Source organism: Pinus tabuliformis, chromosome 4_1 (assembly GCF_031772625.1).
Source record: "Pinus tabuliformis cultivar Carrire ecotype Pingquan chromosome 4_1, CPIR1, whole genome shotgun sequence".
NCBI lineage: Eukaryota > Viridiplantae > Streptophyta > Pinopsida > Pinales > Pinaceae > Pinus > Pinus tabuliformis.
Window position 1 is genome coordinate 417,207,648 of NC_142303.1, and position 72,089 is coordinate 417,279,736.

Below are 72,089 nucleotides of genomic sequence, written 5' to 3' on the forward strand. Positions count from 1 at the left end.
AGGCTCTAAACTCAGCTTGCCTCTTGCCTAAGCTTTGGAAAATATATGTAGATGACACTAATGTCATCTAGTCTCATGGCCAAGAGGAGTTAGACCTCTTGTTCGATCATCTCAATAGTCAATACTCGGCCATTAAGTTCACAAAGGAACAAGAAGTCGATGGTTGCCTCCCTTTCCTTGATATTCTTGTCTCTAAGAATAGTGATGGTTCCCTCCCCCACCAAGTGTTTCATAAGAAAACTCATACAGAGCAGTATCTTCATGCTAGTTCCCACCATTTCCCGACTCAGAAGGTTTGGGTTCTCAACACCCTTGCTACTCGTGCCTTAAGGATCTCTGATGAAAAGAGCTTCAAGGAGGAGAAATCCCATCTCCTTAATGTCTTTGTTGAGAATGGTTATAGTAGGCACTTGGGACAGAAGGCCTTCCTCAAAGCAGCTAAGAATTCATTAACTAAAAGAGATAAGAAGGAGAGGATTCCTGGTGTCCAACTTTCGTTTGTTCAGGGGACCACAGATAGGATTGCGAGGATTCTTAAGAAGCGTAATGTCCCCTTTACCTTTAGACCTCTTAACACCATTCATAAGTCCCTCAGATCAATGAAGGATCCTATCGACCCCAAGGACATGAAAGGGGTATATATTATTCCTTGTTCATGTGGGACCCCCTATATTGGTGAGACTGATCGCTCCATTAATCAAAGGATTAGTGAGCACACAGCTGACCTTAAGCATAGGAGAGCCAAGTCTTCTGCTTTAGCAGAGCATGTGGAGAAAACCAATCATGATGTCTGTATCAAGGAGGCTAGTGTTATTGCTAGAGTGTCCCAGTTCCATCACCGGAAATTTAGGGAAGTGCTTGAGATTGAAAAAAGGCGGAACAATCTCAATAGAGAGGATGGCTGGAAGATCGGTAGTTGTTGGGTCCCAGCCCTCTCCTCCTAGTCGTTGTCTTCCTGTCTTCCCTTCCCTAAGTATAGCTTTTTCTTGTTGTCTTTTAAAAAAAATTCCCCTGGTTTCCCATTTCTTGTGGCCTTTGTTCTTTGAGGTTTATATAGTTGGAGCTATTGTAATATCACTTATTTATGCTATTTGTTTTATTCTAATAACAGAAAGATAATAATCTTGAAATTAATTTATGATAATTTAAACCCTTTAAAAAAAACAAACAAACAAAAAAACACCATTAATTTTTAAATATTAAAATATTCTTTCTAACCCTTAAATTACTCTAATATTTATATATTTAATTAAATTTTATAAATAACTATTAAATTAAAATTAATTTATTTCATAATTAATTTATTTTAATATATATATTTATAATTATAAGTGTATGAAACAGTCCCTTTAACTTACATTTTAATAAAAATATAACTATTTATATATTACTCTAATATTTATTACTTTTATATTTAGATATAATAACTTGGATAACTTACTATTAATTTAAATTTATTTATTTTAATATATATTTATAATATCATAATTATAATTTAAATTACTCTAATATCATACCCTAAAATACTCTAATATTTATATATTTATTTAGCTTTTATAAATAACTACTAATTTAAAATTAATTTAGTTTATAATTAATTTATTTTAATATTTATTTATAAATAAGTGTATGAAACCATCCCTTTGACTTATATTTTAATAAGAATATAACTAGGTATTTATATATTACTCTAATATTTATATATTTAATAACTTTTATAACTAACTATTAACTGCCCCCGAGGGATAGCTCAAATGGTCGAGTTCCCGATTGATAGTACTCTCCGGTTTGAGAGGTCACGGGGTCAAATCTCCTCGACGCCCTCGGGGGTAGGCCTGATGGCCGTGCCTGTCTACGTGGACGTAGCGGCCCACCTCCGGTGCCCCGTGAACCACATCGAAAAAAAAAAAAAAAAAAACTAACTATTAACTACTCTAATATTTAGATATAATAACTTTGATAACTAACTATTAATTTAAATTAATTTATGTTATAATTTATTTTTTAATATATATTTATAATTGTAAGTGTATAAAATGGTCCATTTACTTTTATTTTAATAAGAATATAACTAACCGAAGTAACTTATTTAATTAAATAATGGTTATACCCCTAATCTAGTCCTAACTAACCGTTTCCCAGTCAAATCTAGCCGTTGTCAATATAGTCGTTACCTGGTCAAGAAATATAGCCGTTGGAGGTTCTGCTCTATCTATTTAACATGCAAAGCGAGATCTGTTCATTCAACTTGTCCTGACGATGAACCACACTGGTTGGTTTGAAATGTGTCGACAAATGAAATATCATGTGATTTACGCCGAAAAATCTCTCATAAACTTAATATGGATCATAAAAGCCTCAATTCAACAATTGAATCCCTGCACAAAAAAGCCATTGCAACTAAGGTTCACCAATTTGAACAGGCACGCTTGCAGGTTTCGAAGTTGAAGACAGATCTAGCATTTCTTAAAAGATGTAGAGACTCCTCCGTCATCCCGGTCTTCGCCCAGATTAATCATCGCCTTCATAATCCCCTGAATCATCGGGTTTTCCTTAAGGCTAGTTTAGCTTTAATAAGAGCTGAAATCAGCAAGGTCAGAAGATCCCTAAATCTTCTCTCTCGCAATCTTATGGGATTGCATTTATATCTTGCGGGCCTATTTTCTGCCTCCCTTTGGGCCAGAATCGATGCTTGTTCGGCCTTAAAGTCCTTGTGGTTAGAGGAAATTCAGAAGCGGAAACAGTCTTTGAAGTTTCAAAAATTAGCTTCGAAATCTTCTATAGCCTCCCATAGCCGGGTCTCGGCCGACCAGAAGTCTACGCTCAGGGATTGGTTAGCGTGTGAGGTTTCTGATTTATTACCACCGCTTGAGGTTAATGAAAGCTCTGTAAGAGCCAGTGCAGAAGCTAGCTCCTCTGGCCAGCTCAATCCGCTCGGTTCTTCTTCTGTTTTTCTTGGTTTAGGCGTTGCGGAGAAGAGTGAACAATCTTCTCTCTGCCCAGCAAGTAATCGAGGGGCTCGTTCTACCCTTAGCTCCAGTATTCCTCTGCGTGAGGATGTAGTTAACTCCTGCCCGCTGGTTCTGGTCAATGGACTGCCTAATGGTGTTGTGTGTAGTTCCTTTTCAGTGAATGGTGGGAAATCGCCAGCATCCATTGATGGGTTTCCATCCACGGATTCCGCCCTAAGCGTTTCTTACCCGTTCGATGCATCGAACCTAGCTATTAACCAAGTCTCATTCAATCCTATGGAAAACTGTGGCAGTTTACCTCTGCGTGATTCAGGCACGCAGGTTCCAATTGAAGGAGTGTGTGATAGCGTTGAGCGTGGAGTTGGTTTGCCAGTATCCTTTGTTGGTTGTCCAACGCGGAGTTCTTCCCTCTGCGTTTCTTGTCCTAATAGTACTTCGATTCATGCTGAGCCAATTCGGAGCTGCAGCTTGGTTCCTGTCATCGGTATGGGCTCTAACCTCCCCTTGCATTGTTCTCTTGGTGATTTAATGTCTAATAATAATAATAATAATAATAATAATAATAATGATAATAAGAATATTAATATTAGTTATAAAAATAATGTGGGCGTTAATAATAATAATAATAATAATAATAATGAAGAGGATGACGTAATTAATTTTAGTTCTATGAATAATAACATAGAAAGTAGTAGTAGGATCATTAATAATAATAATAAGTTAAAAGTTCTTAACATGAACAGTAATTCTAAGTTTAAGAAGAATCATAGTTTAAATAAGTTTAATCCTCCTCCCCCTCCTTCTCATAGTAATAAGAAGGTTGTCAATTTGTCTAGTTTCTCCTTTCCCCCTTCTATTTTTAAGGTTTTAGGCAAAGGTTTAAATTTTGCCTTGGCCCCTAAGAAGATCCCGGTGGATGACATTATTTGTGACATAGAATTTGGGATTCGTGGTTTACCTGATAGTATTAAAAACACTATTAGGCAGGATTGTGCTATTGTCCTTAGGAAGGCTAAGCCTCCTAAGAGCAACCTTAGCAGGGATGAATTTGAAGCCCTAAGATCCTTAAATCAGAACAAAGATATTGTTGTTCTGAAAGCTGACAAAGGTGGGGTTGCTGTCATTCTTAACAAGGAAGACTACCACAATAAAATGTTGGAGCATCTTCATAATAGTGGAAGCTATAAGAAGCTTCCCAAAAACCCGTTAAAGAAGATCTCTAGGAATGTGGCCCTTGCCATTAAATCCAGTAACTTGGTGGGTCCCCTGCACAATAAACTCATTGAGAGCAATCCTATCACTCCTAGAATCTATGGGCTCCCTAAAATTCATAAGGAAGGAGCTCCCCTTAGGCCCATAGTCAACACCATTAGAGGTCCTACCTATCTTCTGGCTAAGTTCCTTGCCTTGAAGCTTAAACCCTTAGTTGGTTGTACAGGGTCCTTCGTTAAAGACTTGGCTTCTTTTATTGAGGAGCTCAAGGACATTAAGCTGGACTCTGGAGACATTCTGGTCAGTTTTGATGTTGTTTCCCTGTACACTTGCATCCCTATAAATGAGGCCATGGAAGTGATCAACCATCTAACCGATCCTGATACCACTCGGTTAGTTGAGATCTGCCTCACTTCGACCTTTTTCAGTTTTGAAGGTGAGTTCTTTGAGCAAACCTGTGGGATTGCCATGGGCTCACCCCTTTCCCCTGTTGTTGTGAATCTTTTTATGGAGGATTTTGAATCCAAGGCTCTAAACTCAACCTGCCTCTTGCCTAAGCTTTGGAAAAGATATGTAGATGACACTAATGTCATCTGGTCTCATGGCCAAGAGGAGTTAGACCTCTTCTTCGATCATCTCAATAGTTAATCCTCGGCCATTAAGTTCAAAAAAGAACAAGAAGTCGATGGTTGCCTCCCTTTCCTTGATATTCTTGTCTCTAAGAATAGTGATGGTTCCCTCTCCCACCGACTGTTTCGTAAGAAAACTCATACGAAGCAGTATCTTCATGCTAGTTCCCACCAATTCCCAGCTCAGAAGTTGGGGGTTCTCAACACCCTTGCTACTTGTGCCTTAAGGATCCCTGATGACAAGAGCTTCGAAAAGGAGAAATCCCATCTCCTTAATGTCTTTGTTGAGAACGGTTATAGTAGGCACTTGGGACAGAAGGCCTTCCTCAAAGTAGCTAAGAATTCGTTAACTAAAAGAGATAAGAAGGAGCGGATTCTTGGTGTCCATATTCCGTTTGTTCAGGGGACCACGAATAGGATTGTGAGGATTCTTAAGAAGCATAATGTCCCCTTGACCTTTAGACCTTTTAACACCATTCGTAAGTCCCTCAGATTAGTGAAGGATCTTATCGACCCCAAGGACATGAAAGGGGTACATATTATTCCTTGTTCATGTGGGACCCCCTATATTGGTGAGACTAGTCGCTCCATTAATCAAAGGATTAGTGAGCACACAGCTGACCTTAAGCATAGGAGAGCCAAGTCTTCTGCTTTAGCAGAGCATGTGGAGAAAACCAATCATCATGTCTGTATCGAGGAGGCTAGTGTTATTGCTAGAGTGTCCAAATTCCATCACTAGAAATTTAGGGAAGCGCCTGAGATTGAAAAAAGGCCGAAAAATCTCAATAGAGAGGATGGCTGGAAGATCAGTAGTTGCTGGGTCCCAGCCCTCTCCTCCTAGTGGTTGTCTTCCTATCTTCCCCTCCCTAAGTATAGCTTTATCATGTTGTCTTTAAAAAAAATTTCCCCTAGTTTCCCATTTTTTGTGGCCTTTGTTCTTTGAGGTTGATATAGTTGGAGGTATTGTAATCACACTTATTTATGCTATTTGTTTTATTCTAATATAATCTTGAAATTAATCTATGATAATTTTAACCCTTAAAAAAAAAAACACCATTAATTTTTAAATATTAAAATATTCTTTCTAACCCTTAAATTACTCTGATATTTATATATTTAATTAACTTTTATAAATAACTATTAAATTAAAATTAATTTGCTTTATAATTAATTTATTTTAATATATATTTATAATTATAAGTGTATGAAACATTCCCTTTAACTTACATTTTAATAAAAATATAACTAACTATTTATATATTACTCTAATATTTATAACTTTTATATTTAGATATAATAACTTGGATAACTTACTATTAATTTAAATTTATTTATTTTAATATATATTTATAATTTAAATTACTCTAATATCATACCCTTAAATTACTCTAATATTTATATATTAATTTAACTTTTACAAATAACTATTAATTTAAAATTAATTTAGTTTATAATTAATTTATTTTAATATTTATTTATAAATAAGTGTATGAAACATTCCTTTGACTTATAGTTTAATAAAAATATAACTAGCTTTTTATATATTACTCTAATATTTATATATTTAATAACGTTTATAACGAACTATTAATTACTCTAATATTTAGATATAATAACTTTGATAACTAACTATTAATTTATATTAGATATAATAACTTTGATAACTAACTATTAATTTATATTAGATATAATAACTTTGATAACTAACTATTAATTTAAATTAATTTATGTTATAATTTATTTTTTAATATATATTTGTAATTTTAAGTATATAAAATGGTCCATTTACTTTTATTTTAATAAGAATATAACTAACCAAAGTAACTTATTTAATTAAATAATGGTTATAACCCTAATCCAATCCTAACTATTCGTTTCCCGGTCAAATCTAGCCGTTGTCAATATAGCCGTTACCTGGTCATGAAATATAGTCGTTGGAGGTTCTGCTCTTCTATTTAAAATGCAAAGCGAGATCTATTCATTCAACTTGTCGTGACGAAGAATCACACTGGTTGGTTCCAAACATGTCAACAAATAAAATATCATGTGATTTATGCCAAACAATCTCTCATAAAATTAAAAATACTTTCGATTTTTTCAAATAAATTTAAGAAAAAATAATAAAACATTTATAAAATTGTTCATTACGCAGTAACTAAACTTTGTATTATAAAAATTTCCACCAAAAAAAAGTCAATAACGTCACGTATTTCTTTAAAACAAAAAAAATTAGATATAGAATACGGAGTTGTCTATAATGCGACTTTTTGGAGATATCCGACGGAAGAAATTGAGGTTAAATCTTGATTTATTGCAGTTAAAATGTTTTTTAACTGCATATTTAGATTCAGCACTCATAAAATACAGTATAACTATTTATATATCATAGACCAACTTTCGTGAGAAACATAATCTATTTTAAAATCTCGAAAATGAATTTAATTTATTGTAAGGATTTTTAAGTTTACCTTTACTATTTATTAATGTCTTAATCAAGTTAAAGGAAAGCCACTGTCCGGAAGACGTAAAAGCTTTGAAGTAAGATTTGAATTTAAAATTGGGTAAACCACTTATGACATGGGATTCGTGACGTTGCATTTTGTTTTTTCGGTTATTTGAATTTAAAATTGGGTAAACCACTTATGACATGGGATTCGTGACGTTCCAAAGGGCTCATTGCATTTGTCCTACTTGTGGAGATATCTTTCTCGTTCAATGTTGGAGCATGCGAAAGGAGCTCTTTGACTTTAAGTTTTTTATGAACTTAAATATGAAGAACTTAAATATAATGTTATGAAGTTGTTTAATTATTTTATGTTTTGGAGCTTTCATTGAAATTTGATAAATATGGTTAGAATGAAATAATTTTTGGTTGTTTGAAAATTTGAATGTATAAATAGATTCAAAATTTTCAAAAAAAACCTAAGGGTTTGAATTATGTAAAGTCTCAAACTGTGTTTTTGTTGTTATTTTAATGTATAAATGGATTCAACATCACAAAAAAGCTAGGAAATTATGCATTGTTCATTTATTCATAGTTCATAAATCAAACACATGATTCCAATTGGTGATTCCAATAAATTCTTACGTGATTCTAAGCAAATTAAGAATATATGGTGGGAAAAGTTCTAAAACATAAAACAATGGCTAATTTCACAAAACATATAAAATACATATATATTCCTAATATAAAATAATATTAATTGTATATTTATAAACCATAATTTAATCATTATTTTTTAAAAGAAAAAGCTTCACGAAATTCTTGATGCAAAGATAAACTCAACCATCAGCATCTAGTGACTCATATATATATATATATATATATATATATATATATATATATATATATATAATAATTAAAAATGTTAGTTTTATATATATATAAAGGGAGAGAAAATTTTTATTTTAACAAGAATAAAATTGATCCTAGTTAAAGGTGCTTTGGATGCGCGTGGTTCCAGGTTAATGCCAGATAAAAAAGATTTTGGTTATAGTTTTCCTTGCGATGGTCTGGGACGGGGTGGTACTTGCGATATCTCGGCCTGGGATGCTTTTTATTTAGCAGTTTTCTGGATGTTGAATACTATTGGATGTGTTACTTTTTATTGGCATTGGAAGCATATAACATTATGGCAGGGTAATGTAGCACAATTTAATGAGTCTTCCACTTATTTAATGGGATGGTCAAGAGATTATCTATGGTTAAATTCTTCACAACTTATTAATGGATACAATCCTTTTGGTATGAACAGTTTATCTGTTTGGGAAATTTTTTATTTTATCAAGAATAAAATTGACATGATATATATATATATATATATATATATATATTCCTCCAAAAACGCTCATAATATTATTACTGAAAATAAAAAAACATTTTGTAAATGTTGTATGAAGTGCATTCAGAAATATTACAAAACAAGCATAAAGCTCCGAGAAAGTGCCGCAAACACTCGAGGTTCACAAAATTACCAAAACTTCAGGGTTGAAACCCCTCATAAAAACCATATAGGGCACAAAGGTCCATAATTAAAACCCGAAAGGTTACATACATTCTAGGGTTGATATCTAGAGAGAAACGAACCAATCAAACATTGGCCAAATGGTAGTAGGATCTTAAGCCCCAAAATGATCCACAAGTAGCAAGGCCACAAATACCTAAACAAATCCGACGATAACCCCATAAATCACACCCATGAGAAGCACAGTGATGGGAAACCTCGAACAAACTAGAAAGTCATAGTGATGGGAAACCTCAAACAAACTAGAAATTCAGCAACAAGACCCATTCATAAATCAACAACTACACCAATCCATGAACTGGAAATAAACACAGTAGTAAAAGAAGGGCTCGAGTGGTGGCAACAAGAGGTGGGACAACAACATGTAATAACCCAATCATGAACCTAGGTAGAAGTATACATGACCACATACAACAACACACCAAGAACCAACGAATACATAATGACACAAACAATAATAGATGAAGAAAGATCTCGACTTTAATAAACGAAGGGAGGCATGAACCAGGGCCAACGTGGCTAGGGTTCAACCTACCTTCCCCTCACTCCCTCAACTCCGCCCTATATATATAGAGAGATAGATAACAAATATGTATTGTTTAAAAAATTAGTTATAGCAATAATAATTATATATAGAAAGAGAAAGAGAGAGTTTTGTGAATATATTTTTTCTATTTTTAAATATGATTAAGGTACATATTACATTTTAATATCTAAAATGTGAATCATAAATAAAATTATCTCTCTCTCTCTCTCTCTATATATATATATATATAGAGAGAGAGAGAGAGATTTATGGATATATATTTTATACTTCCAAATATGATTAGATCATCTATTAACATTCTCATGTGTAGAACCCGAATGATAAATAAATATTTCAATTTCAACTAAGTATATATTATATGAAACACACACACATATTATTAGTGTGTTGCTGAAAATTAACATATATTCATGTTAATTTCGAATATACCAAGAGCCTAGAGGAAACAAATATTTTGACTTACAAACGTTTTCATAAGTTTTGCATTTAAAGAAATATTTGTATCTTGAGATATTTGATCCCTCTTGGCCCTTGGTAAATCTGGATTTAAGATAATCTATATTGGTATTTAATGAAGTTTTTGTATATATGTGTGTGTTTATGTATGATTGGTCCATTAAACGTTAAAAGAGATCAAGATTAATTAGATTCCTCTTAAAATCATAACTTTAGTGAGTGACTTGAAAGTTTAAGAAAGTTAAAATTGTAATATAAATTTTCAAATTAAATTTTATTGTAAATATATGATTTTACTTTATTGTTGTTTATGAAAGTTTAAATTTTTATTCGTAAATAAAATATATAAAAATAAACGAATAACTAAAACATTTTGTTTTTTAATTATTATTATTATATATATATATATATATATATATATAAAATAAAAAATCGTGAAATTATATTAAAAAACATTAAAATAGAAAGATATAAAATTTCACCTTATTAAAATCAAAACATATACATATAGACTACCACACACATGAGAGGTTTACATCTAACCATGGTCACTTTTCTCTATTGTGGGTCAACCACTTATAATTATTAATACAGGCTTTATTGATTCTCTAACTAACTATGACTCAGACTCGTCCCATTAGGCTTATTACATAAATAAAGGGGTTAGGTTTAGACCCTAACGTGCCCCCCCCCCATCCAAAACAACCTTTTCCTAAAGGCTAAAGTTTTGGAAATTGCTGAAGAATAGCGGCTAGTTCCCAGATCGCATCCTCTAGAGAGGTGTCTTTCCACTTGATGAGGAATTCCTTGATCATGCAACAATGGAGATGCCTTTCACCAGTGTCGAGGGCGTGTTCTGTTCGGAGCCAAAGTGAGCCTTCCTCATCCAATTTGGGTAGACGTTTTTGAACTCTGCAATTGTTCCCCGCCACTTTTTGAGGCATGATACATGGAATTGAAGTAGGTGCCAAGGCTAGTTTGTAGGCGACTGCTCCTATGCATTAAAGTATTTGATAAGCTCCATAGACTTTGCTGCTAGTTTTTGGCAGCCATTTTCGTTCAGAGATCTTCACTTATATGGTTGTAGTCGCAGGAATACCTTATCCCCTTCTTCAAATGTGCGCTTGAAACGATGATGGTCTGCCTGTTGTTTCATTCAGTTTGGAGGTTGGTGTAGATTATATTTGAGATGAGCTATCATGGTGGCATGGTTTTGTAGGAGTTGATCAACTACGTGTACTTTAGAACATCCAGGGATATAGGAAATAGGTGAAGGTGGGAGTCATCTTGATGGCTTCATGATAATTAGTATTATACCACCATTCAACTAAAGGTATCTATTGTACCCATTGATGTTGCTTTTCTAAAGTGAAGCACCTTATATATGTCTCCAAACATTTGTTGATTGCTTTTGTTTGACGATCAGTTTGGTGATGATAGGTAGTTCTTAGTTGAAGTTGTGTGCCTTGTAGTTTGAAAATTTCTTGTCAAAATTTGCTAGTGAAAGTGGGGTTGTGATTAGACACAATGGAAGTTGGCATGCCATGTAGTTTGAATATCTAGTCTAAGAAAAATTGAGCCACCAAATTGGGGGTAAATGGTTGTGGTAGAGTGCAAAAATGAGCATATTTAGAAAGTATGTCGACAACCACCATGATGACTGATTTGTTTCTCGACTTTGGGAGACCGGTGATGAAATCCATGGAAACATCCATCGAGACAGAGGCATGGAGTGGAAATGGTTGTAAGGTTCCCGATAACTTGATTGTTTCCCCTTTTTTGCTTTGACACACATCAATTTCATCTACAAAAGTAAGAATGTCATTTTTCATGCCAGTCCAAAAGAAAGAACTTCATGTGTGAGCATAAATCTTCTGAAAGCCTAAATGTCCTACAATTGGAGATGAGTGCAACTCATCCAAAATGCAGGTTTTGAGGGTGGATGTTGGTGATATAACTACTTGATCCTTGTAGCGAAGAATATCACCCTTTTGAAGAGTAGCCGACTGAGGAATTAGGATCTTCTATTAATTTATTAATAATTTGGGAAAGAGAGGGGTGGGAGAAACATTCCTTGTGAGCCTCTTCAATCCAATCTGGTATGGGCAGAGAGATTAATAGTAGGGTGCTCTCATCTTCAAATTGGCGTGATAAAGCATCACCTACTACATTGTCACGACCTTTCTTGTAAATTATTTCATAATAATATCCCAAAATTTTGGCAAGCCATTTATTTTTTTATGGAATTGATAGATCTTTCTCCATAAAATATTTTAGGCTTTGATGGTCTGTGTGGATTTGGAAGTGGCACCCTAACAAGTATGGCCTTAAGGTGTCTACTGCGTGTAAGATGGACATCATTTCTTTCTCATAGGTGGATTGACTCATAGGTAGATTAGCCATGGTCTTCCAAGGATGAAAGGATAACCATTGAATTTGGTATTTTGCTAGAGAATTAAAAAGCTAGTAGGATACTCCCGGGAAACAATATGGACCATTACATCCTCAAGCACTCCCTTAGGAGCTAATGTGGACCTGTCTGCAAGTTGCAACACTGTTGTGGTCTTTAGGATCCTTGGAGATCTAGTTTTAACATGGTATCCTTATTCATCACATTGATGGAAGCTCCAAGATTAATCAATATGTGAGGGGAAATGATGCCATCAATGTGCACATATACCACAGGATTTCCAAGGTCTAGATACTTTGGGAAAATCACTCTCCCCAACAGTAGGTCAAACAACTGATCAATGAAATTAATGGTAAGGGTGTATTTCTTTCTCCTCCCATGATGTTTGAAGCATTTCTCCTTGACTAGCTTGTTCTAGATAGGGACATCCTTGATTGCTTCGAGAAGTGGGATTTTAACACACAAGTTTTTAGGTTCTTCCAGAAGTTTAGTCTCTTCTGGGGTGTACTAACTGGGATGGGTCAATATTTCATGAAAAGGAGGTGGATTGGCTTTAGGAACACTCTCTTCCTTTTCCTCTTCAAGCTCCTCAGGTGGAGATGGAGGTTGGTTATATGGGAGCACTCTTCCAGACCTGAGGTTGATTTATTGAATTTCCACAACATAGGCAGGGTAAGATGCCTGGCCACTATAGAATTGTTGTTCTTGCTTACTATTCAAGTTTGGATTTGGTTAGGCAAGAATCTAAGGTTTCTTGGTTGGAGAAGGATGAGTTAGTTGTGGTTGAGATGGAGGTGGAGGTATTAAAGCAAGAGGTTGGTTGAATTGAGGCCTCCAACCTTGTGATGGTGTATTCCACTGAGGATGTGGAGAAGCATATGGTTGAAATGGTTGATTCGCAGGTTGGGAAGGATATTGAGGTGCATAAGACCAAGGAGAAGGTGTGGACCATGAAGGATGAGCAGGAAAACACCAAGGGGGCAGAGGTGCATTCTAATTGGGATTGTAATAGGAATAGGATACACCTTTCATGCCCTGCTGGTATGGCCAAGGTCCTTGAGGCATCCTTTGATTGATATAACAGAGTTGTTCAGCCCCACCTTCATCCCCTTGGTATACAACCTTCAATCTAGGTAGAGAAGGAAACTTATAAGTTGAATTGTTTTCGTTACAGACCGAGTAGACCTCTATAACATTTAATGGGCACTCATTTCTAGGGTGCCTTCTAGTGCATCTAGGGCAAAATATAACTAAGGATCTCTCTGATTTCTCTTGTTTCCTCTTGATCTACATAGTGACCCGTTTCATAGAAAAGGTGTGCAACATTTTACTTTTAAAGTCCTCCAAGATGTTTCCAATTTCACTCTTAAAAGATGTGTTGGAGGAAGAGGAACTGGCCAAAGCTTGACTAGCCCTACTTTTCTTTCTAGCAGCCCTAGAATGGTTTTGAACACTGTTTTGATATCATTATAGGGTAGTTGATAAATGTCCCCTCCATACAGAATGTTTAGGGTTTCCAGTATGTCCTCCCTGACTCCTCTAAGAAGGACTAACTTGAGTGATTTTAGATCAATGGTGCATCTGGCCCTCTTGTAACTAAGTTGGAACCTTTCTTCATAATCTTCTAGAGATTCATCAAGTCCTAGGGTCATTCTAAAGATTTCCTCTTTGGTGTCTTTGGACCTACAATAGTCCCTCTACTTGGTGTTAAAGGATTGTTGCATTTGAGCCTAGGTAGTGATGTTATCCCTAGGTAGACCCACAAACTAGTGCAAGGCTACATCTTTAAGAGTGGATGTGAACAATTTCAAGTTCTAGTCATCACAGGTATAATCATAAGTTCTGCAGATGAAATCAAACTCAAACAAGAAGGTATCAAGGTCCTCTGAGGTTAAGCCATGGAAGTGAGGAAGGGAAGAGGGACTTATATTTTTCCTCCTAGTATCTCCATTAGTCTCTCTAAAGGGAAAATCACCCTCGTTTTTGTTTTCAGCCTCATTTTTGTTTTCAGCCATGGTGTAAGTGTGTGGAATGGTCTCTTCTTCTTCTTCTTCCCCAATAGGATCTTCGAAGGTTTCAGGTTCTTCACCTAACGGGTCATCTAACTCTCCTGCAATCAGATAGGGAAACTAAGAGTCACCAAAGAAGAGGGAAGGTTAACTATTTGATGGTGTGGGGGTATTTGAAAAGAATTTTCCTAAAGTGTCTCTACTCCTACAAGGCATGAAAGAAATATATTTTTTCTTTTATGAGTTTTTTCAAAACCAAATGCAAGACAGAAAGGAAAGCAAGAGTAACATCTATCCAACAAATTCAAAATAGAGAGAAAAAGCAGAAATTACATCTACCTAGCTACCTCACCGGCAACGATGCCAAAAAGTGATGAGCCTCAATATTGTAGCAAGACTGGGTCAAATCCTAGGTGCCTCCTAGGGCTACCAATTTTACTTTATTAACTTGAGGTTTCATACAAACTTGGAGGTGGCAGTGCTATATACACAACAAATGCACCATTATACTCATTTTACTTCTCAACCAAGGCACTTGACCATTATGGTTTCAGACCATTCCTTTCTTGAACTAAAGGGAGTCTAACTACTGAGAGTGGAATGTAAATCTATTCTAATGTAGAGAAGGTAAATGGTTGTAAAACCAGGAAATGAAAGCTGCCAACTTGTAAATGCTATGAAATGACACAAATCACTTGCAGAAATGAAACTATGTTAATCTTGTACTTGGTCACCTAGCTATCAAGGTTTCTTGAAAATGGAATATTACTCTATCATTTCATAAGTCAAACATGCATGCATTAACTATCTCATTAACACTTGTAGAATAGATAAAGTTCTAATTAATACACTTAGAAATAAAAGAGTTAATGCTATCTCATCTTGCAGGAAAGAAAGGAGTGAAAGGACTAGTCTAGGTGGCACCTCTGGTCTTGGATTCCAAGATAAGGGGTTAACCTGCTCCTAAAATAGGATATACTATCATTGTAGGTCAAACAAGGTCAAAATAACCTGCTACAGGTTTGCTACATGAAACTGCTACAGGATGTCTTGAACTACTATAGCAAGTTGACTGAGAGGTTTTTGGAGGACAAGATTGGTGGGATGAATTGTTGGAAAGGTGCATGATAGTTGTGGAAGGTGTAGGGAAGGTGAGCATCGCCCAAGGCCAAGACCAACACTCCAAGGAGGTCGTATTTGCCTAAGATAGTTTTCTCATGGTGGCTGGAAAACATAGGTTCATAATATGGGCTAGTATGCATCAAAAGAAGGTGGAGGAGACCTAGGTGGAGTTGGTTGGAGGAGTCCCTTCCAACAGATCTACAATTCCTGCAATAACACCTGTTTCTATTTTCATTTACAAATTATTACATGTCAACATGGAAAATATGAGTTGAATTTAGAAAACGTGATCTAACTATTGTTAAGGACTAGATCTTTGAAATGGACTACCTTCTAAGCTACAACGATCTTAAGAACCATAATAACAATTGAAAATAATTCCAAGAAATCATAAACAACTATCTAGCTAAGAATGAGACTTAATCTAGGCAATGAACAAAAGACAAACTCTATTTTTGGGCTGTGAGAGTAGGGTCCCCTAATCATGATCCCATAACGTAGATGAGATAGAGGTCACTGTCACAAGCTTTTCTAGTATATTTTCCTTCACTAGACTGCAACACTAATCTACTCTTTAAGCTAATGAAAGTATGGATAAGAAACAACTTAATCAACTTTCTAAGCTAAACATAAACATAAATAAACTTCAACAGTTAATCAACATTATAAGCTAAGAATACACATACAAAAGAGAGGAACTTCTGCTGCTAGGGTTGGGCCCTTACCCAAGAGCTTCAGCCCTCTGAGCCAACTTAGTGCTCGATCAAAATAGAATTTCTCATTATCAATCAAGAAGCATCAAATATATCATAACAATAATAGTCAAATATGCTTCAACTTAATGGCCTCTTGGCTACAATAAAACTTTGAATCCTAATGAGTCCCTTAGCTTGCTTATTTATACAAAAATAGAGCTACCAACATCTCCCTAGAAAATAGGGGTACTTGGCTCCCTAACTCAAGAATAACACTTCCTTGACTGGCACTTGCTTGGCTACGAATGAACCCGTCTTGCTTGGCTACTAGTGACACCAAGCTGATGAGATAGAGTGGGAGAATATTCGACTAATTTTATGAAATAAGGAGGGAGGCCACTTCCTAGAATCTCTCTTGCTTGCCTACTCCCAGTCCTTGCACTCAAGTCAACTCAAAACTACTCAAATTTCCTGCATTTAGCCCACATTAGGCCATATGCAATAGTAACTCACTTTTATTGTTCTCACTAAGCAAAATATAACAAAATCTATGAATAAATGTGAGAAAAAACAATTTAATAAGTTGGATTTGTGACCCATATAGTTTACCTATTGATGAGCCTCAACATATAGAATCCATTGTCATTAAAAATAAAGAAAGAAAGATGATTTGAGTTTAAAATAAAAAATTGTAAAATATTTAATGGAGTTAATTTTTATGGAAAAATAAATGAACAATTTTTTTTTTTTTTTTTCTATTAAAATGTTAAATAATATTGTAAAAATTGCTTTCAATAAAAATATTAAAAGATGCTAAATTTATACTTACATTGAGTTTTTTTAATTTTAATTATAAAATTTCAACTATATATGATTTAGATTTCCATTAAGATTATATTATTTTAGATTTATGTGATTTTGGATTCATAAATAAGTACATAGTTGAGATAATTCTGGGTATAAACCATCCATATAAATTTATGTCCAATTAATCCCAACAAAAAAACATTTATATTATTATTCATTCCCATAGCCAGGTTTTATTGTAATCATTTATAGTCAAAATGCTACTTTCAATTAGTTCTTAAAAAAATTAAAAAGATTTTATAAAATTTACTAAAGTTTTGAAAAAATAACTATTAAACTGAATATTTTGAAAATTATTTTTGAAATTTGAATTTCTCTTTTCTTATTGGATCATATAGATGAAATAAAAAAATAAAAAAAGATCTATATGCCACCAAGTGTCATAATATTACACACATCAAATCTCAATATATATGAAAAAGAGTACACACACCAAATCTCAATATTTATGAAAGTTTTATTATTTATAAAAAATAAAAACCAAAAAAATTATATTTGCCAAGTGTCATATATATTTATGAAATTTTCATTATTTATAAAAAAATTCATTTCTAAGTGTGTGTCAAACTCATATTTTATTTGTAATTAATGTCTAACTTTTGAAAATAATTTACTAAGTTTACTCAAGTTTTTGAAAAATTTTACAATCACATTTTTATTTTATGATATCTTTTTGTTGGTTATATATATGATATTTTAAATGTGAAATTACATTATATATGCATTCACTTTTATATATAATATTAACATATACAATTCACTTAATATGAAAAACATCTAAAATTGTTATGTCACTACTTAAATAACATATTCCTAAGTTATAATGGGATTTTTTTAACAAAATCTCTTTCAAGTACTTAGGACTTCAATACTATTACAACAAATACAAAAAAGTCCATATTATTGCAACAAATACAAAAAATCCAACAAATACATTTGTGATATTCTATCACTCTTTATATCAAAATTGTTTTTTACCTTCATAAATTAATTGCTAATTGGAATTGATATTATAGTGTCAATTTTACATTTACTGTCTGTCTAATCTATTAATAATTTAAAGTCTCCCAATACTTATAAATATTTTCTATTTCTTTTTCCATAAAAATATTAAATACCTAAAACTTAGCTATTCCTTTACCAACAACATATTTCAAAACAATATAATGTAGTGATAAAGAAAAAGTAATGTCCATCCATTATAAATATGTATAGCTCTTTGATATGCCTTTAAGTCAACATCTTTTTTCATAATTAATTATGTGTTCTTTTGATATTATATACTATTTTTCTTTGAAACATTTTTACTTACCTTTAATAGCTTGCTTCAATTTATCATATTAAATGTTTTTATTTCAAACATTTTTAACTTGATTTTATAGGTAACTTGTGTAGGAGTCATATATGGCCTTGAAGTATCAAGTTGTTAAATAATAAAAGGTAAAGACTTATAAGAATTTGTATATGCATTAGTTATTTAAGAATATAAACGACAAATAAAAGTCAATTGATGCCATTAGTAGTGGAAATTTTTGTTATAAATGATTTTAATGCAAAATAGAAATTTCATTGTTTTAACTAAACACTTATTGAATCTTAACTTTGTGAATTTAACTATAAAAATCTTCCTACTTAAAAATTATAATATTTTACGATTTTTTTTTTATTTTCGCCTGCGGACTTCAGAGCTCGGCCCGCAGCTAGGGTTCTGACCCCGCCGCCCTGTGCTGGCTGCTGCGCCCCAGCGCACAGCTCCCCCCCTCCCTCTGCAATCAGATGGAGGCCCCTGAGGGCCCTTCTCCCCCTCCGGATCCGCCCCCTGAAGTTTCAGCATTCATGAATCTGATAGCGAATGGATCAGTTCGGCAACCTTCAGTGACCCAGCAAAAATTCATAAAAAGGTTGGAATCGATCCCTTCTGTTGCCCTGCCAGAGGAGGATACCTGCAAAGCTGCTCTGAACCTGTCTGAAAAAGGCCTCATTGGCCAGTTTACAGGCCTATGGCCCTCTCCCAAATCTGTGGAGGATTGGACCCAAAGAAACTGGCAATCTCTCATAAAAAATGGAGTGAAGAGTTACTTCGTGGGCAAAGGGTACTTCGTCTTTGTCTTTGAATGCTCAGAAGACAGAAGCCTAATATTCAGAAACGGCCCCTACTTCATGGGGCCGCAGGGACTCTATCTAAATCAATGGAATCCAGATTTTGATCCCACTCAAGATGTTCCATCCGCGGTTCCGGTGTGGGTTAGACTTCCCCATCTGCCCCTTCACTGCTGGAACCAAAAGTCGTTCCAGACCATTGGGAACGCTCTAGGCAAGTATATAGATCAGGCAGTAAGAAGAGATCAATACTCCTGTGCGCGCATCTGCGTCGAAGTGGATCTCGAAGAAGGATTGCCGGAAGCGATCAAGCTCACGGTGGCAGGTTGGTCTCACATTCAAGAGCTTGATTACGAACAGCTCCCATTTAAATGCAGACACTGTCATGGCTATGGCCACTTCGCCAAGAACTGTAAGAAGAAAGCAGAGGAACAGGTTGAGAAACAGAATGGAGAACAATGGACATTAGTCCAAAGATCAGTCCAAGCAAAGAAAAACTCAGGAAAAAGCGCTCCAACAAGTGACAGGAACAATGATACCCCAGCTCAGGAAACGGGAGACAACGAAAAAGGATCTGAGGAGGCGCAACCAGATCTGCCGACCAAAGCTCAGGCTAATGAGAATCCTGAGGAAACCCCATCAAAAAGCAAAGAGGCAAGAGGTGAAATCCACATTGAAGCCAACCAAGGCAGCCCTTCAAGTCCCACGTATGCTGACATGGCGAAGAAAAAGCCAGCTATAAGCTCTGAGTCTTCAGAAGAAGAACTCTATGAGAGGCCTTTAAAAAGACCAGGAAGGAAATCCCGTAAAGAAAAAAGAGAAGAAGAAGCAGAAAGGTTCAAAACCCAAGGGAGCCAATCCACGATAGAAATGACAATCGGGAGAAGTAACAGGCCCAGGACTTCCAAGGGCGGTTCCACCCCAAGCATAGGTAAATAATGAAATTAGTCTCTTGGAATTGCAGAGGACTGGGGAGCCCCGCAAAAGTCGAAGCAGTAAAAGACCTTCTAAAATCGGAACCTGCAGATATCCTCATGCTCCAAGAGACTAAGATAGCAGGACAAGCCCTGCTAGAAACCGGAAACTCAAAATGGAAGAAGAACTCAGGCATAGCTGTCAGCGCTCGGGGATCCTCGGGAGGCCTGGCAACGCTCTGGAATGGAGAACTATTCCAGCTGATTAGCACTCATGAGACCTTGCACTGGATCTACACAGAACTCACCCACACTTCAAGTAAGTTAACTATCTCTTTGGTCAATCTTTATGTTCCAGTTAACTATTCAGAAAAAAGAGACTGTTGGAAGTCTTTGGCAGATTTCCTCGAACAGGAAGCCCCTAACAACATCATCCTCGCGGGTGATCTCAATATTGTCCTGAAAGCCAAAGAAAAAAGAGGAGGCACTGATCACAAGGACCCTATGGTGGGCGTAGTGGAGGAAATCGCTCAGACTTGGGATCTTCATGACATTAATCCAATACACGGTTTATATACCTGGTCAAATAATAGATCTGGAACAGACCACATCTCTGCTCGGCTCGATCGCTTTCTAGTGCAATCTCTCCTCATGAACAAGAAAATCATAACATCAAAAATCCTGCCCAAATTGTCCTCGGATCACAAGCCAGTTCAGCTCTGCCTAGAAGATGAAGAAGACTTGGGCCCCATTCCCTTTCGATTCTCTCCTCAGTGGATTGAAAGAGAAGGCTTTATGGACACGGTGAAAGCATCCTGGAACACCCCCATTGCAGGATCCCCAAGCTTTGTTTGGGAGCAAAAACTGAAGCTCACTAAAAAAGCTTTGAAAGAATGGATCAAGAAACCAGCGCCCAATCCCACCTCTCTAAGAGTTGCAGCTGTCCAGGCCCTGCATTCCCTGCAAAATAATATGGAAAGCAAAATTATTAATGAAAACCTCTTGGAAAAGGAAATTAGAGCGCAGAGAGCAGCCTATAAATCTTTCAGAAACGAGGAAGAATATTGGAGACTAAAATCAAGGAGCCTGTGGCTAAAAGGAGGGGACCGCAACACCTCTTTTTTCCACCGGCAGTACATGGCTAGATTGTCTAGGAATCACATAACAGAAATAAAGACCATGACGGGCCAAATCTGCAAGGGCTATCAACAAGTTAAAGAAGTTGCAGAACAACACTTTCAGAATCTCTTCAGCTCGGATGATCAAGGTGAAGAAATGGAGGAAGCAGAATTTCTCAATCACATACCCTCCTTAATTTCGCCTGAGGACAATGCAGAGTTATGTAAACCTGTCACAGAGGAAGAAATTATCAAAACCATCTGGTCCATGGACTCTGACAAGGCCCCCGGACCGGACGGTTTTTCCATTCACTTCTACAAAGTCTGCTGGGACATAATAAAATATGACCTCCAAAGGATGGTAAGGGGATTCATGTCAAAAGCCAAAGTAGGTGGTAGCACCAACTCAACCTACTTAGCTCTGATCCCCAAGGAATCTAACCCGGAAACTTTTGCCAGATTCAGGCCAATTTCCTTATGTAATGCTTCCTATAAGATCTTGGCAAAGCTGATGGCCAATAGAATGAAGCCCTTGCTCCCTAGAATCATCTCAACATCTCAAGGAGGTTTTGTGAAGGGTAGACACATCCTCGACAACGTCATCCAAGTTCAAGAGACCATCCACACAAGCCAGCAGAGAAAGGAGAAAGGCATGTTAATAAAGCTAGATATGGCAAACGCGTTCGACAGAGTTAATAGAGAATTTCTCAGCAAAGTCTTGCTGTCCTTTGGCTTCTCCATTCAGTTTGTTAATCTTCTAAAAGCCTGCATGAACAATCCTTGGATAGCTCCTCTCATAAATGGCAGACCTGCAAACTTCTTTAAAGCGAAGAGAGGCATCAGGCAGGGATGCCCTCTCTCTCCCTATCTTTACATCATAATGGCAGAAGCATTGAGCAGAAAACTCGAAGATGAAAGACTGTCAGGCTCCATCCCGGGCCTCAAAATCACCAGTAGATTAAGCCCCATAAACCATGCTTTATTTGCAGATGATTCGATTCTTCTGGGGGGTGCCTCAATCAGAATTGCAAAACCCTGTGGCAAGGTCATTAGGAGCTACTGCAAAGTCTCAGGAGCATTGGTAAATGAAAGCAAAAGTGAAGTCTACAGCTGGAATACAAACCACCAGGAACTCATTAACATAGCCAACACTCTTGGATTTAAAGGGCATTCTCAATGGGAGAGCATCAGATATCTCGGCCTCCCTATAATCTCAGGAATGAACAAAAGATCGCTGTGGAGTGACATAATCTGCAAATTCAAAGCCAAAATCTCGAAATGGGGAGGCCATTGGCTGACAAAAGGAGGTAAGGTTGTTTTAATCAAATCACAGCTCTCCTCTTTAATAATTTACCAAGCTGCATTTCTGCTTGCTCCCAGAAATATCATGGACCAAATCTCTTCTCTTCTTAGGAATTTCCTCTGGCAAGGGGGCAGGGGCAACGACAAGAAACTGCACCTGGTCAACTGGGAAACAGTCAAGAAGCCTCTCGATGAAGGAGGTCTCCAAATCAAAGATCCCTCCCTGGTTAATCTTGCTCTAGGCAGTAAGATCCTGTGGAAATTGTATAAAGAGCCAAGTCACCCTGTCAGCGCCACTCTTCGCTCAAAATACACTACCAGCGGTGAGCTAAGAAACCTTCGACTGGACTACACAGCCAACAGCACTCTTTTGTGGAAACTCTGTCTCAAGAGCAGCAAAATTTTCAATAGTAAAATCTACAGAATACCGGGGAATGGCAAGAAAACCAGCATCTGGAATGATAGGATAATGGGGCGAGACGCCATAAAGGATAACGAAGAAATCGCAGGCTTAATAGAGTGGTTAACCTCTTCCGGGAAGACAAGTCTCTACGACATATCTGAATGGGACCAGCAAGGCGATTGGACAGGTTGGGCAATCCCTGCACCACCAGCCCATCTACTGCATCAACTGAACATCTTCATGGAGCAACTCGAAGAGGCCGCCCCGATCCACAGAGCAATGACAGATCGATGGGGCTGGGGCCATTCTGGCGATTACTCTGCTGCGGAAGGATACAAAGCATATCAAATAAAAGGAAACAGCAAGCACAGTCCAGCGCTTTGGAAAAACATTTGGGCTCCCACTGCTCTTCCGAAAATCAATTTTTTTGTCTGGTCCCTGATCCATAATAAGATCCTAACAGGTGATAACCTTGCAAAAAGAAGTTTTGCCGGCCCTCATTGGTGCGCCCTCTGTAGAAGCCACGCCGAGACTGTGCAACACCTTTTTATCGACTGTCAATTTGCAAAGGCAGTTTGGGAACATACGCTGCAAGATCTACATATAACCTCCCCGGCTCACATAACAATTCCGGATCTCTTTTCTGAATGGAGCCGCCGGTACCCTCGACACATACAGCAAAAATCGATTTGGAATAAAATTTGGAATGCGCTGCCCAAGTTCGTCTGCTGGAAAATCTGGTTGGCCCGCAATCAGAAGGTTTTCAAGGAACATCAGTTAACTTCTTTGCAGGTAGCAGCCAAGGCTAGATCGCTTCTCCTAGAGACGGTGCAGCAACAGTACTATAAAGAAGATGAAACTCTACAACAGGTTGAGAAGCGTTGGATTGGAAAGCTTACATTGCAAAACAGGAAAACTCTCTTTGCACCTGATCTAGAGCACCCAACCTGGAAGAAAAGAGATGCAGATGACACATTCCAGAAGTGGTGGAGAGCTCAAAACATTCATACAATATTCTTTGACGGGGCTTCTAAAGGTAACCCTAGCCCCTCGGGCGCCGGTGGGATCATCTTCTCTCTTGAAGGGCGCTCCAGAGATTTTTTCTACTGGGGCCTCGGCGTGAAGACCAACAATCAAGCAGAACTTCTCAGCCTCCTTAAAGCCTGCCAAATTGCCAGAGCAAAAGGGGTCAAGGATATCCAGATCTTTGGAGACTCGGAGATTCTAATAAAGAAGTTGAGGGATGGAGAGTTATTCCGAAATGTAGGCCTCAACAGAACTCTGGAAAGACTAAAAAGAACTCTTTCATACTTTACAACCACCAAATTATATCATATTCTCAGAACTTCCAACAGTGAAGCGGACTTGATGGCAAACAAAGGAAGCGCACTGGTCAGAGGGCGGCTCTTCATCAATGAGGATAGCTTCATAGAAACTCCTCCATAATAGATTGTTTCAGCAGCTGTATTAGAAGCACAAGCAAGTTGTAAGCAGGGCTGCCTCGGCAAAGCCCCTCTCCTTTTCCACCAGATTCAATAAAATTCCATAACCGTTTCAGTTAAAAAAAAAAAAATTATAATATTTTAAAAATTTGTTTTAATATTGTGAAGTAAAAACCTAAAATCGAAAGTTGAAGAAGATCTGAAGTATTATAATGTCACCTCAAATGAAATCTTGCAAAGCACACGTTTTAATTATTAAAAAAATTTAAAAATCTCTATGCATAAACATGATGATAACTTTTATCTTAAATACAATAAAAGAAACAATTACTAAGCAGCAACTTTGCATATTACACTTGTTTTAATAATAAATATTTAACTTTTAAAAATGTTCAATTAAATTTAGATTTAACAATATTATAAAGATCTTATTAAAAAACTATAATTTTCAACTATTACTAAAATTATCCAACTAATATTAATATAAACAACCATTGTTTTAAATTTTAAAATAAATTCAAAAATTAAAACTTAGAAAATAAAATAAAATTAAAAAACCATAACATTTTAATCTATCTTTAAAATTCATAAAACTTGTAAAGCGCGTCTTTATCATAATCAGCTGAACATGCTTAATTGAAAAAACATTATTTAAGCCCCAATTGGTGTACTATTACAACAAATACCAAAATTCATAGCAAATTTCCTCTATGGTGTTATTTCGGCAAACAAAACTAACTACTAACAAATACAGCGGAAATTCACACTTTATCTTACAAATACAATGAAAATCTACACTTTATTGCGTTGGAAAGGTAAAAAGGATCTTCTCAATAGTGGCCGGTGGATTGTTCTATTTAACATTTAGGTACACAAAACAAAATTTACATTTTATTGGGTTAGAAGGATAAAGAAAGATTTTCTTAATCGTGAGGTGGATTGTACTTTCATCCAACATCTCTACACACAAAACAAAATTTACATTTTATTTGGCGGGAATGGTGAAGAAAGACTTTCTCCCTAGTGGAGTGGATTGTTCTTCCATCCAACATCTAGGCACACAAAACAAAATCTACACTTTATTTGGTTGGAACAGCCAAAAAAATTCTTACGAGTAAAGGATACCATATTATTCTTCCATCCAACATTTAAACACACCAAACAACTAAAAACTCACCAATACCTTGGAAATCCACACTTTATTCGACTAGCCCCCAACCTAAAATCTAAACCTAATTAGAAATCTAAACCTAATTAGGAAAAAAATAGCACTCCTCCGGACTAACAAGGATTTTTATATATTCAGTCTATGGGTTTGGCCACGATAACAGAGTGGTTGAGAATTTGCAAGCTGAATTGACCTCTTTTCTCCGTTAAATCCACCCTGGATTGCCCCGGAGGAGGCAGAAGTTCAAAGTTCTGAACCAGCCTTCCAAGCGCCAGAGCCACGATTGGCAGAGCCAAGATAATTCCAGGGCAGCTCCTCCTTCCAACGCCAAATGGCAGGAATCTGAAATCGTTCCCGCTTGCTTCGATCTTCTCCTGATCTCCCAGAAATCTCTCGGGTATAAACTCCTCGGGTTTGTCCCACCACTCGGGATTGTTGGCCAGAAACCAGGCGTTCACCAGGATTTTGCTCTCGGCGGGGATGTCGTACCCGCAGAGCTTGGCGTGGTGAAGGTTCATGTGAGGCACAAGCAGGGGAATCGCCATGTGGAGACGCATGGTTTCTTTGACCACGGCTTGGAGGAAGGGCAATTTGGTAGTGTCCGGCTCCGTCAAGGGGACGCCCCGCCCGATTACAGCGTCCAGCTCGGCGCGGATCTTCTGCTGAATGTCGGGAATGTTCACGATTTCCGCTATTCCCCATTCCATGGACCATAAAGTCGTCTCGATTGCTGTCACCATACAAAAAACAGGAAACAGTCAAAACCAATCAGCAATTCAATTTAAATACATAACATGTTGTATGTATTCACCTGCAACATTAATGTTCTCGACGATGTAGAGGACATTGTCTTCGTTGATTTCGCCCTTCTCCTCAGCTTCCAAGATGTGATCTATGCCGCACCTCTCGCCCGTCACTTTGGAGCCTCTGGAACTCGCGGCCAATTTCCTGCAATCATGCTCAACAATTTTTTCATCAAATACTACCCCTCAGCCTATTCATCCCATCTGATATCGATGCCCATTAAGCCTTACAATAAAATTAATCTAATTTTTAATTAAAATAAAATTAATTAATTTTTCGTTTCACATAAAACAACAATTTAAGCCATATCCTTACTTTCGCTCATCAATGAAATAATCCTTGAATAGCGACAGCCTCTTTTCTTTGACCTCCTTGCACAATTTCAGGTACCCTCTGAGGAACGGTCTGAGAACAGGAATGAAGTCACCATAGTTAAAGTCGAAGCTCTGGGAGAGGCGGCTCCTCTCGCCATTGAGGGCCTTGAGGCGAAGGAAGAGCGGGTCATCCTCGCTCTCGAAGCGCCTGTCAAACATCATCCTGTACATGATGTTATACATCACCAGCTGCAGGCGCCTCCTGATCACAATCCCCGTGGTGGACGCCTCGGGTCGTTTCTTGATATCGTCCACCGCGCGGCCGAGCTCGTCCTCCCACGCGAATCTGTACTGCTGGACGACCTTGTTGGTAAAGAAGGGAACCGTCATGATCCGCCGCATCTTCCGCCAGTGATCGCCGTACACCGTGAACACCATGTCCTGCCCCTTCCCCGTGAATAAATCCAACACCACGTTCCGAGTCCGCGACCCGAACTCCACGCCCTGCGTGTGCAGCACCTCCTTCGCCACCTCCGGCGACGACACCACGACCAGATTCCTCTGCCCCATCTTCAGCAGAAAGATCTCGCCATACTTTTTCGCCAGGTCCCCCAGGTTCTTGTGATTGAGATCGTCCCCTACCTGAAGCCAGTTCCCGAAGATGGGCACCGCCAGCGGGCCGGGGGGCAGCTTGAACTTCTTGGATTTGAGCTTCGATATGAAAATGGCCCCAACAATTACAGCGAAAATGGCCAGAAGCCCCTTCTCTACATTTGCCACACTCGTCATCTCCATCATTATCATTATGCAATGCTTCTGGAAGAGAATTCAATGCTTCTGCAATTCATGCAATTGAAGAAACACACTCACAGCCCAGAGCTGCTTGTTGAAGGATGTTGCAGGGAAGGATGCATATATATACATAAGTAAAACCCCCACCTTGAAGAGTAGATAGGAAAGGGTCGTAAGGCACTGCGTGACTTTCTTACCTACCCACGCCACCTCTTGCTCGTTGCCGCCGCCATTCTGGCCTGGCTTTTCGCTATATATATAAACATTAAATATCCAAATTTGGAAATCATTACTCATTCAAAAACTGAAATTAAAATATTAAATAGGGATACTACATAATTAGCAGAGCAACATTAAAACAAAATAAATAAATACAATTGCAGTATGTCCCTTATAGAGTTGAGTAGGCATAAACAAATAAAATCTAATTTTAGAAATCCTCATGTCTAATTTGGTTTACCTCAATTCTCTTTAGGTTTAGGCGTTGGAGAACCTAGTATTACTCTTGTAGGGAGACAATTGAATCCTAGAAAGCAGATGGGAAATTTACGAATCATTCACACATTGTGTATTTGTTTCTCTTTGGGTGTTTGAGAGCCGAGTAATACTCTTGGAAATAATTGAATCCTAGAAATAACATGACTCAGATGGAATATTAGAAGAACATGAGTCACATTGGGCTCTGTTTACTCATACTAAAGAGCATTGGAGGGAAGAATATCCAAGGATCTGTGTTGACTAAAGAAAGGGAAGATTTTCTTTATGGTGCTTGGGTTAGTGGAAGAGTTCCCTACTTGTTTGATCATTAGATGAGATCCATACAGTTCCATTAGATGACACCATTAAAATTAATAAATAAATACAAATACGTTTCATATAGAGTCGAAATTTAGAGATCTTCATGTTAGAGTTTATTTTCCCAAATGCTCTTTGAAGGCTTGAGAGCCAAATACTACTTCTATAGACAATTGAATCCTAGAAAGTTGTTGGGAAAGTTAGGAATCATTCAAACATTGTGTAGTTGTTGCTCTTTGGGTGCTTTAGAGCCAATTAGTACTCATGTAGGCAATTGAATCTTAGAAAGCACATATTAGATTGGGCTCTATTTATTCACACTAAAGAGCATTGGAGGGAAGAATATCCCCAAGTATCTTCTGACTAAATAATGGGACATCATGGTGTGTGGGGGTAGTAGAAAAGTGTTCCATACTTGTTCTCATCATTGGATGAGATTCGTAGAGTGCTCCATAAATCAGAAAATTAGCTAATCACAAGACTAAATGGCTTGGGTGGAGGAGGTTAGAACTCTACATCTTGTTTGCTTGACCCTTGCGGCCTCATAGATCAGATTATAGCGTTATCTTCTCTGGATACCTATAGTTGGGTACAAAATCGATCTTACACAACGAACTTAATATATGAATATTATGAATATTATGAATATATATGTATTGTATGTGTTTTAAGAAATTAGTCATAGTTTAGTTGTTCTATGTTTTGGAGGTTTTTTGACCATATATTCTATTTAGAATTTGTTGGAATCACATGTTTGATCTGTGAACTCTGTATAATTCAAGTGTCTTGAGGACCTTTCAGGATGTTGAACCCCTATAGACATTCAAAAATGGATTTTAAACAACAAAAAACATAATTTGATAAAAAAATATTTCTCCGGATTTTAGCCATGTTTTGTTGGATTCTAACCAAAATCTCCCAGACATAGAATGGTTAGACAACCTCATGAAGTTATATTTAAATTTAGTCTAGTCTATTTGGTTTTTAGTGAATTTTTGTTAAACCATGATTTTTCATTTTTTGTATTTCAATTATTAAACCTATGTATACAATTAAAAAAAATAGTTATATATGAAAATATGAACCTTAAATATCCAAATTTAGAAATCCTATTCATAACTACTTGTTCAAAAATTAAAATTCTATTAACTAAGAAACAAGAAAAATTAAAATATTAAATTGAGATACTAGATTTTTTTTGCAAAGTAATTTCTATTAACTAAGAAACAAGAAGTTACATTAGTCTTTTACAAGAGTCATTCTGATATCTTGCAAGGGAGGTCAGACCACAAACAAAAATGAAACTTTCTGAGTGATAATAGAGACAACTATAAATTAAAAGGACTGACACCAAACAAACCTATGTTAGGACATTGGCCTAACTAGCCATATATATAGTGAGTTACAAAAAGACAACAAAAACTTGTTCAATTAAATTACCATCAGGGGAGAAATTCTAAGTCTAATCATACTATTGTAATAAGGACCACTAGGGTTTTGGTAGTCACTAGAGAGATTATGAGGTGTTGCTCGATCCTTTTCATCCTATGATCTATCTTCTCCACTTTGTAGTCATAATCCTCCATGTGGCCATGCATATGATACAGGATCTGCAAAAGATCTCTTTTAGACTCTTGATTATCCATCAGTGTGCATATCAAGATAATGCGGGTTATATTTCACATGTGTGTTACTCGTAGCCAAAATCCAATCCAATTTGTCCACTCTATCACCACCTTAGTCTGAAAGGGAATTTCTTTGATAGGAAGCTTCTCCTTCACACTTGATCAACTCTTCTTGTACCCTCACAAGGATTTGTGCCATGTACCTTGCTGCAAATATTTCCACTCTATTTTGAAGCCTACTGCTTCCTCTCCGACCTCTCTCTTCGTAATATCTAGACCCTCTCCTTTCCTTGCCTCCCTTTGCATGATGAAAAAAATATCAACAACTAGAGCTAAACAATGTAGTATTGATGAAAACGAATTCTGGGGTCTCTTCGTTTTCAACATTTTCCTACAGGTTCGATCTTGGGCCTGTGGGTTATGGGCCCACGAAGCCATTCTGAGACTTCTGACAGTCTTCTCAACATCACTGCGCAGCACTTCCTACTGATCCAACCACAAGAAAACTCATCTCTTGCCAAGCAGCTGCTTCCCAACTCTTCATCTGATTCATCTTCTTCATCCACACACAACTTTATTCTGCTTGTTCGGCTCATTCTCGGTCCACACATGTGCGTGCATCAACCTTTTCAACTCTGTTGGCTTAACAGAAAAACGTTGCCGAGCTCTTGCCTTGTAATGGAGGAGAAAACTGGTACAGCAAACCAGCAACTTCTCATGCATTCTTTTAAAAGAAAATCAGTCAGTGTGAGGCAGAAACCAGAGCTTTGATAACCATCCCACGATTTGGGCCTACACATCCACTCAACAGTGTTTTACAGCCTAATTTAACGGGTATAAAACGTATCAGTGCCAGACGTAGCTAAAGATAACAGAATGCCAAGACAGAGGAAAAAAGTTATGAAGAAAAAATGAACCAGTTAGCGGCTTCGGCTTTCCTCTTCGGCCAGAAGCCGTCAGATTGGCGGTGAAGTTAAAACCTGCTTCGAGCGAGTGGATATTCAGATCACTTGCACTCTGAACCGTACCAAAGCTTTAATGCGACTTGGCGGCGGCTCATGCCCTCTTCCTCCGTGACTAAAAGTAGTTTAACTCTTAATCTGATTCCCCGTTCGCCTTCCAAATCGTCCAGGCAAACGTATTGGTCTGTATTCAAGAGAGCTTGGCTCTTAACAGCAGTCCTGCGAGAGATCCATGACTCACATCCATATAAGAACAGCGAAATTTCAACCAATAGCGACTGCGGTTAAACCAAACCTCAAATCGTGCACACTGACATGCCTATTCTGTGGCATTAATATTTTCATTTTCAACGGAAAAGAAAACCAAAAAAAAAAACACACAAAGACACAATTTCATAGAGAGGAATTTTCATTATTTTACAAACTCATTTTACAGTTTTAAGGCATCTCAGCCTTAATCAAGTTTTCCCCAGCAACTACATTTTTCCCTCTCTCACACGCACAGGGTTTTCTCCTTGTCTCCCCTTTTTTATTCTCTCATGTTCTTGTTATACATACATTCAGATACATTCAGTTTTAACTGATTTTTAACTAAAATTAGTTTATTAACCGAATCTTGTTCAAGATTGGCCTGGCTGTCCATGTGGTTGTCCATGTGTCCTCTCTCTTTAATTTACTTTCATTGAGGTGTCCGGATGCTCCTGCATCAAGTATGTTCTGAACTAAAGTATTGTCTCTCCCCCTATTTCAATGTTCTTTGTACTAGCCTAGTCCTACCCAACAATTAGTTATGCCTGTAGCTAGTAGAGGCCCTTTCCCTAAGAACTCCACTCCATCTTGCTTCAGTCGCACACTCCAAAGTCCACCAAATTTCTCCTAATTATACTCAACCTCTTGTTGCCATAGGATTCCTCTATACTTCATCCCCGAATAGTATTGTAGAGATACCACCCACAAACATAAATAACAATCAACCTCCACACCCAAAACAATAAATACAAATTTAAAAAATAAAGTTAAACCATAGTTGAATGAGTTCTCGTGAGAAGGTTATCTCCACAAGTAGTAAAAATGCAATGCACCCTTTAGATAGTGAAATATTCATAATGAAATAAGATTCAATGTGACAAATCCCATGTCATAGGTGGTTTACCCAATTTTAAGTTCAAATCTTATGATTGGTTTATTCCATAAACCTTTTACTTGTTCTTCAAGACATTGGGTTTGACTATAACTTAATTAAGACATTAATTAAATTCATCATCAAAATTTAAAAATATATTATGCTTTTCACAAAAGGGTGTCTATGATATATAAAAGGTTATGCTAGTTATACTATATTCTATATATAATTTCTATACCTGCAAAACGCAATGTAATAATGTTTTTGGTTTTTGGTAAAACAACTTTGACTTCCATTAAAAACAAAAACTCTTGTAATTTTTTCATAATGTTTTTCAAAGATTCATATTAAAATAAATTTCTAAAAAATAAAATATATTTTTTAACTTTTTTAAAAATCAAATTTAGTTTTTTTATTGATTGTTGAGAATTTTTATGTGGTTTTAAAGTCATTTATTAGGAAAAAAAAAATTAAGTCATAAAGAATTGTGTGGCTTTCTTACCTACCCACCCAGGCATTTTGTTGGCGACATTGCCTCCGCCATTCCCTTGGCCATGTGAAATTAAATACATGGGCATATGTAAATGATGATGTGAATATGTTAGTATGAGGCAACACCAACATAGTGAATTGGATATACAAATAGATGATGTAAGCTCGACACACTCTAATACTCAAATAACTATGTCTAGGTGGATCTTTGTTCCATAAAGAAGGCAATTTCATACACCATTTTGGTATCTAGGTTGGTTGTGACCTTAAATAATAATATTATTATACTTTTATGATTTTTTTGGTAAGCTTGACATGGTAACTCAAGCTATGATATAATGGTCCAACATGGTAATCAAAAGCATAAGAGGGGCTAGGATTCCACCAACGAGGAAGATGGATTGGGCCCATGGGAAGATAAATCCTCTAATCCAAATGCTAGCATTAAGTCTCATATTTTCCCACAAAGTTCCTTAAATTAGAGCCCATCTCTATTAATTTATAAACTAATCAATGAATGCATGTATGAGTTTGGTGGGGAAGTATTCTCATATAGTTATATACGCGATCATCATATGGAAGCATAAGAGTCTTACACTCCTTCTATTAAAATTATTATTCTGATCCATAATGTCATTCAATCCATTAACTCTAGTTTTTATTCTACTTTTCTCATGTTCATGTGCTAGATTTCTTGTGTATTATTTTCCATTGCTAGCCATGAATCAACTTGAAAATGACAAAATTAGCACTATGATGAAAAAATTATAGACCTTAAGATGAAAGATAGATGACCATAAATGAGCATAGAGGTTGGGAAAGTTAGGAATCATTCACACATTTTCTATGTGTTTCTCTTTGCGTACTTGAGAACCGAGTATTACTCTTGCAGACAATTGAATCCTAGAAATTACATATCATATTGGGCTCTATTTACTCATAATAAAGAGCACTCGAGGGAATAATATCCCAAATATTTTATATATGGTGTGTGGGCTTGTGGAAGAGAGTTCCATACTTGTTTGGTCATTGGATGACATCCATATAGTGCTCCATAATGATAAAAGTAGCCAATCACAAGAGTAAATGGATTTGGTGGAGTAAGCTAGAACTCTACAACTTGTTTGCCTCACCCTTGTAGCCTGATAATTCAATATTTTCTTCATTGGATGCAAATGGTTGTCTGGAAATCGATCTTACACAACAAACTTCCTTGACCTTGTTCTCTTAAAAAATAATGATTATATCATTGTTTATAAATATACAATTAATATTATTTTATATTATGATTATTTATATATGCATGTATATGTTTTATGAAATTAGTCGTAGTCTATTTGTTCTATGCTTTGAAGGTTTTTCGACCATATATTATCGTTAAATTTGCAAACTATGCATAATTCGATTTCGCGAGGGGGGATTTCAAGATGTTGAATCCATTTATACATTCAAAAATAAATTTTAAACAACATAAAAAGAATAATTTCCCAAAAAATGTTTGGCCAAATTGTAGCCATGTTTTTCCATTCCAACCAAAAACTCCAAAACATAAAATAGTTAGACAACCTCATGAAATAATATTTAAACTTAATCAAGTGTATTCATGTTAAACCATGATTGTTTAATTTGTTTATGAGCATGAATACTTCTAGAAAATTTTGTGTTGTCATTGATATGTATGACGTTTCAGGTGAACACTTCACCCATCTTCAGGGACATGAAATTTTGTGTGTTCTCATCAGAAAAGCTTAATGTCCCTAAAAATGGGTTAAATGTTCACCCAAAACACCAGACATATAAATGACAACACACAATTTTCAAGAAATATTCATCCTCCTCAGATTATTGACTCTTCAAATATTCATACTATAAAATTTTATTTCAATTGTTACACTTATGCATACATTCCTTTAATAAAAATATATACTTTAAATACCGAAATTTGAAAAGAATTACACGTTCAAAAACTAAAATTAAAATATTAAATACGAATACTACATAATTTACAAACCACCAATCAAACAATTAAATAAATACAATTGTAGCATGTCCCTTATACAGTGGAATATGCATAAGCAAATGAAATGTATATTTAGAAATCCTCACGTTAGAGTTGATTTACGCAAATGCTCTTTGGGTGCTTGAGGGGCAATTGTTGCTCTTACAGAGAATTAAATCCTAAATCCTAAAAAAAGCACATATCATATTAGGCTCTATTTACTCATTACTAAAGAGCATTGGAGGCAAGAATATCCCCAAGATATTTTGGGTAAAGAAGGGGAAGATTTTATTTATGTTGCGTTGGGTAGTAAAAGAGCATTTTATAATTGTTTGATCATTGGAAGAGATCCGTAGAATGTTCCATAATGAGAAAATTATGGAATCACAATAATAAATGGTTTGGGTATGTCATCTAATCACAATAATAAATGATTTGGGTAGAGTAGGCTAGAACTCTATAACTTATTTTCGTTACCTTTGTGGCCTCATAGCTGATATTTGAGTGATATTTTCATTAGATGTTATAGTTCGGTGGAAAATTGATCTTACACAACAAAATTCCAAAACATTATTCTCTTAAAAAATAAGGTTTATATCATTGTTTAGAAATGTACAATCAATATTAGTTTATATTATGAATGTATATGTATTTTATACATTTGATGAAAATAATGGTAGTCTAGTTGTTCTATGCTTTGGAGGTTTTCTCATCATATATTATGGTTATAATTTGTTGGAATTAGAAGTTTGATTTGTGAACTCTGCATATTCAAGTGCCCCAAGGGTTTTTCAGGATGTTGAATCCATTTATTCATTCAAAAGAGGATTTTAAAGAATAGAAAACATAAATTGACCAAAAATTATTTGGCTACATTCTAGCCATATTTTGTTGGATTCCAACCAAAAAATCCAAAGCATAGAATAGTTAGACAAACTCATGAAATTATATTTAAATTTAATCAACTGTATTTGGTTTTTCGTGAGTTTAGGTTAAACCATGATTGTTTATTTTTTATATTTCAATTATTACATTTATGTATACATTTTTTTCTATTTTTTTTTTCTATATGAAAATATAAACTTTAAATTTGAAAATCTAGAAATCCTATTCATAATTCCTTGTTCAAAAATAAAATATTAAATATTAAATTGGGATACTACATAATTTATTTATTTTTTGGTCAGGTAAATTCTATTGACTAATAAATACGAAATTACATCTATGAATTACAATACTCAGTCTGAGTGCTCACGAGGGAGGTTGAACCACAAACAAAATTGCACCCTTCTAAGTGACAGTAAAGATAGCTAGAAATTAAAAAAAAATAACACCAAACAATCCTATGCTAGGTAATTGGCCTCATTGGCCATATATGTAGTCTGTTACAAAAAAGACAAGAAGAAACTTGTTCCATAAAACCATTAGAGGAGTGGTTCCAAGTCTAATCAGCTATTAAAATAGGATCCATTGGGTGCACTATGATTCTCGAAACCACCGGAGGGATTCCAACATATTGCTCCATCCTTGTTAGCCTTCAATTTATCTTCTCCAGTCTACAACAACAATGCTTCATGTGGCAATTCATATGATCCAGGGTTTTCCAAATATCTCTTCTATACTCCTGATTATCTATTAGTGTGTGCTTAAGGAGGAATGTTATTTGTTGATAAAGATATACAACTTGTATATATTGGTTGGCTCTACCACATCTTCTTCCTGTATCCGAACCCATTTTGTCCACTCTGCCACCACCTCAGTCTGAAAGGGATTTTCTTTGAGAGGAAGCCTCCCCTTCAAACCTGATCAACTCTTCCTGCACCTACATAAGAATCTATACTCGGTACCTTGCTGAAAAGCTTGCCACTCTATTTTGAAGCATTGAGCTTCCTCTCCAAGCTTTCTTCTCATAATATGCAAACCCTTTCCTTTCCATGCCTCTCTCCCTCAACATGGTGATTCAGGTGGATATTAGTGGCCACCCACCCATTCCACCTAGACCCTCAGTCAGTTTCATCTGTTTCCTTGTTTATTTCAGCATTTACTATTTTAGCAGTTTTTCAGGTCCTGAACTTTTGGAGCAACTTTGACCCCTTAAAATACGTGCTTTTGAGGTCAGTTGCAGGCCCATAGCCATAGGCAGGGGCCTACGGCAAAACCTGTAGTATTCGTAGAGACCTTTCCAACAAGGTATGGCTATGGGCCTGCGGCAAAACCTGTAGTATTCGTAGAGACCTTTCCAACAAGGTATTGTACGCGGTAAATGGAGATAATACGACCAAGTGATGACCTCGGGAGGTTGGCTGCCCAACTAACCCCAACGGGACCCACAAAATCTTGGTGTTAGATCTCCTGGGGTTAGGGTTTTTGTTGTTTAGGGTTTCCTGATGATTTTCAATAATAAATAGGCCCTTGAGCCTCTTTGAAAGACAGTTCAGTTGGCATGTAGCCGCCACATCTCTTTTAAGAGATAATCTACCATCACTGAGCTATGTTATTTCCATTATGTTTGTAAGCATAGTTTAGTATTTTTCTATTAATGAAATGAAGTGTTTTTTTACTACATCTCTGTATTTATGATTATATCTATAATTTGTTGCGTTCCTGTTTAAGTTCAGATTAGTGGTATCAGAAAAGTCCGCTCTTTCTCTAGTTTTCTTTGCATGTCCCAAACGAGGTCAGGGTATAAGGAGTTAGGGCTTGATCTGGTTGAACCATTGCAATATCAACCTCGTAAACCCCGGCGACCTCCCATGGCAAAAGAAAAGAAAGATGAGGGGGTAGGAGATCCTTTCAAAATGTTGCTCAAGGAAGCCTTCGAATGACAAAGGAACGCGATGATGGATAACTTTTCCCAGATCCTTCGATGACTAACCATAGGTGAGACATTTTCATCCAACAACCACTCTAGAAGCACCACTCCTTTTAAGGTACAAGTTAACTTCAATATTCCCATATTTGAGGGCCTAATAGATCCAAATGTCGTAGATAAATGGTTAAATTTGTTGGAAGGATATTTTTTAGTTCTTGACTTTTCCAATCAGGAAAATATTACTTTTTCACTTCTCAAAGCCACCCCACATGTCAAGGATTAGTGGGAAACCTACTGTGAAAAAAAGGACGTGAGTGAACCCTCGTTGTTTTCAGTCGCGCTCACTTGGGATTCTTTCCAAGATGCCATCAAGGGACAATATTACCCTGTCGGGAGCTATGAAGATAAATACATAAAGTGGAGCACACTATGATAGGGAAGGGACCAAGATGTGTCGAAGTTCACAAATATTTTCCATACCCTTCGCACAAACATGGATATGAAAGACACAGAGCGACATTTGGTACTCAAGTACCATGACTGTCTACACAAGTACATCCAGGATGAGATGGAGTTCTTAGACATTTCCTCGCTCGACATGGTGTACTGATATGCTATCAAGATTGAGCAGAAGTTTAAATAGAAGACAATTGAATCCTAGAAAGCAGTTGGGAAAGGTAAAAACGATCTTACAAATACAATGAAAGTCCACTTTATTGTCTGGGAAAGGTAAAAACGATCTTCTTAATGGTGGGGTGGATTGTTCTTCCATTTAACATCTAGGCACACAAAACAAAATCTACACTTTATTGGGTTGCAAAGGTAAAGAACGATCTTCTCAATGGTGGGGTGGATTGTTATTCCATCCAATATCTCTGCACACAAAACAAAATCTACACTTTATTCGGTTGGAACGGTAAAGAAGGATCTTCTCACTAGTGGGGTGGATTGTTCTTCCATCCAACATTAAGACACACAAAACAAAATCTACACTTTATTTGGTTGGAACAGCAAAGAACTATCTTTCTTACTAGTAAGGCATATTGTTCTTCCATCCAACATTTGGACACACAAAACAACCGACAACTTACCTTGGAAATCCACACTTTATTTCACTGCAATTGTGAAAAACTATTATCCTATTGGTATGATACAGCTGGCCCCAACCTAAAATCTAAACCTAATTAGGAAAAAAAATAGCACTCCTCCGGACTGGGAAGGATTTTTATATCTTCAGTGTATGGGTTTGGTCACGATAACAGAGTGGTTGAGAATTTGCACACTGAATTGACCTCTTTTCTCCGTTACATCCACCCTGGATTGCCCCGGAGGAGGCAGAAGTTCAAAGTTCTGAACCAGCCTTCCAAGCGCCAGAGTCACGATTGGCAGAGCCAAGATAATTCCAGGGCAGCAACTCCTTCCAACGCCAAATGGCAGAAATCTGAAATCGTTCATGCTTGCTTCGATCTTCTCCTGATCTCCCAGAAACCTCTCGGGTATAAACTCGTCGGGTTTGTCCCACCACTCGGGATTGTTGGCCAGAAACCAGGCATTCACCAGGATTTTGCTCTCGGTCGGAATGTCGTACCCGCAGAGCTTGACGTGCTGAAGGTTCATGTGAGGCACAAGCAGGGGAATTTGGTAGTGTCCGGCTCACCCATGGTTTCTTTGACCACGGCTTGGAGCTAGGGCAATTTGGTAGTGTCCGGCTCCGTCAAGGGGACACCCCGCCCGATTACAGCGTCGAACTTGGCGCGGATCTTCTGCTGAATGTCGGGGCTGTTTACGATATGTGTTGAAATCGTAATTTCAACGCAGCTGCCAGAAACCGGTCAACAAACTCGCCGGAGAGCTCTCGGGTCACATTCCGGCAAAAGGGATTTTCCGATGATCGAACCCGAGAAATTTTAGAGCTGACGCGTGGTTCACCCCTGACGTAAGCCAACGTCATTTTCTCGGGTGTTAATGTTCAGCATATGTTGGCTTTCCGATATTGCTATCCGCCGTTCGATCTGCTCCACCTTCTTCAACCGTTGATTGTCCGAAGCTGCTCCAAACCTGCATACGGCAAACATTAAAGCTCATGCGTGGAGTAAAATTCAAGATTTGTTGTTGACCGCCGAGAAGGGAATTAAATGTCTTTAATGATGTTCGTAGTTTTTTGGTGGAGGGCTTTAATTTTGGTTATGGGCATATGTCCCATATGGTATACGTTTTATGTTTTTTTTACGGCACGTAAAGTTTTTTTTATGTGTGTTAGTTGTATGTTTTTAATAGGCATGTTTTGTATTAAAGTTTCATATGTATATGAGCCACGTAAAAAAAATGTGCTCTATGTTTTTAAGAGTTGACCTTTTATCATACATAGCACATGGGAGGAAAATACAATGTGTGTTCGCAGCAGCGAATGAGAACCAGAAATGTTTGCACAGCAGTGCGAAGAAACTATAAGGAACAGGTTGTAATGTTTTTGTGTGGTATTGTAAAAACAGAGGAGTAAGAAAAACCATGTGTGGTTTTGCACAGCGGTGCATAAAGGAAATGGTGGAGCGATTTTTGTAAGCCTGTTACAGCAGTAAACTTTTATTACAGCAGTAAGTTGTCTTTCACAGCAGTGAATATAAAAGGGATTTTACAGTGGTAAATCTTTGCATCAGGTATTCATTCTTTGCATTAGGTTTTAATGAGTAGAATGTTTTATGGTGGTGAAATACTCTGTCTCTAACTGAAATTTTTTTAGTCTGCACAAAAAGCATTGCCTCTGTGTGTTTGAATATTTGGTTTTTGGTATTTTCTCCCATTGAAAAATACCCAACAATATGGAAACAGTCAAAACCAATCCGCAACATCAATGTTCTCACTTGAATAATATGTATGTATTCAATTTAAATACATAACATGTTGTATGTATTCACCTGCAACATTAATGTTCTCGACGATGTAGAGGACATTGTCTTCGTTGATTTCGCCCTTCTCCTCAGCTTCCAAGATGTGATCTATGCCGCACTTCTCGCCTGTCACTTTGGAGCTTCTGGAACTCGCGGCCAATTTCCTGCAATCATGCTCAAGATTTTTTTCATCAAACAGTATCCCTCCGCCTATTCATCGCATCTGATATCCATGTCCATTAAGCATTATAATAAAATTAATTAATTTTTCCTTTCACATAAAACATCAATTTACACCATGTTTTGAGTAAGCTATATCCTTACTTCCGCTCATCGATGAAATAATCCTTGAATAGCGACAGCCTCTTTTCTTTGACCTCCTTGCACATCTTTAGGTACGGGAATGAAGTCACCATAGTTAAAGTCGGTCCTTGCGCCATTAAGGGCCTTGAGGCGAAGGAAGAGCCGGTCGTCCTCGCTCTCGAAGCGCCTGTCAAACATCATCCTGTACAAAGAGCGGGTCGTCCTCGCTCACAAGTTGAAGGCGCCTCCGGATCAGGATCCCCTCGGGTCGTTTCTTGATATCGTCCACCGCCCGGCCGAGCTCGTCCTCCCTCGCGAATGTGTACTGCTGGACGACCTTGTTGGTAAAGAAGGGCACCGTCATGATCCGCCGCATCTTCCGCCAGTGATCGCCGTACACTGAGAACGCCATGTCCTGCCCCTTCCCCGTGAATATATCCATCACCACGTTCCGAGTCCGCGACCCGAACTCCACGCCCTGCGTGTGCAGCACCTCCTTCGCCACCTCCGGCGACGACACCACAACCAGATTCCTCTGCCCCATCTTCAGCAGAAAGATCTCCCGATACTTCTTCGCCAGGTCCCCCAGGTTCTTGTGATTGAGATCGTCCCGAAGATGGGCACCGCCAGCGGGCCGGGGGGCAGCTTGAACTTCTTGGATTTGAGCTTCGATATGAAAATGGCCCCAACAATTACAGCGAAAATGGACAGAAGCCCCTTCTCTACATTTGCCACACTCGTCGTCTCCATCATTATCATTATGCAATGCTTTTGGAAGAGAATTCAGTGCTTCTGCAATTCGTGCAATTCAAGAAATACTCATACTAAAGAGCATTGGAGGGAAGAATATCCAAGGATCTGTGTTGACGAAAGAAAAGGGAAGATTTTCTTTATGGTGTGTGGGCTAGTGGAAGAATTCCGTACTCGTTTGATCATTAGATAAGATCCATACAGTTCCATTAGATAACACCATTAAAATGAATAAATAAATACAAATGCGTCTTTTATAGAGTGGAATGTGAATAAAAAAAAATGAATTTTAGAGATCCTCATGTTAAAGTTTATTTTCCCAAATGCTTTTTGGGGGCTTGAAAGCTAAGTACTACTTTTATTTTCCCAAATGCTTTTTGGGGGCTTGAAAGCTAAATACTGCTTTTGTAGGCAATTGAATCTTAGAAAGTTGTTCAGAAAGTTAGGAATCATTCAAACATTATGTAGTTGTTTCTATTTGGGTGCTTTAGAGCCAAGTATTATTTATGTATGCAATTGAATCTTAGAAAGCACATATTAGAGTGGGCTCTATTTACTCATACTAGAGAACAATGGAGGGAAGAATATCCCCAAGTATCTTCTAAGTAAAGAATGGGAATTCATGGTGTGCATGGTAGTAGAAAAGTGTTCCATACTTGTTTTTATCATTGGATGAAATCCGTAGAGTGCTCCATAAATAAGAAAATTAGCTAATCACAAGAGTAAATGGCTTGGGTGGAGGAGGTTAGAATTCTACATCTTGTTTGCTTCACCCTTGCTGCCTCACATATCAGATTAGAGGGTTATCTTTTCTGGATGATGATAGTTGGGTGGAAAATCGATCTTACACTAACTTTGTGATCCTTCTTCTTCTAAGGATTATCATCGCTTACAAATATACAATTAATATTATTTTGTATTATGAACATATATGTATTTTATATGTTTTATGAAATTAGTCATAGTTTAGTTGTTCTATGTTTTGGAGGGTTTTTTACTATGTATTCTATTTAGAATTTATTGGAATCACAAGTTTTATCTCTTTATAATTCAAGTGTCTTGAGGGTCTTTCAGGATGTTGAACCCATATAAACATTCAAAAATGGATTTTAAACAAAAAAAACATAACTTGATAAAAAAATATTTCTCCACATTCTAGCCATGAGTTTTGTTGGATTCCAACCATAATATCCAAAACATAGAATGATAGCTAGACAACCTCGTGAAATTACATTTAAATTTAGTCTAGTCTATTTGGTTTTTAGTGAACTTTTGTTAAACCATGATTTTTCATTTTTAGTATTTCAATTATTACACACACACACACACATATATATATATATATGAAAATATCAACTTTAAATATCAAAATTTAGAAATCCTATTCATAACTACTTGTTCAAAATTTAAAATTCTATTAACTAAGAAAGGGGCAAAATTAAAATATTAAATTGAGATACTACTTTTTTTTTTGCAAAGTAATTTCTATTAACTAAGAAACAAGAAGTTACATTAGTCTATTACAAGAGTCATTCTGATCTCTCACAAGGGAGGCTGGACCGAAAAAAAAAAAAGGTAACTTTCTAGGTGACAATAGAGACAACTAGAAATTAAAAGGACTGACACCAAACAAACCTATGTTAGGACATTGGCCTAACTAGCCATATATATAGTGAGTTACAAAAAGACAACAAAAACTTGTTCAATCAAAACCATCATGGGAGTAGTTCCAAGTCTAATCCTACTATTGTAATAAGGCCCAGTAGGGTTTTGGTAGTCACTAGAGGGATTATGAGGTGTTGCTTGATCTATGATCTATCTTCTCCAATTTGTATCATAATCTTCCATGTGGTCATGCATACGATTGAGGGTCTGCAAAAGATCTCTTCTAGATTCTTGATTATCCCTTACTGTGCATTTCAAGATAAATTTTGTTTTCCAATAGAGATCTACAACCTGCAAATGTTGGTTATCTTTAACATGTGTGTTACCCGTAGCCAAAATCCAATCGAATTTGTCCAATCTATCACCACCTTAGTCTAAAATGGAATTTATTTGAGAGGAAGATTGTCCTTCACACCTTCTCAACTCTTCTTGTACCTACACAAGGATTTGTGCCATGTACCTTACTGCAAATATTTCCACTCTATTTTTAAGCCTAGTTCTTCCTCTTCGATCTCTCTCTTCGTAATATGCAGACTCTCTCCTTTCCTTGAATCCCTTTGCATGATGACAACAATATCAAAAACTAGAGCTAAACAATGCAGTATGTTCTGAACTAGAGTATTGTCTCTCCCCCTATTCTAATGCTCTTTGTACTAGCCTAGTCCTACCCAACAATTAGTTCTGCCTCTAGCTAGGAGAGGCCCTTTCCCTAAGAACCCCACTCCATCTTGCTTTAGTTGCACGCTCCAAACTCCACCCAATTTTACCTAATTATACTCAACCTCTTGTTGTCATAGGATTCCTCTATACTTCGTCCCAGAATAGTATTGTAGAGATACCACCCACAAACATAAATACCAATCAACCTCCACACCCAAAACAATAAATACAAATTTCAACAATAGTTGAATGAGTTCTCATGAGAAGGTTATCTCCATAAGTAGTACAAATGCAATGCACCCTTTAGATAGTGAAATATTCATAATGAAATAAGATTCAATGTGGAAAATCCCATGTCATAGGTGGTTTACCCAATTTTAAGTTCAAATCTTATGATTGGTTTATTCCATAATCCTTTTACTTGTTCTTAAAGACATTGGGTTTGACTATAACTTGATTAAGACATTAATTAAATTCATCATCAAAATTTAAAAATATATTATGCTTTTCACGCAAGGGTTTCTATGATATATAAAAGGTTATGCTAGTTATACTATATTCTATATTTAATTCTTATACCCATGGAAAGCAATGTTATGTTGTTTTTGGGTTTTGTTAAAACAATTTTGACTTCCATTAAAACCAAAAACTCTTGTAAAGTTTTCATAATTTTTTTCAAAGATTCATATTCAAATAAATTTCTAAAAATTAAAATTTATTTTCTAACTGTTTTAAAAATCAAATTTTGTTTTTTATTGGTTGTTGAGAATTTTTATGTGGTTTTAAAGTTATTTGTCAGAAAAAAGAAAACAAAAAGAAGAAGAAGAAGAAGAAGTAAATAAATAAATAAAAATAAATAAATAAATAAAATAAAATAAATAAAGTCGTAAGGAATTGCATGGCTTTCTTACCTACCGACCTAGGCATTTCGTTGGCCACGTTGCCTCCACCATTCCCTTGGCCATGTAGATTGAATAAATGACCATATGTAAATGTTGATGTGAATATGTTAGTATGAGGCAACACCGAAATAGTGAATTGGATATACAAATAGATGATGTAAACTTGGTACACTCTAATACTCAAATAACTATGTCTGGTGGATATTTGTTCCATAAAAAAGGGAGTTTCATACGCCATTTTGGTGTCTAGGTTGGTTGTGACCTTAAAATCATATTATTATTATACTTATATGAATCTTTTGGTAAGCTCGACATGGTAACTCAAGCTATGATATAATGGTCCAACATGGTAATCAAAATCATAAGAGGAGCTAGGATTCCACCAAAAGGAAAGAGGGATTGGGCTCATGGGAAAATAAATCCTCTAATCCAATTGCTAGCATTAAGTCTCATATTTTCCCACAAAGTTCCTTAAATTAAAGCCCATCTCTATTATTCAAAAACTAAAACTAAAATTAAAATATTAAATACGAATACTACATAATTTACAAACCACCAATCAAACGAATAAATAAATACAAACCACCAATCAAACGAATAAATAAATACAATTGTAGCGTGTCCCTTATAGAGTTGAATATGCATAAGCAAATAAAATTTAAATTTAGAAATCCTCACGTTAGATTTGATTTACCCAAATGCTCTTTGGGTGCTTGAGGGGGCAATTATTACTCTTATAGACAATTAAATCCTAGACAACACATATCATATTAGGCTCTATTTATTCATACTAAAGAGCATTGGAGGCAAGAATATCCCCAAAGATATTTTGGGTAAAGAAGGGGAAGATTTTATTTTATGTTGCGTTGGGTAATAAAAGAGTGTTGCATATTTGTTTGATCATTGGATGAGATCCTTAGAGTGTTTCCTAATGCGAAAATTATCTAATCATAATAATAAATGGTTTGGGTGGAGTAGGCTAGAATTTTATAATTTGTTTTTTCATTTTTGTGGTTTCATAACTCATATTTGAGTGATATCTTCACTAGATGTTATAGTTGGGTGAAAAAAATATTTTACTGGAATATTCTTTTTTTAAATAAAGATTATATCATTATTTAGAAATGTACAATCAATATTATTTTATATTATGAATGTATATGTATTTTATAAGTTTTATGAAACTAATGATAGTCTAGTTGTTCTATGCTTTGGAGGTTTACTCACCATATATTATGGTTATAATTTGTTGGAATCACAAGTTTGATTTGTGAACTATGTGTATTCAAGTGCCCCAAGGGTTTTTCACTATGTTGAATCCATTTACACATTCAAAAGTGGATTTTAAAGAATAAAAAGAATAATTTGACCAAAAATTATTTGGCCACATTCTAGCCATATTTTGTTGGATTCCAACCAAAAAATCCAAAGCATAGAATAGTTAGACAAACTCATGAAATTATATTTAAATTTAATCAACTATATTTGGTTTTTCGTGAGTTTATGTTAAACCATGATTGTTTATTTGTTATATTTAAATTATTACATTTATGTATACATTTATTTTTTTATTTTTTTTTCTATATGAAAATACAAACTTTAAATTTCAAAAGCTAGAAATCTTATTCATAATTCCTTGTTCAAAAAAAAAAATTAAATATTAAATTGAGATACTACATAATTTATTTATTTTTTGGTTAGGGAAATTCTATTGACTAATAAATAGGAAATTCACATTAGTCAATTACAATACTCATTCTGAGCGCTCACGAGGGAGGTTGGACCACAAACAAAATTATACCCTTCTAAGTGACAATAAAGATAGCTAGAAATTAAAAAAAAAACTAACACCAAACAATCCTATGCTAGGTAATTGGCCTAATTGGCCATATATGTAGTCTGTTACAAAAAAGACAAGAAAAAACTTGTTCCATAAAAACCATTAGAGGAGTGGTTCCAAGTCCAATCGCGCTATTAAAATAGGATCCATTGGGTTCACTGCGATTCTCGAAACCACTAGAGGGATTTCAATATATTTCTCTGTCCTTGTTAGCCTTCAATCTATCTTCTCCAATCTACAACCACAATGCTTCATGTGGCCATTCATATGATCCAGGGTTTGGCAAATATCTCTTCTATACTCCTGATTATCTATTACCATGCGCTTAAGGAGGAATGATGTTTTTTAATAGATATATACAACCCGTAAATATTGGTTGGCTCTACCACATATGTTCCCTGTATCCAAAATCCATTTTGTCCACTCTGCGGTCACCTCAGTTTGAAAGGGACTTTCTTTGAGAGGAAGATTCTCCTTCAAACATGATCAACTCTTCCTGCACCTGCATAAGCATCTATACCTTATACCTTGCTAAAAAGTCTACCACTCTATTTTGAAGCATGGAGCTTCCTCTCCAAGCTCTCCTCTCGTAATATGCAAACCCTCTCCTTTCCATGCCTCTCTCCCTCAACATGGTGATCTAGGGGCCTACAGCAAAACCTGTAGTAGTCGGAGAGACCTTTCCAACAAGGTATCGTACGCGGTAAACGGAGATAATATGACAAAGTGAGGACCCTGGGAGGTTGGCTGCCCAACTAACCCCAACACGGCCCACAAACTCTTGGTGTTACATCTCCTAGGGTTAGGGTTTTGGTTGTTTAGGGTTTCCTGATGTTTTTCAATAATATATAGGCCCTTAAGTCTCATTGTAACATAGTTCAGTTGGCATGTAGCTGCCACATCTCTTCTAAGAGATAATTTACCATCACTGAGCTATCTTATTTCCATTATGTTTGTAAGCATAGTTTACTCTTTTTCTAGTAATGAAATGAAGTGTTGTTCTACTGCATCTCTGTATTTATGATTATATATGTAATTTGTTGCGTTCACATTTAAGTCCAGATCAGTGGTATTAGAGAAGTCCGCTCTTTCTCTATTTTTCTTTGCATATCCCCAACGAGGTCAGGGTATAAGGAGTTAGGGATCAATCTAGTTGAACCATTGCAAGATATGCCTTGCAAACCCCGACGACTACCCATGGCAGAAGAAAAGAAAGATGAGGGGGTAGGAGATCCTTTCAAAACGTTGCTTGAGGAATCCCTCGAATGACAAAGGAACACGCTAATGGATAAAATTTCCCAAATCCTTTGACGACTACCCACAGGTGAGACATCTTCATCTAGCAGCCACTCTGGAAGTACCACACCTTTTAAGGTACAAGTTAACTTCGATATTCCCATATTTGTGGGCCTGATAGATCCAGACGCCGTAGATAAATGGTTAAATCTGTTGGAAGGATATTTTTCAGTTCATGAGTTTTCCAATCGGGAAAAGATTACTTTTTTCATTTCTCAAAGCCGCCCCGCATGTCAAGGACTGGTGGGAAACCTACTGTGAACAAAAGGATGAGAGTGAACCCTTGTTGTTTTAAGCGCGCCCACTTTGGATTCTTTCCAAGATGCCATCAAGGGACAATATTACCCTGTCGGGAGCTATGAAGATAAATACATAAAGTGGACCATGCTACAATAGGGAAGGGATGAAGATGTGTCAAGGTTCACAAATATTTTCCATACCCTTCGCACAAACATGGGTATCAAGGATATAGAGTGATATTTGGTACTCAAGTACCATGACTGTCTACACAAGTACATCCAGGACGAGATGGAGTTCCTGGACATTTTCGCGCTCGACATGGCGTACTGATATGTTGTCAAGATTGAGCAGAAGTTTAAACAGAAGAAATAGGACTTTGAATTTGCGAATCCAAAGCAAGGAAAAGGTGCCCCCAAACCAGAGAGAAAAGGATAGAGCCAAGGCGGGGCTACCCAAGATAGCCCACTGAATCCGCAAGAAAAGAACAACACCAGAAATACAAATAAGTAGACGGGAAAATGGTGTGAGTTCCATAAGAGCTCCTCTCACAACACAAGTAAGCGTCGGGCCAAACAGTCACTAGTGGCTGAGGTGATGGCCTCTGAATCAGACGCATGTTTTGACTCTAAATCAGAACCCGATAAGGGGAATAACAAAGGGAAGTAAATCATTCATGCAAAGCTCATTGCCACCATGGCCACCACCAAGATCCAGAATATTGAGCCTAAATATCCAGAGGAGGGGGAATGGCTCTTCCACTCATAGATGTGAGTGAAGGGTTCTCCACTGTAGTTCATTGTCGACAACGGGAGCCAAAAGAACCTCATTTCAGTGGAGCTTGTGAAGCAGCTAGGCCTAAATACTATAGCACATCCACAGTCGTACACCATTGAGTGGCTTCACCATGGATGAGATCTCTGTGTCAGTCTGTAGTGTCGCCTTCCCTATAACATCAAGCCCTTCATGGATAAGGTACTGTGTGATGTTGATCCTCTCGAAGTTTGTGATGTATTGTTAGGACAACTATACTTGTGGAAGTGACATGTTATATATGAGTCTAGACCTCGCTCTGCGATTATTACTTTGGCCAATAAGTTGTACAGGATATTGGAGGTAGCCTCGCCTACTGCCATCTCTTTGATCACTACAAAGAAATGCAGTAAGATCATTTCCTAGACCAGGAAAATTGTTTTCCTTATGATTCTCCCTAAGGGAAAGAAGAAGGTTGTGGCCACAACTTCTAGGCAGGGCTCCTCTGCACAACAATAACAAATGGATAAGGTCGTGGAGTAGTACAGGGATATTTTCACCTCACCTACACGACTACCTTTGTATTGTCAGGTCAAGCACTCCATCGATCTGAACCTAGGCGCGCCGCTGCCCAATGGACAGATCTATGGATCCTTTGTTATGGAGAATGATGAGATCAAGAGGTAGATTCAGGAACTATTACAGAAATGGCACATCAGGCCAAGTTCATCACCTTGTGTGAGATTGATTGTATTGGTACAGAAGAAGGATGGGACCTGGAGACTATGTATTGACTATCGGGCACAGAACAAGACCACTTTATGCAAAAGGTACCCAATCCTGTGGATTGATGGCCTTCTAGACCACCTCAAGGGGGCCAAATATTTCAACAAGATTGACTTGAAGTCAGGTTATCACTAGGTGCCTATCGAACCCTTCGATGTGTGGAAGACTACCTTCAAATCCAAGGAGGTCCTTTTCGAATGGTTGGTCATGCCGTTCGGATTGAAGAATTCCCCTGCAACCTTCATGAGGCTAATGGATGATATTTTGCGATCCTTCACCAATGCATTCGTGGTGGCGTATTTAGATGACATCTTGATCTTCATCCAAAGTTGGGAAGAGCACCTCCACCACATTCGACAGGTCCTTCGAACCCTGCGACAACATAAGTTGTGTGCTATCTTTGAGAAATGCACTTTTGGTCTGACCCAGGTTCAATATCTGGGGTACATCATTGATGAGCAATGTGTACATGTGGACCCATCCAAGATACAAGTCATTTGGGATTGGATAGCCCCAACCACTCTCACAGAGCTTCGCAACTTTTTGGGTCTTGCCAATTTCTACTGCAAGTTCATGTTGGGGTTCTCTAATATCACTTGGCCTTTAAGTCAAGTCACAAAGGGCGGAGCAAAAGATTTTTTTTTGGTCTGAAACCCAATAGCAGGAATTTTCCAATTTTAAGAATCGCCTCTACTCTACACCAATGCTCACATTACTAGACCTGCAACAACAATTTGAGATTGAGACAAATTCCTTTGACTATGTTATTCGTGCAGTTCTTACTCAATATGGGCATCTAGTGGCTTACCACAGTGAGGCACTTTCAGAAATAGTCCGAAAGTATCCCACTTACGACAAAGAAATGTACTCCATTGTGCATGATGGCCATCAATGGAAGCATTACATTCATGGGAAGGATACGGTCATCCACATAGACCACCAACCCTTGTAGTTCATACAGACACAGGGGAAGTTGCAGAATGATCACCATCAGAAATAGTCAACTTAACTGTAATAGTTCCATTCGAACATTAAGTATAAGAAGGGCAACACCAATAATGTCATTGATTTCCTTAGATAACCACCGATCATGGCACTGATCACTATGCTCGTCTCCTATGGGCATGAGACTTTAGGGTGGCCGCATCTTTATAAGAATGATCCATAATTCAGAACAACATACCAGACACTCCTGGAAGGGAAGAGATTTTCAAATTTTCATCTTTAGGTTGCACTATTATGCCACTTGGGACAAATTTGTGTTCCTTCAAGTGAGCATGCCAAGATGATTTGGGAGGCACACTATGACTGGGTCACTGGACATTTTAGAGTACAAAAAACAGTGTTGGTATTGCAGAAGTATTTTTATTGGCCAAAAATTCATTAGGATGTTGGGAAGTACATTAGATCCTACACCACTTACGCGATTGCCAAACCAACCATCAAGAAGTAAGCCATGTATACTCCTCTACCTACTCCTAGTTGGCCTTGGGAATCTGTCTCCATGGATTATGTGTTGAGCCTTCCTTCTACTAAGCACGATAACGATTGCGTTTTCATGGTCATCGATAGATACTCCAAGATGGCCATCATGGAGGCAAGAAAGAAGAGTATCACAATAGAGGCCATTGCTACGCTCTTCTTTGAGAGAGTGTGGGTACACTTTGGGATCCCATAGTCCATTGTCTCAGATTGGGACAACAGATTCTTGAGTGCATCTTTGTCTAGTCTCTCGTCGATGTTGGATACAAAAATTACTAAGTCCATGGCTTTCCATCCCCAAACTGATGGCCAAACAGAGGTTATCAACAGGATGATTGTACACATTCTACGCATGTACAACTCGAAGCATCCACGCTCGTGCGATGAAAGTCTCCCTTATGTCCAACACATCTACAAAAGATCTCTCCACAACTCAACATGTCACAGCCCCTTTCATGTAGGGCTGGGATTTCAACCATTATGTCCCATTGATGTGGCCATGCCATTTGCAACCACTAAGGAAGATTCGGCTCATGTCTAATCCGAAGCTGAAAGGGCTAACAACTTCATTGAGTGCATTCAACACATCTGCCAGTAGTTCCATGATATATTAGATAGAGCTAATGCTAAGTACTAGCAGTGCCATGATTAGCATTGAGTGCCACACAAGTTCGAGGTGGGCAACAAAGTTTGGCTACATTTGCAAAAGGAGCGCCTCGCTAGACCCATCGCAAGCTTCACCCACTTTGATATGGACAATACACTATCCCCAAGGTTGCCAGTGACAATTCCTTCGAGCTCAGCAGGCCACTGTTCCTTGGTTTGCACCCATTGTTCAATGTAGACCATCTTCGGCCATGCTTTCCACCATTGTTGGATACATCTAACGTTGCAGAACAACTCACACCAACAGAGCTCAAGCTAGACTACATGGAACATGCCACAACTGATAAGATTATGGACACATAGACTAAGAACACTAGCCAACAAAGGATACAGCTATATCAAGTTGTCAAAGTAGGCTAACTCCTTCACCAGGGAAAGTGGTTCACTAGGGATAAGGCTCAACATAAATTTCCCCACATCATGGAGGCTCTGCATGCAATGGGGACCATTTCTTCCTAAGGGGGGAGGAATTATCTAGGTGTATATTGGTAGCCACCCACCTATTGCACCTAGATCCTCCAGTCAGTTTCATCTATTTCCTTGTTTATTTCAACATTACTATTTTAGCATTCTTTCAGGTCCTCAACTTTCGGAGTAGTTATGACCCCCTAAACAACGTTTTTTTGAGGTCGGCTGCAAGCTCATAGCCATAGGGAGGGGCCTGTAACGAAACCTATAGTACTTGGAGAGACCTTTCCAACAAGGTATCGTACACACCAAACAGAGATAATATGACCAAGTTACGACCCTGGGAAGTTAGCTACCCAACTAACCCCAACGAGGCCCACAAAATCTTGGTGTTGCATTTCATGGGGTTAGGGTTTGGTTGTTTAGGGATTCCTCATGTTTTTCAATAATAAATAGGCCCTTGCACCTCATTGTAACAGAATTCAGTTGACATGTAGCCACCACATCTCTTCTCAGAGATAAGCTACCATTGCCAAGCTATCTTATTTCCATTCTGTTTAAAAGCATAGTTCAATATTTTTCTATTAATGAAATGAAGTGGTTTTCTATTGCATCTCTATATTTATGATTATATATGTAATTTGTTGCATTCATATTTAAATTTGGATCACATGGTGACATAAATATCAACAACCAAAGCTAAATGATGCAGCACGTTTTGAACCAAAGTATCGTCTCCCCCCTAGTCCAACGTGCTTTTTGTTGGCTAAGTCCTACTTGACAATTGGTTCTACCTATGGATAGTAGAGCCTCTTTCCTAGAAAACCCCACTCTAGATCATTTTGATTGCACTCTCCAAACTCTGCCCAATTTCTCCCAATTATTCCAGTCTCATGTTTCCACAGTCTTCTTTTATACTTTGTCCTAGGAAAGTGTTGTAAAAATTCCACCCATCTTCTTTAGCATCAACCAGACACAAACATAAATACCAATCAACCTCCACACCTAAAACAATAAATACAAATTTCAAAAAAAAATTAGCGATAGTTAAACGAATTCTAGTGAAAAAGTTATCTCCACGGGTCATACAAATGCAATGCCCCTTTGAATAGTTAAATATTCATAACGAAATAAGATTCAATGTCACAAATCCTTTGTCATAGGTGGGTTACCCAACTTTAAATTCAAGTTGTATGATTGGTTTATTCCATAAACCTTTTATTTGTTATTCAAAACATTGGCTTTGACTATAACTTTATTAAGGCATTTATAAAGGTTAAATGTTAACTAAATTAAATTCATCATCAAAATTTAAAATAGATTATGCGCTTCACGACAGGGTGTTTATCATATATATATAAAAAAATTATAGTAGTTATATATATATATATATATATAAAGAGTTTAATCTATTTTTGAAGAAATACATGACGTTAATTTTTTTATAACACAGAGTTTAGGTACTTCTTAAAGAACAATTTTATAAACGTTGTTGTCATTTTTTATTTTTTTCCCTTTCTAAATTGAAAATTTAAAAATTTATAAAAAGTATTTATCATTTTTGAATAAATTTTTGTTTTAAATTAATAGTATGTGTTTTTCTAAAAGTTATATTAAATTTAAAATTAGAAGAATAAACCATATCAATTTAGAAATTTAGAAATAGTATTTATCATTTTTCAATAAATTTTTGTTTTAAATTAATAGTATGTGTTTTTCTAAGAGTTATATTAAATTTAAATTTAGAAGAATAGAACATATGAAATTCTATAAATTTTAACAATGAAATTAATAAAAAAATTCTAGTTATAAATAAAATAGTCTATAATTATTATAATAATGATGATGATAATTATTATAATTGTAATAATTATTATAATTATAATAATAATTATGATAATTATAATATTATAATTATAATGACTATAATTATAATTATAATAATTATTATAATTATTATAATAATAATAATTATAATTATTATAATAATAGTTATTATAATAATAATTATTATAATAACTATTATAATTATTATTATAATAATAATTATTATAATTATAACTATTATAATTATTATTATAATTAGTAATAATAATTATTATAGTAATAATAATTATTATAATTGTTATTATAATAATAATTATAATAATGATTATTACTATAATAATTAATATAATAATAATAATAATAATAATAATAATAATAATAATTATTATTATTATTATTATAATCATTATAGTAATAATTATAATTATAATATAATAATTATTATTATAATAATAATAATATTTAATTATAATAATGGTAATTATAATAATAATAATTGTAATAATAATTGTAATTATAACTATAATATAATTATAATAATAATAATAATAATAATTATAATTATAATAATAATTATAATAATTATAATAATTATAATTATAATAATTATTATAATAATTATAATTATAATAATAATTATAATAATAATTATAATTAGGTCATCGTGGGACATTGGGCATAGCTCTTTCTTGAAGAATCCAATCTTGATCTGACCTGTGGGGTTGGAAAGGGGACTCAGAGGGATACCAAAGGATAAAATTTCAGACCCTGGAGATCTGAAATTACATGGATACAATAGATTCAATATAGAGCTGCTAGAAGGAAAGAAAAAGCATGCATTCAAGGATCATTGCAGTAAAGACCACACATCAAAAGTCAAGGGTAAGTCTCCTATAATAGGGTATGTATGATTATTTTTTACATTTGAATTTTGAGTATCATCTTTGACATATGTTTTTTCAAGACAACATAAGTATTAACAGGGTCTCGGTTATATCTCTATGTCTCTATATGTCACAGTTAGTTTTGATACCACATTTCGGATGTCCTATTCTTAATACTACACATTTGATGCTACATATTCTTGATGCTACACCATGTCTACTAAATCTATATCATGTTGTAATTTAATGTTACTTTTCTTTTCATAGTTGATAGAATAGTCTCTGTTATTGTACTTAGAACTTGGTCCATCACAAGTCTAGGGTCTGTCATGAGTTTTTATTGTATATATCTTTAGGTAAATTTTGGATATAGACTTGCATAGAGTCTAGGCCTATATCAAGAGTGGGAGTCTTGGTCAACTAATGCAACAAGTCAACAACAAAAGTGAAAAGCACACTTTAGGTATGAATTGTAATTTTAATTTGTATTTATTCATTACTATGCACTTACATGTGTTTTGCAGGCAGAGGTAAGTTGAAGGGTATTTTGTTTTGTTTTGGGATTGGTTTCACCAGGAAAATTTTGCATTCAGGTAGAAGAAGATTCAAGTACAACATAAAGCAAGATTTCAAGAGTGAAAGTATCAAATCAAAAGAAGCATTGCAGCAGGACATCCTTGAAGACATGACAACCATCTAGATATTGTGAAGTATTGTTAAGGCAAAGAGTCATCATTGTAAACTTGTAAAAGAGCCATTTATAAAAGAGTCATCGTTGTAAAAGAGTAATTTTTAAAAGAGTCATCATTTTAAATATTATAAAAGAGTCATTTGTGAAAGAGTCATTCTGCCTAGAGTCAAAGAGGCAGTGTTAGGAGGTATAAGAGGCACTATTAGGATGATGTCATGGTTAGATTGTAGGTCATAGAGTGACTGGGTATTTGGTCAAGTACACGAAAATCATTGTACAACTTATTGTATCGTGGATCATTGTCCCTGGTTTGGGAATCCATAGTCTTGTCTTATTTCAGTCATTATAGGGTGGCAGGGAGGTACTAGGTAGGTGCATGAAGTCGCATATGGGTTAGGGCCTGTGAACAGTTCAGGGTGGTAGGGTGGTGCTAGGGCGAGTTGTGGCTGGCTAGGGTGTTGGGGCATCCATTCAGTTGATTAATGAAGACACTAGGGCATTGGGGCATCTTTCCAGTGGGAGCTGGAGAAGAATGTTTTTTTTAGAATTCTAGGAATTTTTTGCTTTCATTTCAGTTGGGGCTGAAGATTAAAAAATTTATTAGAAAAGCGTTCTGTCATTTTTGACCTAGAGGGAGTTTTCCACCTAAAATTATTGTGCCTACTATGTTCTTTTATTTACTATTATTACTGCATAAACATTAATAATAATTGAAGATTAACTAATGCTCTGAAAAGATTTAAAAGTGCTCATTACTAAGGAATATTGATTCACCCCCCCTCTCAGTATTTCCAACAATTGGTATCAGAGCTTGGATCATTCAATATCAGTCCAACAACTGGAAGGAGATCATGGAGTATACTAAGAATAGAGTTCCTTTGTTCAGTGGAAATAACTATGCACTTTGGAGTGGAAGAATGCAGGTTCATTTGTTGGCGCAAGGATACGAAGTATAGGAAATCGTTAACAAAGGATTCACACCGACCCATGATGAACAAGGTAAGAGAAATATGGTATATGATGAGAAGGCTAAAGATCTTATTATTAGTCATCTTATCGAATCTATTTATCATAAGGTATTGAGTTGCAAAACTTCTAAAGAGGTATGGAGAAAGCTTGAAAATGTATATGTAGGTGACTCAAAGGTGAAAGAAGCAAAGCTTCAAATTTTCAGGGAAAAATTTGAGCAACTCAAAATGAGGGAAGATGAAGATATTGTTGCATACTTTCAGTGTGTTGATGAAACAAGAAATAAATTGGAAGGTTTGGGAGAACCTTCTGAAACGAAAATTATTGTCCAAAACATCCTCAGAACCTTGCCAACAAGATTTAACCCTGAGGTATCTGTTTTGGAAGATAGATTGAATCTGACCAATCTCAGCATAGATGAATTGAATGGAATTTTTAAGGAATATGAAATGAGGATTGAAGAAGAGGATGGCACATCTCACTTAGAAACAACATTTTCTGCATCTAAGAATAATAATAAAGATAAGCAACTCCAAAAGCAAAAACTTGCAATTGTAAGGATGAGCAAAAGGAAGAAGAAGAAGAAGAATTCTCAGATAACCAATTTTCCTACTTCATGCGGAAAATATGAATAGGTACAGGAAAATTCAAAGGTAAAATTCCATTAATATGTTTTTATTGTGGTGAGGTTGGGCATTTTGCAGCCAAATGTCCTCACAGAAATGAGGGCATTATGAAAGGGAAGAAAAGTCCTAAGAAGTTCAACAAGCAAGGCAAGAAGAAATGGTTTAAGAAAAATTTCTTCTCCAAAGAAGATAGTTCCTCATCCGAAGAAGACAGTAATAAGGAAGAAGAATTCAACGGAAGATTATTATTTATGGCCAAGCATAATAAACAAGAGGAACCTAAAGAAGAAGGAGATGACGAAGAAGAAATGACTGAAGTCGAATTTCAAAATGAAGTAATCAAGGTTATGAAAGAGCTGAAGGCTAAAAAGAAGCATGTTAACATTCTTGAAGACGAATTGAAGATAAAAAGCGAACAAGTCCTCAATCTTAAAATCAAGGTTGAAGAATAAAAACGAATTGAAGAATCAATCATGAAAGAAGTAAAGGAAATCAACAAGCAAATGTAGGTTTTAACCTCGTACATAAATTACTTGCATACGAATTCTAAAACACAAAAAATAAACAATGCGAGAGCATAAAACATAAAACACATATACACAGAGATTTTCCCTTGGATCCCAAAACAAGGACTACCAGCTTGATTTTTCATTATGTTCCTTTCAATGTTACCATACATATTTATACATGCCGAAGCATCCAGTACCATGGACTGAAAATGATTGTGTCCAAAACCATGGACCGAAAACCATCACGTCCAAAACCATGTGCAAAAACCATGCACAAAACCATAGGTAGGTCCGCCCAACCTAATATAGGGTCCAAATTTTTTTTCCCCAGGGTGCTGCCCTAGACCCCCCCCCCCCGCTGCGTAGTTGGCACAACAAAGGGGGGGCAAAACCATGTGCAAAAACCATGCACAAAACCATAGGTAGGTCCGCCCAACCTAATATAGGGTCCAAATTTTTTTTCCCCAGGGTGCTGCCCTGGACCCCCCCCCCCGCTGCGTAGTTGGCACAACAAAGGGGGGGCTCTGCCCCCCCATAAACTACGTGGAAAGAATATAACACAACCCAACATTCTACCACTTGTTGTTTTCTTTCCACAGGGGGCCACAATAGAGCTTAGTCATTTATCCAACCCTGAAATGCCCATTCTTTCTCTACACCAAGAGAACTTCTCAGTGCTAATAGATTTTGTCAATGCATCTCCAGTATTCTTCAAAGTGTCACCTTTACCAGCAACACCTTTTTGTCTTCTATCATATCCCTCACAAAGTGATACTAAACATCAATGTGCTTTGTCTTTGAATGATAAGCAGGGTTCTTTGCCAAGAAAATTGCACTTTAGCTGTCACAGTATATCCTTATAGCTCCCTGTACTAACCCCATACTTGAACACAATCTCTACAACCAAACTGCTTCCTTGCTTGCATGAGTAGCTGCCATGTATTCTGCCTCTGTAGTTGATAGTGTCACTACAGATTGTTTCTTACTCATCCAACTGACTACACCTCCAAATAGGTTAAACACATACCCACTTGTAGATCTTCTTGATCCAGATCTCCAACGCAGTCTACATCAACAAAGCCATGAATATCCAACACTCTGTCCAATCCTGGTCTTGCTTGGTAGTACAAACCATAATCACTAGTGCCACACAAATACTTGAAAACCCGCTTCACTACTATCGAGTTCTCCTTCCCTTGTTTTGACATAAACCTACTCAATACTCCCACTGCATGTGCAATGTCTAGTCTAGTAAAGACCATTGTATACATCAGGCTACCGACTGCACTTGCATATAGAACATGGGACATGTCCTCTTCCTCTTCTTGTGTCTTGGGGCACTGTTCAAAAAATAACCTCACACCTATAGGAATAGGAACTTTCATCAGTTTACTATCTTGCATATTAAACCTCTGTAGTATTGTCTCGACATACCTCCTCTGGTTTAACTAGAGCTTCATCTTTGCCCGATCTCTTTTAATTTCCTTGCCCAAAATATAGTTTGTAGCACCAAGATATTTCATGTCAATTTTGGAGGACAATTGGGTCTTCAAATCCTGGATAATTTCTTTGTCATTTCCAACTAGCGGCATATCATCCACATACAAGACCAGATAAATAACACAGTCACCAATTAATTTACAATACACACAGTGATATGCTTTGCTTCTGGTGAAGCCAAGTCCCCGTATTAATGTATCAAATTTCTGATACCACATCCTTGGTGATTGTTTTAACCCATACAGAGACTTCTTTAATTTTCATATCAGTTATTTCTTACCCTTCACTGCAAAACCTTTAGGTTTCTTCATGTAGATCTCCTCTTCCAGATCCCTGTGAAGAAATGGTGTCTTCACATCCATCTGTTCTACCTCAAAATCAAAAGCAGTAGCAACATATAAAAGTAATATAGTAGAAGCTACCTTGGCAATAGGAGAAAAAATGTCACCAAAATAATTTCCTAGCACCTGGGAATAACCTTTTACCACCAACCAAGCTTTGCATTTCTCCACCTTTCCTTCTGAATTTGTCTTCTTCTTGAACACCCATTTTCTGCCAATAGGTTTCCTTCCAGCCGACAACTCCACCAGATCCCAAGCCTCATTTTTCTACAAAGGTGCCATTTCATCAACCATGGCCTCTTTCCAGAGTTTTCCATCCTTTGAATTTATTGCTTCCTTCACAGTTTCGGGATCATCATTAGTAACAGATAAAGCAAAATTTGAACAGAAAGCAGATGGACTATACCTTTCTAGTTGCCTTCTTTCTCGAATTGATCTTCTCACACCTGGAGTTTGTGGCTCTTCATCTTTTGATTCCTCCTCTGCTGTAGAGTCTGATTCTTCCTCTTTAAGCTCAAACTCTATCTTCTCATGTTCCTTTGGTTGGACTTCATGTTTAATAACATCTTTCACCTCTCTGAACACCACATCTCGGTTGTACACAACCTTCCTTGTTACTGGGTTCCAAATCTTATAACCCTTTAAACCATCCTTATACCCAATAAAGATGCACTTTTTAGATTTACTATCTAACTTGGTTCTTTTCTCCTTTAGAACATGTACATATGCATCACATCCAAATACCCACAGATGTGAAAGAGAGTGTTTCTTACAAGTCCATACCTCTTGTGGAGTCTTATCCTCCAATGCTGATGAAGGTGATCGGTTGACCAGGTAACATGTTGTCTTCACTGCCTCTACCCAGAATTCCTATCCTAGCCTGGCACCATTGAGCATGCTTCTTGCCCTTTCCATCAACGTATTGTTCATTCTTTCTGCAAATCCATTTTTCTCAGGTGTGTATGGAGTAGTCTTCTTCCATGCTATACCACACTTTTTACAGAATTCTTCAAATTCTTTGCTACAAAACTCTCCACCATTATCTGACCTCAACACCTTTATTTTCTTCTCTCTCTGGCTTTCCACCAGAGCCTTAAATTCCTTAAACCTATCAAAGACTTCAGATTTCTTCTTAAGGAAATATATCCATGTATTCCTTGAGAATTCATCTATAAATGATACATACTACACAGACTTACCCAGTGATGGAACGTTCACAGGTCCAAACACATCATTGTGCACAAGCTCTAATATCTATTTCGCCCTCTTACCACCAAAGGGGAAACTCACCTGATTCTGCTTCCCATATACACAATTTTCACAGAAATCAAAATCCAGAGAGCTATTACTCATACCTTCTACCATACCTTTACCATGAAGTATTCAAAGGCTCTTCTCTCCAATATGTCCAAGCCTTTGATGCCACAACATGGTCTTCTCTCTAGAGACCACTAGATTTTCTGTTCCACTTTCAGGAACCACAAAACTGTTGCACCCATCAACAACAGTGCTACCTTGCAGCTTGTACAGAGTTCCAATATGAACTCCCTACATCAATACCAGTGCTTCCCGAACCATCTTGCAGGTATCCTTCTCGAACACTATTTTTACACCTGCATCATCCAGCTTGCTTACAGAAATCGAATTTCTGGCCAATGCAGGAATATGCAGAACATCCGAAAGTGTTTCAACACTTCCACCTTGCAACTTTAACTTTACTTTTCCGTGACCAACGATTCTACCCTTCCTGTCATCCCCCAAGAAGACATCACCACCATCATATTTCTCATACTCTTAGAACCACTCTCTATGGGGAGTGAAGTGAAAGGATTCACTTGAGTCAATCAACCATGCCTCATGATCTACATGTGTACTTTAAGAAGCCAGGTACACATCCCCACCTTCATCTGAGGCGGTTTTTGCTTCTACAGAAGGAACATCATCATATCCCTTTCCTTTGTCAGGAGCTTTAGATTTACAGTCCCTTTTGTAATGCCCTTCCTTTCCGCATTTCCAGCACACCACCTTTACAGGTTTTCCTGGAGATTTAGATCTCCCTCTCAATGACTTATTTTTGTTTCTGTTTTGGGACGTCCTCGTAAAAACAAGGCATCGCCATTCTGGCTCTCCATATTTTTCTATCTCATCTCCTCCGTCAGTAAGGATGAGACTATTTCATCAGACTGTAAGGTAGTTTCATTGCTACCTATTGTAACCAGACTATCCCACGAATCTGGTAGAGAACACAACAAGCTGATGCACTTATCTTCATCCGAAATTTTAATATCAACATATAATAACTTACTTACCGCAGTATTAAATGTGTTCAGATGTTCCGTCACTGAGTCTCCATCTTTCATGCTCAGGTTATACAAATTTTTTCATAGGAACAGTTTATTCACCAGAGACTTAGATTGGTACAAAGTCCCTAACTTGTCCCACAAAGCCTTTGCCATAGCTTCCCCTGATACATTCAACAATACTAAATATGAGACACACAATCATATCGTGTTCTTAGCCTTCCGATCCAACTTCTTGCATTCTTCATCAGACACTCCCGTTGGTTTAGTACCTAGATCTACCGTGATCCACTGATCTTTATCCACCAACAGATCCTCCATCTTGAGTTTCCATAACTCAAAACTCTAACCATTAAATTTCTCGATCTCTATCCTTCCACTGCTCACCATCTTCTTTCACCACCAGAATCGATCCCGCAGATCTCCCACTAAACAAGGTCTACCACAGGCTTGAGAAAAACCCCTCAACAACAAAGGCATCCCCTTGAAGCCAAAACAACTCTGATACCAAATGTAGGTTTTAACCCCATACAGAAATTACTATGCATACGAATTCTAAAACACAGAAAATAAACGATGGGAGAGCATAACACATAAAACACATATACATAGAGATTTTCCCCTGGATCCCAAAACCGAGACTACCAACATGATTTTTCATTATGTTCCTTTCAATGTTACAATACATATTTATACATGCCAAAGCATCCAATACCATGGACTGAAAACCTTCGCGTCCAAAACCATGGACTGAAAATGATGCACAAAACCATAGGTAGGTCCGCCCAACCTAATATAGGGTCCAAAATTTCTTTCACCGGGGCGCTGCCCCAGATCTCGTAGAGGGGGGCTAACCGCTCCCCTCAAACCCCCTGTGAGCCCCCCACTACACAATCAGTGCAACGAAGGAGGGGCTTCACCCTGCCTCTAACAACCTCATAAACTACATGGGCCAGTCGTGGAAATAATATAACACAACCCAACAAAGGAGAGAAGTATTGGAAGCTTGTTACAGATCCATTTGGGCACAACACTCCTATCATCCAGAGTAGTGTTTTAGGGCTCATCAAACCCTAATTTCAGTTTCTACATGCCCTAAACAAGTCACCCCTTTGAATGCCTCCTTCCCAGACAGTTTCATGACTTGAAGACATCCAGAAATGGCCTCTAGAGGGACCAGCGCAGGTAGGCCCATGTGAAGGTGTGCTACAGAGCAGTTAAGTCCATGCCAGGGTGCTCTGCAGAGCACTTCGGCTTCCTTTCACCTACGCTGGGCGAGTTTGAGCAAAATTCACATAAGGTTTGGGGAATATTCTTATCTTTTGGAGTCATCTAGAAGGTTCCCTCACTTATCAACTCCTATGAGCTTTAAAATGGATGAGGAATGACTTAAGATGCATCCTATCCTCTCATCCCTTCCTCCATGGAACTAATTCTAAGTATGGAAGGCCATTCAATGCCACCATTTATGACAAAACCTCCTTCATGTCCCTATAAATTGACCACTCATCTAAGTGATCAGGGGCTAGACTATCTTGAATTGTAAGGAGATAATGTTGCTATGAGAATTTTCTTTGAAGCAAGTATTGTAATGCTACAATTTTTTCATGCTTTTGATGTGATGTGGATGGGATCCAAGCTGGAGGAATGACTTTGAATCAGACAAAATGGTTTTAATTCCTTCATCTATTCAATAAAGTGTTTGAACCTTTCTCCCATATGTTTGTATTGTGTTATAATGCTTATATGTGTGAAATGTATCTGATTCCATTCACTTATATTCAATAGATCTTTTCTTTGATTGATTCTTTGTTTTCTATTGTGTTTACAGGTACTTCTCAAGTGTATTAAGTACGAGAATGAGCAACAAGATCGATACAAAGGAGACAAGAGGAAAGCAGAACTACAAGTAGCTCTTCTCATCTTCTCATCTTATCTATGCTTATAGGAAAAGACTAAAATACTTTAAATTGTTGTTCTAGATATGGCTACTTATCTAGGGAATTAATATTTATTTGTATATACCAAATTCTCCAAAACAAATTGGTGACTCTGCTAGGGAAGATCCTCTTTCCTAGTAGCTTATCCACCTCCTAAGACATCCTTGCAGACCCTACTTGTGTTCATTGATTGTATTTCAGATCTTTTGCATTGAAAATTTGGTCAAAACTGTGTCAAATTGCCTTTTGAAATGGCTCACTGTTACCAACGCAAGCTTGTGAGGGACACAATGCACTGTAGAGCACCCCTGGCTTAGGGACAATGCTTTGAAGCACACTCTCTCCCATTCAGGGCTGCGTCGATCATCCTAGGGTCAGTTTCCTAAGACACATAGACACGGGTCAAACCAAGAGGATAGGGATTCGGATGAAGAATCTCTATAAACTAGAGGTAGATGATTGTGCAACATTGAGTACGAAAGCAAAATTGGTGCAAAGCCAAGACATTGGCAAGCTGTGGCATAGGTAGTTGGGCCATTTGCATCATGGGGCTTTGAAGATAATGCAACAGATATCTATAGGACTTCCCAAAGGTAAATTTGAGCAACTTGACACATGCAAAGGTTGTACCTTGGGAAAGTACACCAAGTCTTCCTTTCATGATCGAGACAGTCGAGTAGAGGCTATCTTGGAGTGAGTTCATATTGATTTGTGTGGACCATTCTCGATGGCATCCACAGTGAAGCAAAGCTATTATGTGATTTTCATTGATGACTATTCTCGTAAATGCTATATTTATTTCATGTAGAAGAAGGACCAAACCTTCACAAAGTTTTGTGAGTTCAAAGCTTTGGTCGAGAAAGAGTCAGGGGAGAAGATGAAGGCCTTGAGAAGTGACAAAAATGGAGAATATGTCTCTCAAGAGTTTAAGGACTTATGTGTAGCAGAAGGAATTAAATGAGAGTTGACGGCACCTCATAACCCACAACAGAATAGGGTGGCTGAGAGGAAGAATAGAACTATTGTAGGGGCAACATGGGTAATGCTGCATGAACAAGGCCTACCACTCCTCTTGTGGGTTGAGGCATGCAACACAATGGTCTATTTGTAGAATAGAAGCCTGCATCGCATACTTGGGATGAAGACACCAGAGGAAGCTTTCTTAGGTAAGAGACCAAATGTGGGTCACTTCAGGATCTTTGGCTCATCGGTAGATTGCCATGTGAAAAAGGATTCACGGAAGAAGCTTGAGCCGACAACATTGTTGGGGATATTTGTGGGGTGCACTGATACACTTCACAACTATTAGGTGTACTTTCCTACCAGTCAGAGGACGGTGGTTTGCAGATATCTCAAGTTTGATGAGCAGAAGGCCATGCAAGTTTCCCTTGAGAGGGAACTCCAGCTACAATCTGTGGAGCAACTATTAGTTCGTAAGGAGGAGGAGCCTCAGACTGATGCGGAGCAGCCACATGTAGAGGTTCTAGGAGTGGAGACATCCACTCAAGCAGAGTCTTCCAGAGATGGATGGAAGCACACAAGAGAAGCTGACAAATTGTTGGAGGATGCGAGAGAGAATGTGGGAGCACCATCTTCTCAGCGCAGATAGAGGAGGTCACCTGAGAGGTACACTGGATACATGGCCCTTGCTAGGGAATGTGTTGAGACCAAGCCATATTCCTTTGAGGAAACAGTGAAGCAGCCGATTTGGGTTGATGCTATGGTGGAGGAGTATGACTCCATAGTTCGTAACAGTGTTTGGGATGTGGTTCCGAGACTGGAGAACAAATTAGTTGTGAGTTCCCGTTGGCTTTACAAGGTAAAGAAAGCTATCGATGGTAGTGTGGAGAAGCATAAGGAAATATTTGTTTCCAGTGGCTTTTCACAGGTCGAGAGGATCATGTTGTTGCAGTATATTTCGACAGAGGAGCAAGATGCTGACATTTTGACAAAGGCATTGTCAAAGTGTAAATTCTAGTTCCATAGAGATAGGATCGAGGTGGCAGATAATCCCTCTTTTGTTGAGAGGGAGTGTTGAAATATGGCAATAAGAATATTCCAATTTAATTTGTCCTTGAATTAAATTGTGAATTAAAATCGAATTTAGTCTTAACAGCTACTTTGAAATAGTTAATTAATTTATTTCAAATTAATTAGTTGGAGAAATTCAATTTAGAAGTCTTTCTAAAGTCATGCAAGAGTTATCCCTTAAATTAAGGAGATAAGATTGAGTTATATTTGAATTGTAATTAGTTAACTCAGTCGATATGCAATTGTGATACAGGAGCAAACCTGAAGCTTCATTCGATGCGAATCAATAATATTTGAGGTCCGACCATGGGTTCTAAGCAGGGTTTTTCCTTTGTGTTCTCGTGTGTTTGCAATATCTACATTGTAATGGTGTCCTGGGTGCACACAATATGGACAAATGGCTGAAGCCTGATATAATTTCTTCAATTTCTGGCTGAATTCCTCTTTCTGCTTCAACAAGTGTATCAGTCATCTATTGTTAGACTGACAGCTTCATGAGTTTTCCTATGATCACTCCAACCCTCGTTATTAGCACAAACCAAGCAATAGGCCTGTTTTCCCCTCAACTTGAGTAACGATATCATTCCTCAAATTTTTTTTCTGCTTTATTTGGGCACTCAAAGGCTTTGTGTCCCAGTTTGTTACATCTGTAACATCTTACTTCTCTTCCTCTTTCTCTGCCTCCTCTCCCTCTAGAAAAAATCCCCCTGCCTCTTGCATCACCTCCTGTGGGTGCATGCTAGGTTGAGTTGCTGCTAGCTCCATATTTAGGTGATGTAGATCTTCCTCTACCACCTTGACTTCCCCTTCCTCAGAAACTACCTCTCCCTCTGGCACATAGCTTCCTCATGAGTTTTTCTTAAGCTTTCAGTGCTATCCGATAAGCTTCCTCTACTGTTTTAGGAGACAATATACTTATCTCATCTTCAATGTCCATCCTAAGGCCATTCACATATCTAGGGACCTTCTCATCTGTATCCTGGGCTTCTGCAGCTCTTATGCTTACCTTGTACAATTCCTCTATGTAGTATTTCACTGTCAAAGACCTTTGTCTAAGATTATATATCTGTCTGAACAAAGTTTGCTGATAATTACTTGGTAGAAACTTACCTCTTAGCTTTGCTACCATCGTGCTCCGATTCTTGATAGGTTTCTTTCCAAGTCTCTTTCTTTCTACCTGCACACCATCCCACCAAAGTGCTGCATGGCCTTTTAGCTTGGTGAAAAAAAACTTTACTTTCTTCTCATCTTCTGTTTCTTCATAGTCGAAGAATTTCTCATTACCATTAAGTGGTATCAGAGCAAACTAAGATTTTGTGTGCAAGAGAAGGGAAAGGATTCCAGAGAGAAAAAAGAAGGAGAAGGAGGTACATTTGATAAGGTATGGAGAGCTATGGTTTTACTGTCACATAGAGAACGATAGACGAAGGTGAGAAGATTGCATCACACCTAGAGCATAGAGTGCTCATATGGTTCCAGAGGAGAGAACCTGAAGGATGCCAAAAGACCAAGTGAGGAGGGCTTGGTGAGGCATCGTGTGGTAGAAGGAGACTGTTACTACAGAGGTTTGGTTGCCACTCACAGAAGACCATGAAGGCAGTTCCATTGAAGAAGTGAAGTGGGTAAAATTACTAAGGATAAGGAGAAGCATATGACCAGGAGGTCATAAATTTTTGTGCCTTGGGAGTCTGATCCGGAGCATCCAGCACCCTTAGTCAAAGGGAGGAATCCAAAGCGAAGCGAAGAGGAAGACATGGACCAGTGAGCAAAACAGGGAAAAATATGTTTTAAAACAGATTTAAAGATTCAATGGATAAAGTCTCGAGGAGACTTATCAATGTAATCTGCCATGTGTTATATGCATGTATGCATATGAGAGCTTTAGGGATTTTCTTGGAGGATTGATTGGATCCTTCTGTGATCTGATCCGACACTTCTTACATAAATGTGTGTGTGTGTGTGTCATGAACTTGTGTGTGTCATGAACCTGTGTGTTCAGAAGAGGATATACAGAGAAATAGATAGAGTTGTGAAAAAAAGGTGTATTAAAAATGTAGTCGAAGGAGTGATTTATTCCTAAGGCTGAAATGCCTTAGGCTATAATAGAAGTCTGTATATAAATATAATGAAAATACATGTGTTGTGTGAATTTCACGTATCTGTTAAGTTATTCTGTGCTTTTGGTTCATTGATCGACCATTGATCATTGTAAGGATCGATGGCGATCAAATGATTATTGAATCAATGTTATATGGGCATCGTGTGTGGAAACCATAGTTTGGCAGAGGAAATCATTTAACGCAGAAGTCCATCAAGCAAACAAAGAAATGAAGTGTTGATGCACAGGACTTTTGGATCTTTACGATCAACGACCACGATCATATCGCAGTTTGGCATCGCATCACAAAGATCGGTTCCCAAAGGACGCGGACCTCGGGCCTAGAAGAGTTGCGATATGCGATCACCACATATTGCATCACAAACAAACAGAGGCATGCGGGCGGACGCAGGCTTTGAGAAATTGTGACGCACGATTGCAATGAGCTATAGCCAATATGTCGCATCGGCTGAGAGCCTTGGCGTTATCAGACTCAGCCGATATGCGATTGTGATACAGGAGCGAACCCGAAGCTTCATTAGATGCGACTCAATATTTTTTGAGATCCGGCCTTTAGGCTCAGATAGGGGTTCCATGTGTATTCATGTGTATTTTCGATGGTTGTATGGCCACAGTGTTTTAAGGATAACCACGTATTTAAAAGCTTCCGATTGTGGAAAAGACCCGAGAGTTAAATTATCCATGATTTAAAAGGCTTATAATAGCCTTGCGAATGCTTCTGATAGGCTTTGTGGGCCATAACCCATAGGCCTCAGGATCGTTTTTTGTAAAGGAAAGGGATTTTGGTTAACCCCAAATTCTATTACCATTAATTCTATAGGAGAAAGCAGTCCCTAGTTGGAGCCAATGTTGTAGCAGTTTTTGGTTTTGGTAAGTTAGAATAAATTAGTCAAAAAATGAAAAATATATTTAAAAAAATGTTAAGCTAGGAACTGGAAAAAAATAATATTGAATAAAAAATGTTAGGAAATATTTTGATAAATATGTCCATATCAAAGAAAATGTTAGAATAGATGCCCTAAAAAATGAAGGCAAAAAATAAAAAATGTTAGGTTAGAGAGAAAAGAAAAAACAATAAACTCTGAAAGTATTGCAAATATAAATGCCACTACTTTAGTCTAATTTAGTTTTGCAAATAATAGTTGTGTGCAGTTTGTTTAGATGCCACACTAGTTTGTTTGATCCAATAATATAGTTTAATCATGATTGGATTTAATTTAAATTGATTGTCATAGGTAGAAAATAAAATTGGCTCAAAAGTTTAATTTGAGCCAATGGTGGAAATAAGGTATAGAGGTAGATTAGGCATAAAAATAAAATGTTGAGCTGTTAGCTTATATGAACTTTGAAAAATAAGTGAAAATGTTAGGAGTAAAAGGGTAGGTAGACATGTGAAATCAAATTGAAGCATCAAATGTTTTAACCCTAAGTTGTAACATTGGAAAACATATATATGACAGGTTTTAATTAACCAAAAAGTTTCATAAGCAAATGTTATTTCATTTAATTCTCATGACCCACAACTGTCACATCCGCCCTTGAAGTCGTGACCCCACAATTCATTTCAGATCATATGTTAAATACCCCCTGCCTCACCTCTCATCCCACACACTCTTCCATGATCTGGTGGCCCACAGTCCTCCTCGGACCTCATTCACTGTTCGAACTTTATTGGTGGGGGGGGGGGGGGGGGGTCCAAAATGGGCAGTTTCCCATACCGCCCATATAAACTCCTTTTTCTACTTTTAGTGTTTCGGGACTAAAAATCCTGAAACTACTTACCACCTCACCTTACCCCCAAACATGGTATATTAAATGACTATTTACCGCCACTCTATGTCATGCTCCACATCACACTCCATCTCATGTCTGCCATCCAATAAACTGCTGACTATCCGTTGTCCATTCAATTTTGCTCGCGCGAATTTATGACTCAAACATCCATTAATTAATCCATTGGATAATTAATGTAAATTCAAACGTTCAATACAACCCACTCCACTTTTTCATTTATAAACACTGTATTATCCATGAGAATGGTTACACAGTGAATTTCTGCAACCAGATTAATCATTGAAGTTTTCTTGCCTACAGCTCAACCACTGTCCAACGTTAAAGCAATCACTCTCTTTCAGACGAATTTCTTTCATTTACAGTCTACAGTTTGTTTGATAAAATTCCTCCCAAGGGAAAAAAAATCACAGAAGTCCCAAATCCTTTTATTCACCCATAGGTCGACTTCCATCATACCCCATTGGTCGACAAAGATTACAAAATCGTTGAGACTGCTTCTAAATTCGATCTATATGAGATATATTGTTTGATGGAAGATCAGCTGATTGACCAGACAGATGAAATAGGGCTCTAGGACTCTTAATTACCTCATTATATTTTCCCATAGATACAAAGAACACCTGAATTTGTAAGAAAATGCCATGAATCTTATGATCCTAGCTAGAGAGAAATTATTTCACCCACAAGGGAAATCCTCTGTTCAATCAATTCTGATTCCATTGAAAAAATGTTGCATGCCCCGTCTACTACACCAACCCATCCTTTTTCCCATGAAAACCTGATATAAGCTTATTAAAAACTAGACTTTACTAAAATATCCTAGACCCTTGAACTATTTCTAGCTATTGATAGTCCTCTGCCAAAAAGGAACCCTCCTTATGATTCATCCATTTTTCATGATAGAACCAAGAAAATTACCACTATTTTTTCCTATTTTCTTGGTTATAACTCTGATTAGTCTATCAATGAAGCCATCCTTGGTTTCTTATCCATGTTTTATACTAATTCTAAACCCACTGTTATTTATGATTTCAGTAATTTCATTGTTGAAGCCATACATGAGCAATTTGTCAAGTTCAATACTAAAGAAGTATTCGAGTATGCTTCAGTACTTGTTTACCTTTTTATATATTTTTAGGGAGAAAAATTACCATTTTATTTATAGAAGTTAGATGAGGAAGGAAATCAACAATCAGTGATATTCTAGACTTCAATGGGGATGAAAGAAAAAGAAGAGTTTACCTATAAACAGTTCATATAACTGTTTATTCATCAAGTTGTCAGTCTTATGAGAAGCACTCCAGTACCAAGGATCAGTGAGGAGATTATTAAAGAATTATAGTTGGTTGATCAAGCTACCACAAGGGATTAGTATTGTTACCAAAACTACATAGATATCAGGGTTTATGGTTGTGAGCTTCCACCCTACAAACTACCCAAGTACCTCCCTATCAGAATCTTTGCACTAGAATACTTAAGGCAGAGACTAAATTTAGATGAAGTATACTTTGTGGCTGCCAAGATGAAATCACAATTCAAGCTGAAAGCCCAAGTTGGTCCATTCATCTGTAAGACCAGGGAAGTAGGAGAGGAAGCAAACAAATTACTAAAGGAGATGAACTTTGGTCTCATTTTCACTTGGTCTTATGAACCATTGGGAGTGATTTCCAAACTCAGGGTGGAGAATAAATTTACACCATATCATCACACAACCAGGCCTGAGATAGAATAGTATAAAAATCAGTTGGAATGGACAAAGAACACCCTCCAAGAGGTTGAAGAACATGAAGTTTCTACATCTAATGTGCAAACTCCACTTGCACAAGAAAAGACAGCCAAGAGAGGGAGGGAAGAATAGTCTTCACCTACAACTGAAGCAACAAGTCAAGGCTTTAGGGTTGTACACAGGAAAAAGAGACCTAGGATCTCTATAATTGTTGGTGCCACAAATGAACCTCAGAAGACATCATTTGATGGACTAGGGGAGACCATGCTTTATACACAGTCTGGTGGACAATCTACACAGTCCCCAACTCATTCTACTACTTCTCATGAACAACAAGTAGTTCAAACTAGTGGAGGCATTCCAAAAGATAAGGAGGAAGACATTTTTCATGTCTTCAGTGAGATCAAAAGGAAGAATGAAGAATTAAAATTGAACACCTACACCCAGTTTTGGAAACATTCTTCTAGCTCTCGAGCCAAGCTTCTTTCAGTCTTTGATTCTGAGAAGGGAAAGATGCATATGGCTTTCTTGGAAGCCCAAGTTCCACAGCCTAAGACTACTGCTCAATATCAAAAACAAACTTCTTTTGAGTTCAATGTGAAGGATGTGCATCCAATTGACCAAATTGAGATGCACAAACAAACTAGGTAGATGATTGCTTCCACCTTGACAAGCACAGCCTTGAGTTTGTAAAAAATGCAGGTTACCCTGGCCAACACTTAGTCACAACTAAAGTTGGAGAAAGTCTCCTCATTAGAAAAGGATACCTGTTATAGACATTTTTGTGCCTTGCATCACTGAGCATGAAATGTCAATAATATAAGGGATCTAAAGTCTCTAAACATGTTGTTCCTACCCCTAGAGGAACAAGGCTAGCAAACCACAACAATTCACAGAAGTTCTCCACCTGAAAACACTCAAAAACAAGCCAATTCTGGATCATGTCAACCGCTCCACTGAGCATCTGCGCTGAATGTCAACTGCTCCACTGTCTACCTGCGTTGAATGTCAACTGCAACAAAGGCTACCTACGCTGAGCGTAACTGGACAAGTGGCAGGCTCATTTCTCAATGTGTCAATGCTCAGG

General features: G+C 37.1%; 2 protein-coding genes and 1 pseudogene across 2 annotated transcripts; 1 reads left to right on the top strand and 2 right to left on the bottom strand.

Moving 5' to 3' along the window:
- Nucleotides 1–18,720: 18,720 nt before the first annotated feature.
- Nucleotides 18,721–24,227, top strand: LOC149176081 (uncharacterized). Its single transcript, XM_089421338.1, has 2 exons — nucleotides 18,721–19,820; nucleotides 20,009–24,227. The coding sequence occupies exons 1-2, from the start codon at nucleotides 18,721–18,723 to the stop codon at nucleotides 24,225–24,227; spliced, it is 5,319 nt and encodes a 1,772-aa protein (XP_089277464.1).
- Nucleotides 24,228–25,073: 846 nt separating this feature from the next.
- On the bottom strand, nucleotides 25,074–27,387 carry LOC149176082 (trans-cinnamate 4-monooxygenase-like). The gene is made up of 3 exons (XM_089423024.1): nucleotides 26,511–27,387; nucleotides 26,203–26,339; nucleotides 25,074–26,121 (listed from the first exon to the last, which is right to left on the bottom strand). Exons 1-3 carry the CDS (start codon nucleotides 27,311–27,313, stop codon nucleotides 25,526–25,528), a joined length of 1,536 nt encoding a protein of 511 aa, XP_089279150.1. The 5' UTR covers nucleotides 27,314–27,387; the 3' UTR covers nucleotides 25,074–25,525.
- A 10,929-nt stretch (nucleotides 27,388–38,316) lies between these two features.
- LOC149176083 (trans-cinnamate 4-monooxygenase-like) lies at nucleotides 38,317–41,059 on the bottom strand (annotated as a pseudogene).
- Nucleotides 41,060–72,089: the final 31,030 nt, after the last annotated feature.

Coding starts and splice junctions, on each gene's coding strand:
- LOC149176081 (XM_089421338.1), top strand. CDS start 18,721: ATGGAGGCCCCTGAGGGCCCTTCTCCCCCTCCGGATCCGCCCCCTGAA. Junction 19,821..20,008: donor GAAGAAGAACTCTATGAGAG/GCCTTTAAAAAG, acceptor TTGGAATTGCAG/AGGACTGGGGAGCCCCGCAA.
- LOC149176082 (XM_089423024.1), bottom strand. CDS start 27,313: ATGATAATGATGGAGATGACGAGTGTGGCAAATGTAGAGAAGGGGCTT. Junction 26,340..26,510: donor TATTTCATTGATGAGCGAAA/GTAAGGATATGG, acceptor GCATGATTGCAG/GAAATTGGCCGCGAGTTCCA. Junction 26,122..26,202: donor CGAGAACATTAATGTTGCAG/GTGAATACATAC, acceptor GTATGGTGACAG/CAATCGAGACGACTTTATGG.